This window comes from Rattus norvegicus, chromosome 18 (assembly GCF_036323735.1).
Source record: "Rattus norvegicus strain BN/NHsdMcwi chromosome 18, GRCr8, whole genome shotgun sequence".
Classification (NCBI taxonomy): domain Eukaryota; kingdom Metazoa; phylum Chordata; class Mammalia; order Rodentia; family Muridae; genus Rattus; species Rattus norvegicus.
In genome coordinates this window covers 44,886,766-44,958,854 of record NC_086036.1, presented here as the reverse complement: position 1 = coordinate 44,958,854, position 72,089 = coordinate 44,886,766, and the positions used below count along the sequence as shown (strand labels likewise).

At 41.3% G+C, this 72,089-nt stretch overlaps 1 long non-coding RNA gene across 2 annotated transcripts; it reads right to left on the bottom strand.

Moving 5' to 3' along the window:
• Window positions 1-17,604: 17,604 nt before the first annotated feature.
• LOC120098276 (uncharacterized) lies at window positions 17,605-41,487 on the bottom strand. Of its 2 annotated transcripts, XR_005496430.2 has the most exons (4): window positions 41,370-41,485; window positions 40,305-40,378; window positions 39,101-39,204; window positions 17,605-18,098 (listed from the first exon to the last, which is right to left on the bottom strand). It is a non-coding gene; the product is annotated as an uncharacterized LOC120098276 (long non-coding RNA). The 2 variants fall into 2 exon arrangements; XR_005496429.2 differs by lacking the exon at window positions 40,305-40,378 and having other exon boundaries at window positions 41,370-41,487.
• Between the last annotated feature and the right edge of the window lie 30,602 nt (window positions 41,488-72,089).

Sequence of the window (72,089 nt, the reverse complement as noted above, 5' to 3'; positions counted from 1 at the left end):
TGGGTATATGCCCAAGAGAGGTATAGCTGGATCCTCAGGCAGTTTAATGTCCAATTTTCTGAGGAACCTCCAGACTGATTTCCAGAATGGTTGTAGCAGTCTGCAATCCCACCAACAATGGAGGAGTGTTCCTCTTTCTCCACATCCTCGCCAGCATCTGTTGTCCCCTGAGTTTTTGATCTTAGCCATTCTGACTGGTGTGAGGTGAAATCTCAGGGTTGTTTTGATTTGCATTTCCCTTATGACTAAAGATGTTGAACATTTCTTTAGGTGTTTCTCAGCCATTTGGCATTCCTCAGCTGTGAATTCTTTGTTTAGCTCTGAACCCCATTTTTTAATAGGGTTATTTGTTTCCCTGCGGTCTAACTTCTTGAGTTCTTTGTATATTTTGGATATAAGGCCTCTATCTGTTGTAGGATTGGTAAAGATCTTTTCCCAATCTGTTGGTTGCCATTTTGTCCTAACCACAGTGTCCTTTGCCTTACAGAAGCTTTGCAGTTTTATGAGATCCCATTTGTCGATTCTTGATCTTAGAGCATAAGCCATTGGTGTTTTGTTCAGGAAATTTTTTCCAGTGCCCATGTGTTCCAGATGCTTCCCTAGTTTCTCTTCTATTAGTTTGAGTGTGTCTGGTTTGATGTGGAGGTCCTTGATCCACTTGGACTTAAGCTTTGTACAGGGTGATAAGCATGGATCGATCTGCATTCTTCTACATGTTGACCTCCAGTTGAACCAGCACCATTTGCTGAAAATGCTATCTTTTTTTCCATTGGATGGTTTTGGCTCCTTTGTCGAAAATCAAGTGACCATAGGTGTGTGGGTTCATTTCTGGGTCTTCAATTCTATTCCATTGGTCTATCTGTCTGTCTCTGTACCAATACCATGCAGTTTTTATCACTATTGCTCTGTAATACTGCTTGAGTTCAGGGATAGTGATTCCCCCTGAAGTCCTTTTATTGTTGAGGATAGCTTTAGCTATCCTGGGTTTTTTGTTATTCCAGATGAATTTGCAAATTGTTCTGTCTAACTCTTTGAAGAATTGGATTGGTATTTTGATGGGGATTGCATTGAATCTGTAGATTGCTTTTGGTAAAATGGCCATTTTTACTATATTAATCCTGCCAATCCATGAGCATGGGAGATCTTTCCATCTTCTGAGGTCTTCTTCAATTTCCTTCTTCAGTGTCTTGAAGTTCTTATTGTACAGATCATTTACTTGCTTTGTTAAAGTCACACCGAGGTACTTTATATTATTTGGGTCTATTATGAAGGGTGTCGTTTCCCTAATTTCTTTCTAGGCTTGTTTCTCTTTTGTATAGAGGAAGGCAACTGATTTATTTGAGTTAATTTTATACCCAGCCACTTTGCTGAAGTTGTCTATCAGCTTTAGTAGTTCTCTGGTGGAACGTTTGGGATCACTTAAATATACTATCATATCATCTGCAAATAGTGATATTTTGACTTCTTCTTTTCCGATCTGTATCCCCTTGATCTCCTTTTGTTGTCTGATTGCTCTGGCTAGAACTTCAAGAACTATATTGAATAAGTAGGGAGAGAGTGGGCAGCCTTGTCTAGTCCCTGATTTTAGTGTGATTGCTTCAAGTTTCTCTCCATTTAGTTTAATGTTAGCAACTGGTTTGCTGTATATGGCTTTTACTATGTTTAGGTATGGGCCTTGAATTCCTATTCTTTCCAGGACTTTTATCATGAAGGGGTGTTGAATTTTGTCAAATGCTTTCTCAGCGTCTAATGAAATGATCATGTGGTTTTGTTCTTTCAGTTTGTTTATATAATGGAGCACGTTGATGGTTTTCCGTATATTAAACCATCCCTGCATGCCTGGGATGAAGCCTACTTGATCATGGTGGATGATTGTTTTGATGTGCTCTTGGATTCGGTTTGCCAGAATTTTGTTGAGTATTTTTGCATCGATATTCATAAGGGAAATTGGTCTGAAGTTCTCTTTCTTTGTTGTGTCTTTGTGTGGTTTAGGTATAAGAGTAATTGTGGCTTTGTAGAAGGTATTCGGTAGTGATCCATCTGTTTCAATTTTGTGGAATAGTTTGGATAATATTGGTATGAGGTCTTCTATGAAGGTTTGATAGAATTCTGCACTAAACCCGTCTGGACCTGGGCTCTTTTTGGTTGGGAGACCTTTAATGACTGCTTCTATTTCCTTAGGAGTTATGGGGTTGTTTAACTGGTTTATCTGTTCCTTATTTAACTTCGGTACCTGGTATCTGTCTAGGAAATTGTCCATTTCCTGAAGATTTTCAAGTTTTGTTGAATATAGGTTTTTATAGTAAGATCTGATGATTTTTTGAATTTCCTCTGAATCTGTAGTTATGTCTCCCTTTTCATTTCTGATTTTGTTAATTTGGACACACTCTCTGTGTCCTCTCGTTAGTCTGGCTAAGGGTTTATCTATCTTGTTGATTTTCTCAAAGAACCAACTTTTGGTTCTGTTGATTCTTTCTATGGTCCTTTTTGTTTCTACTTGGTTGATTTCAGCTCTGAGTTTGATTATTTCCTGCCTTCTACTCCTCCTGGGTGTATTTGCTTCTTTTTGTTCTAGAGCTTTTAGGTGTGCTGTCAAGCTGCTGACATATGCTCTTTCCTGTTTCTTTCTGCAGGCACTCAGCGCTATGAGTTTTCCTCTTAGCACAGCTTTCATTGTGTCCCATAAGTTTGGGTATGTTGTACCTTCATTTTCATTAAATTCTAAAAAGTTTTTAATTCCTTTCTTTATTTCTTCCTTGACCAGGTTATCATTGAGTAGAGCATTGTTCAATTTCCAAGTATATGTGGGCATTCTTCCTTGATTGTTATTGAAGACCAGTTTTAGGCCGTGGTGGTCCGATAGCACGCATGGGATTATTTCTATCTTTCTGTACCTGTTGAGGCCCGTTTTTTGACCAATTATATGGTCAATTTTGGAGAAAGTACCATGAGGAGCTGAGAAGAAGGTATATCCTTTTGTTTTAGGATAGAATGTTCTATAAATATCCGTTAAGTCCATTTGGCTCATGACTTCTCTTAGTCTGTCTACATCTCTGTTTAATTTCTGTTTCCATGATCTGTCCATTGATGAGAGTGGGGTGTTGAAATCTCCCACTATTATTGTGTGGGGTGCAATGTGTGTTTTGAGCTTTAGTAAGGTTTCTTTTACATATGTAGATGCCCTTGTATTTGGGGCATATTTATTTAGGATTGAGAGTTCATCTTGGTGGATTTTTCCTTTGATGAATATGAAGTGTCCTTCCTTATCTTTTTTGATGACTTTTAGTTGAAAATTGATTTTATTTGATATTAGAATGGCTACTCCAGCTTGCTTCTTCTGACCATTTGCTTGGAAAATTGTTTTCCAGCCTTTCACTCTGAGGTAATGTCTGTCTTTGTCTCTGAGGTGTGTTTCCTGTAGGCAGCAGAATGCAGGGTCCTCGTTGCGTATCCAGTTTGTTAATCTATGTCTTTTTATTGGGGAGTTAAGGCCATTGATGTTGAGAGATATTAAGTAATAGTGATTATTGCTTCCCGTTATATTCATATTTGGATGTGAGGTTATGTTTGTGTGCTTTCATTCTCTTTGTTTTGTTGCCAAGACGATTAGTTTCTTGCTTCTTCTAGGGTATAGCTTGCCTCCTTATGTTGGGCTTTACCATTTATTATCCTTTGTAGCGCTGGATTTGTAGAACGATATTGTGTAAATTTGGTTTTGTCATGGAATATCTTGGTTTCTCCATCTATGTTAATTGAGAGTTTTGCAGGATACAGTAACCTGGGCTGGCATTTGTGTTCTCTTAGGGTCTGTATGACATCAGTCCAGGATCTTCTGGCCTTCATAGTTTCTGGCGAGAAGTCTGGTGTGATTCTGATAGGTCTGCCTTCATATGTTACTTGACCTTTTTCCCTTACTGCTTTTAATATTCTTTCTTTATTTTGTGCGTTTGGTGTTTTGACTATTATGTGACGGGAGGTGTTTCTTTTCTGGTCCAATCTATTTGGAGTTCTGTAGGCTTCTTGTATGCCTATGGGTATCTCTTTTTTTAGGTTAGGGAAGTTTTCTTCTATGATTTTGTTGAAGATATTTACTGGTCCTTTGAGCTGGGAGTCTTCACTCTCTTCTATACCTATTATCCTTAGGTTTGATCTTCTCATTGAGTCCTGGATTTCCTGTATGTTTTGGACCAGTAGCTTTTTCTGCTTTACATTATCTTTGACAGTTGAGTCAATGATTTCTATGGAATCTTCTGCTCCTGAGATTCTCTCTTCCATCTCTTGTATTCTGTTGGTGATGCTTGTATCTACGGCTCCTTGTCTCTTCCTTTGGTTTTCTATATCCAGGGTTGTTTCCATGTGTTCTTTCTTGCTTGCTTCTATTTCCATTTTTAATTCCTTCAACTGTTTGATTGTGTTTTCCTGGAATTCTTTCAGGGGTTTTTGCGATTCCTCTCTGTAGGCTTCTACTTGTTCTCTAAGGGAGTTCTTCACGTCTTTCTTGAAGTCCTCCAGCATCATGATCAAATATGATTTTGAAACTAGATCTTGCTTTTCTGGTGTGTTTGGATATTCCATGTTTATTTTGGTGGGAGAATTGGGCTCCGATGATGCCATGTAGTCTTGGTTTCTGTTGCTTGGGTTCCTGAGCTTGCCTCTCGCCATCAGATTTTCTCTAGTGTTACTTTGTCTGCTATTTCTGACAGTGGCTAGACTGTCCTATAAGCCTGTGTGTCAGGAGTGCTGTAGACCTGTTTTCCTCTCTTTCAGTCAGTTATGGGGACAGAGTGTTCTGCTTTCGGGCGTGTAGTTTTTCCTCTCTGCAGGTCTTCAGCTGTTCCTGTGGGCCTGTGTCTTGAGTTCACCAGGTGGGGTGCTGCCCAAGGGCTCTCTGTGGCGGCAGCAACCAGGAAGACCTGTGCCGCCCCTTCCAGGAGCTTCAGTGCACCAGGGTTCCAGATGGCCTTTGGTGTTTTCCTCTGGCGTCTGAGATGTATGTACAGAGAGCAGTCTCTTCTGGTTTCCCAGGCTTGTCTGCCTCTCTGAAGGTTCAGCTCTCCCTCCCACGGGATTTGGGTGCAGAGAACTGTTTATCCGGTCTAATTTACATTTCAAATATAGACCCCTTTCCAGGTTTCCTATCCCTAAACCCTCATTTCATCCTCCCACCCCCTTCTTCTATGAGGGTGTTCCCCAACTCACCCCTTTTTGCCTCCGTGCCCTGAAATTCCCCTACATTGGGGTGTCCAGCTTTGGCAGTACCAAGGGCTTCTCCTTCCATTGGTGCCCAACAAGGCCATCCTCTGCTACATATGAGGCTGGAGCCATGGGTCTGTCCATTTGTAGTCTTTGGATGGTGGTTTATTCCCTGGGAGCTCTGATTGGTTGGTGTTGTTCTTATGGGGATACAGTCCCCTTCAGCTTCTTCAATCCTTTCTCTAACTCCTCCAATGGCGACCCTGTTCTCAGTTTGATGGTTGGCGTCGAACATCTGCTTCTGTGTTTGTCATGCTCTGGCAGAGCCTCTCAGGAGACAGCTATGTCAGGCTCCTGTCAGCATGCATTTCTTGTTATTAGCAATATTGTCTGGGTTTGGTGACTGAATGTGTATGGGCTGGATCCTCATGTAGGGCAGTCTCTGGATGACCTTTCCTTCTGTCTCTGCTCCAAACTTTGTCTCTAAATTTCCTCCTATTAATATTTTTGTTCCCCCTTCAATTTTCATTTCCTTGATGGCTAAGAATGCTGAACATTCCTTTAAGTATTTCTCATCTTTTGAGAACTCTCTGCTTAGTTTTATAATGCATTTTTAAAAAAGTGCATTGTTTTCTTGATGTTCATTTTTTAAAAGCTTTTTTGTATATTCTAGATATTACCCATTTAATAAGGTGTATAGTTGGTAAAGTTTTTTTTTTTTTTACATTCTATAGGCTACCTCTTTACTTAAATGATGGTGTTCTTTGCCATATAGAGGCTTGGCAGTTTCATGAGTTCCTATTTATTACTTGTTGGTCTTAGTGCCTGTGTTATTAGTATCCTGTTTAGAACATTCTTTCCTGCGCCAATGACTTTAAGCCAATTCCCCCCTTTCTCTTCTATCAGGTTTAGTTGATATAGTCTTATGTTGAGATCCTTGATTGGTCTGGAGTTAAGTTTCGTGCAAGGTGATGGATGTGGATGTATTTTCCTTCTGCATGCAACTGTCCAGTTTGAACAGCATTATGTGTTGAAGGTGCTGTTTTCACCAGCGTGACTGGTGACCAGAGTGTGTGGACTTAGGCCTCTGTCTCTAATTCTGTTCCGTTTTTCAGTATGTGTGTTTTTATATCAATACCTGTCTGTGATTATTACCATAGCCCCACAATACAACTTGAAACTGTGCTTTGACTGTTTTCATCCCTTATGAAATTATCCAATACCTTTCTTCCTATGTCTGGCTTATTGTCTTCTTTAATCTCTCTTTCTCTCTGATATTGAAGCAAACAGCTATTTTTAACAAGCCAAGTACTATTCCACTGTATTTATTTATCATAATTTCTTTATCTATTTATCTGTTGACAGAAACGTTAAGGTTATTTCTATTCATGGCTGTTGAGATGATGATGCTAGATAACCATGTAGAAGGGCAGACATTTTATTTATCTGCATCGATATGAACATGGTTTATAATGCAGTCCTTTTTTTTCTTTTAGTATACTCCCATAAGAGGTATTGATGGGTCCTAAGGAAATTCTATTTTTAATAATTTCTTTAGGAATGTGCATATTATTTCCCATAATGGCTGTACTAATCTAGGTTCTCATCAACAATGGACAAGGATTTCCATTCGTCCACGCTCTTGCCAATACTTGTTGTTTCTTCTCTTTTTTGATGCTATCTATCCTGACAGGCTGCAGTAGTGTATTGTGGTTTTGACTTGCATTTTTCTGATTGATGTTGTCGATCTTTTCATATAGCTGCTGACCATTTTGATCCATCTTTGGAGGCCTTTCTGTTTACCTACTTTTTAACTGGGTTATGTTTTCTGGTTGAGTTGTATGAGCTCTTTGTAAATGGTGAATATTAATCCCTTATGAGATATGTGCTTGGAAAATATTTTTTCTCAAACAAAACCTTTTTTTTTGTTTTGTTGATTGTTTCCCTGGATACACACATGGTTTTTAGTTTTTTCCCCATATATTAATTTTGCTTTTTGCTATGGTTTGGATCTTAAATTTCTTCAAAAGCATCGTATAGGATCTGGAAAGGTAGCTCAGTCAGGTCAGTGAAGTGCTTGTCATATGAGTATGAAGACCTGAGTTTGGATTTTCAGGATCAGGACCCATATAAAAAGCTTGGTGCTGTATGCACTCTCAGCACATGGGCAGAGAGAACAGAGACAGGAGGATGCCTAGGATTCACTGTCCAATCAATGTAGCTTAATAGCAAGACTCAGGTCTGACTGAGAAACCATGTCTTTTTTTTATTGGGTATTTTATGTATTTACATTTCAAATGTTATCTGTTATCTCTTTCTGGTTTTCCCCTCTTCCATTCTCCCTCCCTAGCTTCTATGAGGATGCTCCCTCCCACCTACCTCTTCTCATTTCACCATCCTCACATTCCCCTACATTAGGGAAAAGAGCCTTCATAGGCCTAAGGGCCTCTCCTCTTGTTGATGTTGGACAATGCCATCCTCTGCTCCATATATAGCTGGAGCCATGGGTCCCTCCATGTGTACTCTTTGGTTGGTGGTTTAGTCCCTGGGAGCTCTGTGGGGGGGCTCTGTTTTGTTGATATTGTTATTCTTCCTATGGGGTTGCAAACTCCTTCAGCTCCTTTAGTCCTTTCTCTAACTCCTCCATTGGGGTCCCTGTGCTCAGTCTGATGGTTTGCTGCAAACATCCTCATTTGTATCAGTCAGGCTCTGGCAGAGCCTCTCAAGAGACATCCAAATCAGGCTCCTGTCAGCAAGCATTTCTCGGCATCATCACTGATGTGGTTTGGAGAAACCCTGTCTTTAAAAACACTTTCAGGCAGCAATCTGAGGAGTGACTTCTGTTCTCTCTCTGTATCTGCATACATCTCTGTACACACACCTTCCCTTCCCACCAGGTTTATAGGCCAATGGTTTGTTCACTAACTGTGCTGGTTCATGTTTGTCAATTTGACACCTAAAATCACTAAAATCACCCTGGGAAGAGGGAACCTCTGTCAAGGGTCTCCATCAGATTGGCCTATAGGGGCATTTTCTTGATTAATGATTGACGTGGGAAGGCCCACACCACTGGGTGTGTATGCCACCTTGCAGCAGCTGATCCTGTATTCTATAAAGAAGCAAGCCATGCAAGCCATGAAGAGCAAGCAAGCAAGTAAGTGACCTTCCTCCAAAAGCTTCATAGAATGTCTGCACCGCAGTTCTTCCGCTAGAGAGCTTTACGTTCATAAGTTAGTGGGCAATTTCTTCTCCCACTTCAGAACAGTAAAACTGGGTAACTTCTTATGAACAACTCCATGTTCCCAGAGAGGATTTTCACCTCTCATGTAGGGTGGAATAAACTTGGTAGATGTTATTGTATTGGCTGAGCTGAGGATGGGGCTAATGACTCCACCTTTCTGACTGTGGAATTCAGATTACTCTCTTTTTACTCCCTTGACTCGCTCAACCATGTGGGGCACCCTAGAAAGCAAACTCTTGTTCTGCTGCCAGGGTCGCCATTCAGATGTATGAGGGACATCTTTTAGGTACATGGAATTAAGTTGACACCCTTCAACTAATCCGCTTACATCCAGCCATGAACAAACTTAGTGCTTCCAGTTCCAAATTCTTTTTACAAATCTCATTGGTAAACTGACACACTCCTTTGGTGGCTGCTTCAGTCCTCCTGTTGTCACCTCCCCACAGCAGGCAAGATTTCTTAAATCTTGTTCCATCACTCTTGTATGTAACTTGCAATATGAAATATGTGAATTTTTGCATTCATAGATATGCAAATGTATATTTCTTTGAAGGAATTCTTAAAATATTTTGAGACAGGGGATCATGGCAGATAGGAACTGCTCATTTCAGGGACATGTTATTAAATTTCTGAAAAATCATTATGTATGAAGGCAGGATTGGCATGAGTCTTCCTTAAGTTATACTAATTTTTGCAGGAACAAAACTCAAAACAAAACCAAACTCACTAGATTAATCACCTGAATTCTGGAAATACACCCCTAAATAGATATTTTATGCATCATATTTAGTATCAAATTTTGAGGACAAATTTTATAATTAGGAATATTCCAAAATAAAACATACTGATTTGAGTTTTTAAACCTTTAAGAGTTTTTTCCCCTCTTCCTTGCATTAAGTTTTAATGTTTAATTTTGAGGAATTCTGGACATCAAGCTTCTTTTGGGAGTGATATATCGGACCAAACAGTTTTAAGTCCCTCTTAAATCTAATATTGTAACGTTTGAAATAGAACTTAAAGGTACAAAGTGCCATAGAAAAGTCATTTTGAATTTGCAAGTTGGGCCTTAGAGTAGTAGCAGCCGTGTAGTGCAACTTCATCTTTTCTAACTGTAGCTAAGTTTTTGTCACATAACCCTATTATAGATATTATAGATTATAGATATAATGTCCCCACATAGGGACATTACAAACCCCTTGAAACTTAAAAATCAAGGTTCTGTGTCACTAGCAAACCCAGACTCTTATAGTTGTATATGTGGTCTTGTGATTGATATCTACTCTCAATGCTATTAGAATCTACTTTCCTATCAATAACCCCAAGTTATTACTTACTGTTTCTTTTGGGTTGCTCTTAACTTCAATTGGCCAACCCTCAGGGTCATGTTATCATGGCTCACCTAACCCATGGCAGCTTCTCTACCTTCTTCTTTCTTCATGGTCGTCCTCTACCTGGGCATCCTAAATCCCACCTATGTCTCTTCTGCCCAGCTATTGGCTGTTGGCATCTTGACCAATCAGAAGTAACTTGGGAGGCAGGGTCACAGAGCATCCCTGAAGTCTATATGCAGGCTCCAGATCGTGGGGGCCCCCACACTTAGCGTTACAATAGATAGCAAGAACAAACCTCAATGTAGAATTCTGCTGCTACCTGGAAATGGAGATCAATTGGTTACATTGGTCCTGGGAGATAAGGACAAGATGTTACTGCCTTGGTTTACTCTTAGTATTTGAATATCTAGTGTCATGGTGGTTTGAATGAAAATGGCCCCCATGAGCCCAAAAGGAATGGCTCTGTTAAGAGGCCTTATTAGACTGGGTGTGGCCTTGTTGGAGGAAGTATATGACTGGGATTGGGCTTTGAGATCTCAGATGCTCAATCGAGGCCCAGTGTCTCACTCTTACTGCTGCCTGCCGATCTGGGTGTGATTAGCTACCCCTCCAGCACCATATCTGCCTGCATGCTGCCATGCTGTCTGCCATGATGACAATGGGCTAAACTTCCAAACTGTAAGCCAGCCCCAATTAAATGTTTTCATTTATAAGAGCCGAAGTGGTTATAGTGTTTCTTCACAGCAATAAAAACACTGAGATAAGTGTCTTCCTTAAAATAGGAACTTTGGATCCAAACCTTCAGTTTGCGTGAGCACTTAGTAAAGCCTTTTAGAGACTGCTGCTGTTGGCTCTGTGTTTTTGTTGGATGCTATTCAGAACTCTGTGCTCATCACCCAAATCTGAATATTAAGTCATGTCAATTCTATAATAATAAGGATAGTATTTTGAAATTTTGCTGAATTGTTTAATGGATTAGTATACTGTTTTTTTTAAATTTATTTAATACTTAATAATAATTCTTTGGTTTCCGGGCAAACATCCCCCTCCCCCCTCCCCTTCCTTATGGGTGTTCCCCTCCCAACCCTCCCCCCATTGCCGCCCTTCCCCCAACAGTCTAGTTCACTGGGGGTTCAGTCTTAGCAGGACCCAGGGCTTCCCCTTCCACTGGTGCTCGTACTAGGATATTGCTACCTATGAGGTCAGAGTCCAGGGTCAGTCCATGTATAGTCTTTAGGTAGTGGCTTAGTCCCTGGAAGCTCTGGTTGCTTGGCATTGTTGTACATATGGGGTCTCGAGCCCCTTCAAGATCTTCCAGTTCTTTCTCTGATTCCTTCAACGGGGGTCCTATTCTCAGTTCAGTGGTTTGCTCTGGCATTCGCCTCTGTATTTGCTGTATTCTGGCTGTGTCTCTCAGGAGCGATCTACATCCGGCTCCTGTCGGTCTGTACTTCTTTGCTTCATCCATCTTGTCTAATTGGGTGGCTGTATATGTATGGGCCACATGTGGGGCAGGCTCTGAATGGGAGTTCCTTCAGTCTCTGTTTTAATCTTTGCCTCTCTCTTCCCTGCCAAGGGTATTCTTGTTCCCCTTTTAGAGAAGGAGTGAAGCATTCACATTTTGATCATCTGTCATGAGTTTCATTTGTTCTAGGCATCTAGGGTAATTCAAGCATTTGGGCTAATAGTCACTTATCAATGAGTGCATACCATGTATGTCTTTCTGTGATTGGGTTAGCTCACTCAGGATGATATTTTCCAGTTCCAACCATTTGCCTACGAATTTCATAAAGTCGTTGTTTTTGATAGCTGAGTAATATTCCATTGTGTAGATGTACCACGTTTTCTGTATCCATTCCTCTGTTGAAGGGCATCTGGATTCGTTCCAGCTTCTGGCTATTATAAATAAGGCTGCGATGAACATAGTGAGCACGTGTCTTTTTTATATGTTGGGGCATCTTTTGGGTATATGCCCAAGAGAGGTATAGCTGGATCCTCAGGCAGTTCAATGTCCAATTTTCTGAGGAACCTCCAGACTGATTTCCAGAATGGTTGTACCAGTCTGCAATCCCACCAACAATGGAGGAGTGTTCCTCTTTCTCCACATCCTCGCCAGCATCTGCTGTCACCTGAGTTTTTTTTTTTTTTTTAATTAACTTGAGTACTTCTTATATACATTTCGAGTGTTATTCCCTTTCCCGGTTTCCGGGCAAACATCCCCTTCCCCCCTCCCCTTCCTTATGGGTGTTCCCCTCCCAACCCTCCCCCCATTGCCACCCTCCCCCCAACAATCTAGTTCACTGGGGGTTCAGTCTTAGCAGGACCCAGGGCTTCTCCTTCCACTGGTGTTCTTACTAGGATATTCATTGCTACCTATGAGGTCAGAGTCCAGGGTCAGTCCATGTATAGTCTTTAGGTAGTGGCTTAGTCCCTGGAAGCTCTGGTTGCTTGGCATTGTTGTACATATGGGGTCTCGAGCCCCTTCAAGCTCTTTCAGTTCTTTCTCTGATTCCTTCAACGGGGGTCCTATTCTCAGTTCAGTGGTTTGCTGCTGGCATTCGCCTCTGTATTTGCTGTATTCTGGCTGTGTCTCTCAGGAGCGATCTACATCCGGCTCCTGTCGGTCTGTACTTCTTTGCTTCATCCATCTTTTTTTTTTAATTTAGAGAATACTTTATTAGTTTTTGTAATCAAACCCACGTAGATAAGACCTTACATATTTAATACAGTGTGTTACCCCTGTACAAATGGAAAAAACTTAAGTTCAACATTTCTAGACCAATATGGCTGTTAATTTCTGTACAGTGCCAACTCAACACAGTAAACGGGGATACTTTTTTCCAAAGTTGACAGCACAGCTAAAGTTTCAAAAAATTCAAATTATATATCTGTATATATATATTTATATTTATATAAAAAGACCAATAATAGCAGTGTGTTATGCATCAACAGCAGCAACAGCTTTTCCAGGTTCTGCAGTCATCTGAACAAAACTGTAGAGACATCCAGCACACTCCATTAAAAAAAAAACAGTAAAAAAACAAAACCCGAGAAAACTGCACAGTTCTGTTACTCTTGTGGTACCTGGCACCATTTTTTTTAAAAATTAGCTTCTCAATCATCATCTGGAAAGAAAACATTCTGAGCAACATCATTAAAAACAGCTCTGATAAAGCACGGTCACTACTACGTATCATAAAGCAGGTACAAGCTATTTTACATCCACAGAGGTATGATACAGTACTGTCCTACATCTATAATACTAGAGGATACAATTTAAAAGGCATTATTTGAGACTTGATTCTACTTTTCCAGCAGAGGGCCCAAAGGATGGTGTGACACAGCTTTGTAAAGAAACATACTCTAGACAGGATTTCCTTTCACTAGTGGCACAGTTCTAAGGATTCATTCTCTCCATGAATGTCAGCTAAAACCGTTATTAAAAAAATGAAATATCCGTAGAACAAAACCGTATAACCACCGGATTCACATGAAGATGACCTAGTGGAGACAAGCTGGACCTTACCTTACCAACAAGCTATCAAATCTGTTATGTTTAAACAGTGAGACCTCCAAGGAAGGAGATGCCAAGTAGTGCTTCAAAGCTTCGGACCACAATCAAACACAGCATCCGTTTCAACAGAAGCAGAAGCTCATCTGAATATGCTCAAGGATGCTGACATCAACATTTAATCATCTCCTCACTCATCCAGGAAGAAGGGGAGATCAGTTACTACTGTACTTTATTGTGTTCAACCAAATCACCATGTTACAAAAATAGCAAGCTGCCATAATAAAAAATAAGGCTCCTCTATCCAGCACCAGATAGCATCATTTTACTTTCAAGCCTAGAAATTGCACACTTGTATATAAACCAACCGAAGATGAGGATTGAGAGTTCATCTTGGTGGATTTTTCCTTTGATGAATATGAAGTGTCCTTCCTTATCTTTTTTGATGACTTTTAATTGAAAATTGATTTTATTTGATATTAGAATGGCTACTCCAGCTTGCTTCTTCTGACCATTTGCTTGGAAAGTTGTTTTCCAGCCTTTCACTCTGAGGTAGTGTCTGTCTTTGTCTCTGAGGTGTGTTTCCTGTAGGCAGCAGAATGCAGGGTCCTCATTGCGTATCCAGTTTGTTAATCTATGTCTTTTTATTGGGGAGTTGAGGCCATTGATGTTGAGAGATATTAAGGAATAGTGATTATTGCTTCCTGTTATATTCATATTTGGATGTGAGGGTATGTTTGTGTGCTTGTCTTCTCTTTGTTTTGTTGCCAAGACGATTAGTTTCTTGCTTCTTCTAGGGTATAGCTTGCCTCCTTATGTTGGGCTTTACCCTTTATTATCCTTTGTAGTGCTGGATTTGTAGAAAGATATTGTGTAAATTTGGTTTTGTCATGGAATATCTTGGTTTCTCCATCTATGTTAATTGAGAGTTTTGCAGGATACAGTAACCTGGGCTGGCATTTGTGTTCTCTTAGGGTCTGTATGACATCTGTCCAGGATCTTCTGGCCTTCATAGTTTCTGGGGAAAAGTCTGGTGTGATTCTGATAGGTCTACCTTTATATGTTACTTGACCTTTTTCCCTGACTGCTTTTAATATTCTTTCTTTATTTTGTGCGTTTGGTGTTTTGACTATTATGTGACGGGAGGTGTTTCTTTTCTGGTCCAATCTATTTGGAGTTCTGTAGGCTTCTTGTATGCCTATGGGTATCTCTTTTTTTAGGTTAGGGAAGTTTTCTTCTATGATTTTGCTGAAGATATTTACTGGTCCTTTGAGCTGGGAGTCTTCACTCTCTTCTATACCTATTATCCTTAGGTTTGATCTTCTCATTGAGTCCTGGATTTCCTGTATGTTTTGGACCAGTAGCTTTTTCTGCTTTACATTATCTTTGACAGTTGAGTCAATGATTTCTATGGAATCTTCTGCTCCCGAGATTCTCTCTTCCATCTCTTGTCTTCTGTTGGTGAAGCTTGTATCTACAGCTCCTTGTCTCTTCTTTTGATTTTCTATATCCAGGGTTGTTTCCATGTGTTCTTTCTTGATTTCTTCTATTTCCATTTTTAATTCCTTCAACTGTTTGATTGTGTTTTCCTGGAATTCTTTCAGGGATTTTTGCGATTCCTCTCTGTAGGCTTATACTTGTTCTCTAAGGGAGTTCTTTATGTCTTTCTTGAAGTCCTCCAGCATCATGATCAAATATGATTGTGAAACTAGATCTTGCTTTTCTGGTGTGTTTTGATATTCCGTGTTTGCTTTGGTGGGAGCATTGCGCTCCGATGATGCCATGTAGTCTTGGTTTCTGTTGCTTGGGTTCCTGCGCTTGCCTCTCGCCATCAGATTATCTCTAGTGTTACTTTGTTCTGCTATTTCTGACAGTGGCTAGACTGTCCTATAAGCCTGTGTGTCAGGAGTGCTGTAGACCTGTTTTCCTGTTTTCTTTCAGCCAGTTATGGGGACAGAGTGTTCTGCTTTCGGGCGTGTAGTTTTTCCTCTCTACAGGTCTTCAGCTGTTCCTGTGGGCCTGTGTCTTGAGTTCACCAGGCAGGTTTCTTGCAGGGGAAAATTGGTCCTACCTGCGGTTCCAAGGCTCAAGTTTGCTCGTGGGGTACTGCCTAAGTCCTCTCCATGGCGGCAGCAACCGGGAAGATCTGTGCCGCTCTTTCCGGGAACTTCAGTGCACCAGGGTTCCAGATGGCGTTTGGTGTTTTCCTCTGGCGTCTGGATGTGCGCAGAGTGCAGTCTCCTCTGGTTTCCCAGGCTTGTCTGCCTCTCTGAAGGTTTAGCTCTCCCTCCCACGGGATTTGGGTGCAGAGAACTGTTTATCCGGTCTGTTTCCTTCAGGTTCCGGCGGTGTCTCAGGTGCAGGGGTCCCGCCGCTCCTGGGCCCTTCCCTATGGGAACCCAGAGGCCTTATACAGTTGCCTCTTGAGCCAGGGATGTGGGCAGGGGTGGGCAGTGTTGGTGGTCTCCTCTGCTCTGCAGCCTCAGGAGTGCCCACCTGACCAGGCGTTGAGGTCTCTCTCCCATGGGGTTTGGGAGCAGAGAGCTGCTGTGGGCCGGGATCCACGGGTGTGGGACTTCCGGTAAACACAGGAAGTGCCCTGTCCTAGAGGAATTTTGCCTCTGTGTGTCCTGAGTTCACCAGGCAGGTTTCTTGTAGGGGAAAAGTTGGTCCTACCTGTGGTTCCAAGGCTCAAGTTTGCTCGTGGGGTACTGCCTAAGTCCTCTCCTCGGCGGCAGCAACCAGGAAGATCTGCGCCGCTCTTTCCAGGAGCCTCCGTGCACCAGGGATCCAGATGGCATTTGGTGTTTTCCTCTGGCGTCTGGATGTGCGTAGAGTGCAGTCTCTTCTGGTTTCCCAGGCGTGTCTCCCTCTCTGAAGGTTTAGCTCTCCCTCCCACAGGATTTGGGTGCAGAGAACTGTTTATCCGGTCTGTTTCCTTCAGGTTCCGGAGGTGTCTCAGGCGCAGGGGTCCCGCCGCTCCTGGGCCCTCCCCCACGGGAACCCAGAGGCCCTATATAGTTGCCTCTTGGGCCAGGGATGTGGGCAGGGGTGGGCAGTGTTGGTGATCTCCTCCGCTCTGCAGCCTCAGGAGTGGCCACCTGACCAGGTGGTGTGGTCTCTCTCCCATGGGGTTTGGGAGCAGAGAGCTGCTGCGGGTCGGGATCCGCGGGTGTGGGACTTCCCTAGTATACTGTTAGACACACACACTGGACTTCACCAGAATGAATGAAGCGTTGAACCCACTATGTAAGTTGTAATGTCATCTAACATTGGTGAATATCTCCCCACACTTCTAGACTGATCACCTTTGAGCAAATGATAATGTGTTATTTATAGACTGGTGATATTATTAGATGATACACAAATGTATTAGACATTCTAAGGAGGCAGAGTAGTTAGTGTGTGTAAGAGCACACAGACTCCTTGCTTCCTTTTCCATGAAACATCTATAAAATGAGAAAATAAGAGCTGATTTTTATCCTATCCAAGACTAAGCAGCATCTCCTTTCCTGTGTGTCCTCTGAATAAACAAAGTAGGAAAGTCTGGGATCTGGCTCACTATTGGATATTCAGCATACCAAATATCTTATCATACATGCAGTCACTTTCACTAAGGCTTTGGCTCAGGATTTTAGACACTGTGCACCCAATAGATGTTCCATGAAAGCCTAGAATGTGTTTGTCTTTATCAATGTTCTATATGTGGATACAGAGGTAGCAGGAAGAGAGAGACTAAAGACTGGCTCGGGCCCATTCCCAGTAACACACTTCCTCCAACAAGGCCACATCTACTCCAACAAGGCCACACCCACTCCAACAAGACCACACCTCCTATCCCTCTCAATAGTGCCATTCTCTGAGGACAAAGCATTCAGTTATATGACTTATGTGGGCCATTTCTATTTAAACCACCACACCTAAGATCATCTATAGCTTCCTGCATAGCAAACCAGTCAAGTGTATAATTGAAACAAACCTGCTTCTGACAGTTTCATTTGAGCTTCAGGAGCTTACTTGGCGCTTGGTGGTCTAATGGAACCTTACTCATGTGTCTGCTGTCTCAGTCTAATTAGAACGGTTGGGATCGTAGCTTGTTTCTTTCCTTGTGCCCTTTCACTGGGTCTTCACACAATGGTGGACACATTCCTATGGAAAGCTTTTGTTCAAAAAGTTTCTACTGCGTCAAGCTTGCCGACATTTTCTTGGGCTTAGACTCAGATTCAGTGTGGGAGGGGACTGTGTAAAGTTTAGATGACAGCATGCATTTCAGGGCCACTGATGTAGTTCATGAACTTTCTCATTCACCTGTTACAGATTGTTCAGTCAAAATATTTTTATTTTTTTCTCCAGAAAGTTTCCCACTTCCCTCTACAGTTTTTCATGGTTTTTATTGCACATGGATGAATCCGTTGCCCCTGCTGTATTCATCAAGAACTTGGACAATGTATTCATTTTTACTCTATCTTGTTCCAAGACATTGTAAGGCACATCTTGGAAATAGGGAGCACAGGGTCACCTTGGAACCTTTAGCTGAACAACACACAGGATTTAATACATGTTGCCTCTTGGCTCAGGTCTGTGCTTATTCATGGTACTAATATATCAAAAACAAATATATCATGTGGCCAATTTCAATTCAGGAAAGATAAAAAACAAGAAACCCCAGTGCTGTGTTGGGATGGGTTCAGGGAGGACATTCTTCCAGGCAGTAGAAATGAGATGCTGGCAACTGTTCTGTAAAGCAATTTGGTGGTATGTATTGAAATCTCAGAAAGTTCACACGGAGTCAAATCCAGCAGTTCCTGCTCCAGCAGATCATCTGAAAGGAATAATAGACAGCATCATATACAATGACGCTTACTGCTACAGTGTTTACACAGACGGGAGTGAAAGTGTGGACAGGAGGGGATATGGATTCATGGAATGTTTCTACAATGGAATATTATAGAATCAATAAGTGCTCTTTGGGCTGAAAGTATAATGATTTGAAAATTGCTCATAATGTAAAATATACATTATTCAAAGATATACAGATGAATTCAATTCTATAAAACTTTTGGCATGGGAAGGTGGTTTTTTTTTTCGTGTATGTGTGTGTGTGTGTGTGTGTGTGTGTGTGTGTGTGTTTCCAGTGACCAGCAATTCTGAGAGACAAATTCTGCTGCATCCTGGAACTCAGTGGAAAGGACAAAGACTCAGCAGTTGTTTCTATCACTTTGCTGACAGACTAGTGAGGAGGAGGAGCCATGTGGGTCAGTGCTGACTGCAATGGGGGAATGATGGGTAGATTTACCTCGGAAAAAGACTAAGAAGAAAATGAAGAATAAACGATTGTTGCTTTGAATGGACTGAGTGGGAGGAGGAGTGTTTTTACAGGGGGATAATTATAGGTGTGAGAGTAGAGAGATTAAGTCAAACAAAGTTCAAGGGCTTTTACATTTTTCTATTAAATATATTCCCACATTATCTTTTTCATTTTGGCAAAAGACTGTTTCAATTATGTAAGTTACTTTCAATTACTTTAAACGTTGAGCTAAAATATCTTTGAATCTGACATGGTGTTGACACAAAACATTGTTGTCAGAGTCATAAATATACCTGCCTATGGGTTTGGAAAAATTAAATTTAGCACAATGTATCTGAGCAAAGTAAGGTGTGTGAATCAGCAGTGCTCATGCCTGGAAATTTCAAAGATATGGGTTCAGCAGCCTGAGCTGTGACTTCAGAGAATCAGACAACAAGGTGCTGACTGCCTGAGAACTCAGCTATTTCTTTTAAGAATATGCTCTTAAAATTTAATGAAAATGAAGGTACAACATACCCAAACTTATGGGACACAATGAAAGCTGTGCTAAGAGGAAAACTCATAGTGCTGAGTGCCTGCAGAAAGAAACAGAAAAGAGCATATGTCAGCAGCTTGACAGCACACCTAAAAGCTCTAGAACAAAAAGAAGCAAATACACCCAGGAGGAGTAGAAGGCAGGAAATAATCAAACTCAGAGCTGAAATCAACCAAGTAGAAACAAAAAGGACCATAGAAAGAATCAACAGAACCAAAAGTTGGTTCTTTGAGAAAATCAACAAGATAGATAAACCCTTAGCCAGACTAACGAGAGGACACAGAGAGTGTGTCCAAATTAACAAAATCAGAAATGAAAAGGGAGACATAACTACAGATTCAGAGGAAATTCAAAAAAATCATCAGATCTTACTATAAAAGCCTATATTCAACAAAACTTGAAAATCTACAGGAAATGGACAATTTCCTAGACAGATACCAGGTACTGAAGTTAAATCAGGAACAGATAAACCAGTTAAACAACCCCATAACTCCTAAGGAAATAGAAGCAGTCATTAAAGGTCTCCCAACCAAAAAGAGCCCAGGTCCAGACGGGTTTAGTGCAGAATTCTATCAAACCTTCATAGAAGATCTCATACTAATATTATCCAAACTATTCCACAAAATTGAAACAGATGGATCACTACCGAATTCCTTCTATGAAGCCACAATTACTCTTATACCTAAACCACACAAAGACCCAACAAAGAAAGAGAACTTCAGACCAATTTCCCTTATGAATATCGACGCAAAAATACTCAATAAAATTCTGGCAAACCGAATCCAAGAGCACATCAAAACAATCATCCACCATGATCAAGTAGGCTTCATCCCAGGCTTGCAGGGATGGTTTAATATACGGACAACCATCAATGTGATCCATTATATAAACAAACTGAAAGAACAAAACCACATGATCATTTCATTAGATGCTGAGAAAGCATTTGACAAAATTCAACACCCCTTCATGATAAAAGTCCTGGAAAGAATAGGAATTCAAGGCCCATACCTAAACATAGTAAAAGCCATATACAGCAAACCAGTTGCTAACATTAAACTAAATGGAGAGAAACTTGGAGCAATCCCACTAAAATCCGGGACTAGACAAGGCTGCCCACTCTCTCCCTACTTATTCAATATAGTTCTTGAAGTTCTAGCCAGAGCAATCAGACAACAAAAGGAGATCAAGGGGATACAGATCGGAAAAGAAGAGGTCAAAATATCACTATTTGCAGATGACATGATAGTATATTTAAGTGATCCCAAAAGTTCCACCAGAGAACTACTAAAGCTGATAAACAACTTCAGCAAACTGGCTGGGTATAAAATTAACTCAAATAAATCAGTTGCCTTCCTCTATACAAAAGAGAAACAAGCCGAGAAAGAAATTAGGGAAACGACACCCTTTATAATAGACTCAAATAATATAAAGTACCTCGGTGTGACTTTAACCAAGCAAGTAAAAGATCTTAGCAATAAGAACTTCAAGACACTGAAGAAAAAAATTGAAGAAGACCTCAGAAGATGGAAAGATCTCCCATGCTCACGGATTGGAAGGATTAATATAGTAAAAATGGCCATTTTACCAAAAGCGATCTACAGATTCAATGCAATCCCCATCAAAATACCAATCCAATTCTTCAAAGAGTTAGACAGAACAATTTGCAAATTCATCTGGAATAACAAAAAACCCAGGATAGCTAAAGCTATCCTCAACAATAAAAGGACTTCAGGGGGAATCACTATCCCTGAACTCAAGCAGTATTACAGAGCAATAGTGATAAAAACTGCATGGTATTGGTACAGAGACAGACAGATAGGCCAATGGAACAGAATTGAAGACCCAGAAATGAACCCACACACCTATGGTCACTTCATTTTTGACAAAGGAGCCAAAACCATCCAATGGAAAAAAGATCGCATTTTCAGCAAATGGTGCTGGTTCAACTGGAGGTCAACATGTAGAAGAATGCAGATCGATCCGTGCTTATCACCCTGTACAAAGCTTAAGTCCAAGTGGATCAAGGACCTCCACATCAAACCAGACACACTCAAACTAATAGAAGAGAAACTAGGGAAGCATCTGGAACACATGGGCACTGGAAAAAATTTCCTGAACAAAACACCAATGGCTTATGCTCTAAGATCAAGAATCGACAAATGGGATCTCATAAAACTGCAAAGCTTCTGTAAGGCAAAGGACACTGTGGTTAGGACAAAACGGCAACCAACAGATTGGGAAAAGATCTTTACCAATCCTACAACAGATAGAGGCCTTATATCCAAAATATACAAAGAACTCAAGAAGTTAGACCGCAGGGAGACAAATAACCCTATTAAAAAATGGGGTTCAGAGCTAAACAAAGAATTTACAGCTGAGGAATGCCGAATGGCTGAGAAACACCTAAAGAAATGTTCAACATCTTTAGTCATAAGGGAAATGCAAATCAAAACAACCCTGAGATTTCACCTCACACCAGTGAGAATGGCTAAGATCAAAAACTCAGGTGACAGCAGATGCTGGCGAGGATGTGGAGAAAGAGGAACACTCCTCCATTGTTGGTGGGATTGCAGACTGGTAAAACCATTCTGGAAATCAGTCTGGAGGTTCCTCAGAAAATTGGACATTAAACTGCCTGAGGATCCAGCTATACCTCTCTTGGGCATATACCCAAAAGATGCCTCAACATATAAAAGAGACACGTGCTCCACTATGTTCATCGCAGCCTTATTTATAATAGCCAGAAACTGGAAAGAACCCAGATGCCCTTCAACAGAGGAATGGATACAGAAAATGTGGTACATCTACACAATGGAATATTACTCAGCTATCAAAAACAACGACTTTATGAAATTCGTAGGCAAATGGTTGGAACTGGAAAATATCATCCTGAGTGAGCTAACCCAATCACAGAAAGACATACATGGTATGCACTCATTGATAAGTGGCTATTAGCCCAAATGCTTGAATTACCCTAGATCTCTAGAACAAACGAAACTCAAGATGGATGATCAAAATGTGAATGCTTCACTCCTTCTTTAAATGAGGAAAAAGAATACCCTTGGCAGGGAAGGGAGAGGCAAAGATTAAAACAGAGACTGAAGGAACACCCATTCAGAGCCTGCCCCACATGTGGCCCATACATATACAGCCACCCAATTAGACAAGATGGATGAAGCAAAGAAGTGCAGACCGACAGGAGCCGGATGTAGATCTCTCCTGAGAGACACAGCCAGAATACAGCAAATACAGAGGCGAATGCCAGCAGCAAACCACTGAACTGAGAATAGGTCCCCTATTGAAGGAATCAGAGAAAGAACTGGAAGAGCTTGAAGGGGCTAGAGACCCCAAAAGTACAACAATGCCAAGCAATCAGAGCTTCCAGGGACTAAGCCACTACCTAAAGACTATACATGGACTGACCCTGGACTCTGACCCCATAGGTAGCAATGAATATCCTAGTAAGAGCACCAGTGGAAGGGGAAGCCCTGGGTCCTGCTAAGACTGAACCCCCAGTGAACTAGTCTATGGGGGGAGGGCGGCAATGGGGGAGGGTTGGGAGGGGAACACCCATAAGGAAGGGGAGGGGTGAGGGGGATGTTTGCCCGGAAACCGGGAAAGGGAATAACACTCGAAATGTATATAAGAAATACTCAAGTTAATAATAATAAAAAAAAAAGAATCGACAAATGGGATCTCATAAAACTGCAAAGCTTCTGTAAGGCAAAGGACACTGTGGTTAGGACAAATCGGCAACCAACAGATTGGGAAAAGATCTTTACCAATCCTACAACAGATAGAGGCCTTATATCCAAAATATACAAAGAACTCAAGAAGTTAGACTGCAGGGAGACAAATAACCCTATTAAAAATGGGGTTCAGAGCTAAACAAAGAATTCACAGTTGAGGAATGCCAAATGGCTGAGAAACACCTAAAGAAATGTTCAACATCTTTAGTCATAAGGGAAATGCAAATCAAAACAACCCTGAGATTTCACCTCACACCAGTGAGAATGGCTAAGATCAAAAACTCAGGTGACAGCAGATGCTGGCGAGGATGTGGAGAAAGAGGAACACTCCTCCATTGTTGGTGGGGTTGCAGACTGGTACAACCATTCTGGAAATCAGTTTGGAGGTTCCTCATAAAATTGGACATTGAACTGCCTGAGGATCCAGCTATACCTCTCTTGGGCATATACCCAAATGATGCCTCAACATATAAAAGAGACACGTGCTCCACTATGTTCTTTGCAGCCTTATTTATAATAGCCAGAAGCTGGAAAGAACCCAGATGCCCTTCAACAGAGGAATGGATACAGAAAATGTGGTACATCTACACAATGGAATATTACTCAGCTATCAAAAACAACGACTTTATGAAATTCGTAGGCAAATGGTTGGAACTGGAAAATATCATCCTGAGTGAGCTAACCCAATCACAGAAAGACATACATGGTATGCACTCATTGATAAGTGGCTATTAGCCCAAATGCTTGAATTACCCTAGATGCCTAGAACAAATGAAACTCAAGACGGATGATCAAAATGTGAATGCTTCACTCCTTCTTTAAAAGGGGAACAAGAATACCCTTGGCAGGGAATAGAGAGACAAAGATTAAAACAGAGACTGAAGGAACACCCATTCAGAGCCTGCCCCACATGTGGCCCATACATATACAGCCACCCAATTAGACAAGATGGATGAAGCAAAGAAGTGCAGACCGACAGGAGCCGGATGTAGATCGCTCCTGAGAGACACAGCCAGAATACAGCAAATACAGAGGCGAATGCCAGCAGCAAACCACTGAACTGAGAATAGGACCCCCGTTGAAGGAATCAGAGAAAGAACTGGAAGAGCTTGAAGGGGCTAGAGACCCCATATGTACAACAATGCCAAGCAACCAGAGCTTCCAGGGACTAAACCACTACCTAAATACTATACATGGACTGACCCTGGACTTTGACCTCATAGGTAGCAATGAATATCCTAGTAAGAGCACCAGTGGAAGGGGAAGCCCTGGGTCCTGCTAAGACTGAACCCCCAGTGAACTATACTGTTGGGGGGAGGGCATCAATGGGGGGAGGGTTGGGAGGGGAACACCCATAAGAAAGGGGAGGGGGGAGGGGGATGTTTGCCCGGAAACTGGGAAAGTGAATAACACTCGAAATGTATATAAGAAGTACTCAAGTTAATTAAAAAAAAAAAAAAGGAAAAAAAAAAGCATATGCTCTTAAGGAAGATGGGAGTTTGTTTTGTAGAAACTCAAAGTATGACTATATCTTTCTTCTCATCTATTTTGGGCGGGTGTGCGTGCGCGCGCGTGCGCGTGCATACACACACACCCACACACACACACACACATACCTATTAGTCTTTTACAACCTTTAGTATTAAATATTGGGGAAATAATTAAAAAATATGAGATAATTGTAGATATTTTTATTTTGTTGTTAATTTGCCCAAAGTTAAAAAAATACTTACACATAAAAATGTAAGATACCTTAAAACTTGAATATGTACATGGTAAAGTAGGTTTGTCAGCAGGAAAATATCCTGTTGTTTTGGCAAGGGTCAGGATAAGTATAGTGTTACTCAAGCGTCCCCACAGGGTTTCTGTAGTGCAGATCAATGCCTTAGAAGCCATCATAGCTTAAAGTCACCAGACACATATTACATTGAAATAATTCTGGTTTTTAACCTTCACAGATCTTCCTGTGTGTGCAAATAGGACTGACAGCACAGGCAGTTAGATCTGCAGAATGAGTTGCCTGTGTCATCCCAACAATCTGTCCATGATCTATAAGACAAGAACTAATTTGCTAGAATTCTTTGTCCTGTATTAGTGTTGGTCAGGCAACTTAAGCAATGCCCCACAGCAAGATCCTTGCTGTGTGCTGACAAAACCCTGTTGCTGTTTTCCAGGGAGCTTGCACCACAAATGTGGGTCCTGAAGAAGCTTCCTGGTGGTTGGTTGTGTGACCCATTTTGGTAGCATACACACTTGAACGTATGGGCATGCTCCATTTTCCTAAGAAATCTATGCTATTGACTTTATAGAATATTTTCCACTTTTGTATTTTCCTCAGCAAAGGGCAAATTTTTTGAAGGCTGGTTATCCCTTCTTCAGTTTTTCTATATGTAGTACCCAGTTCAGTGCCAGCATAGAGTATGCACTTAATATTTATTACAAATATATATTGTAATAATTATCAGCCACATTTAAACATATGAACACTGACAAGTATAGACAGATTTTGGAACATCCACTCTTTATGATTACTTATACTCTCTGTGTGTTGTTCTAATAGTAAAATAACTATATTTATAAAGTCCAGTCCGGTCTTCTCTTCCCTGTGAAGTTTTTATTTTTTAAATTTTTATGTGAGCAGCATTACAGCATGATATGGCTGTATCTTATTTAACAGTGTACCAGGCTGGGGCTGTCACCAGGGCTCAGTTTGTAGACTGCTTGCTTGTCTAACATGCATGAAGCTCTGGGTTCCATGACCAGAACTACATAAACTGGGCATGGTGATACATACTTGTAATCCTAGCACTCAGAAGTTAGAGGCAGGAACATTAGAAGTTTAAGATCATCCTCAACTACATATGGAGATCAAGGCCGGCCTGAGTTATGCACTCATGCACACACGCACGCATGCACACATGCACATGTCATATGTTAAGGCATCAAAGCCTTGGTGTTCTGCTCTTTTAAAGCATCAGCTATAAAACATGTCAGGACTGGTTGTCTATAAGCCAGTGTTGCTGAGAGAAGAAATCTATTTCCGTGACATTTCCCATGGGGCTAAAGTTTACCCTACCATAAAAAAGGTCTGCAGACTGAATGCATGTGGGCTCAGAGGCATTGGCGTTTTCTCTCCGCATAAAACAGATAGAAGCAGACAGGGAAGAAAGGTAAATACCCATGACCTCCTTTAAATCGGCCTCCGTGAAGTCATTGGGAATGAAATGAGGCTTACAGCAAAGAGTCCTCTGGGAGACCCCATGTTTCCCCTCCCTGGATGGCATGGACCTGGGTTTCCCACTCCATAACTCTTCTGGACCCTCACAAGGAAAATAGCTAATTGGCTTAGACACGAACAATGGCCTCCACATGAATTGCGGACATTTGCTTTCTTACAACCGCTGAATGACATTTCCTCACCTACTGTCCCTCCCTCTGGGGAATGGGGAAACTGGTGACATCAGCGCCGCAAGCAGGAGACATTCTTGGCTACAACAGGTACTTGATACTCATTCAAAAAAGAAACCCTGAGGTTTGTCCTTCTCAGGGTGTGTGAGAAAGGCTGTGCAGGGAGAAGAACCAACCCTGACTGGGCAAGGGAAGTGAGAGGGACCTTTGCTACTGTGTTGCAGATGACAGCTAAAATGTGGCCATTTTCAGCTTGACCTGTCATACTACATTCACATTGGTAGATAGATTGGATTGTTTTACTCATGGGCAGTTTTCCTTGGGTCCATCATCACTTTAATATTTGATCCATGTATATATGTAACACATAGTTCATTTGGTATGATATACAGCAAGTATAATAATGTCAGTAGTCCCTTGGACTCATCTCTAAAAATCCCTAACAAATTAATTTGTTAATTATTTGTTTTCACTCACTGTCATTTTCAGTGGATTTTTAAAAAGATATATTTTCATTTTTACGTGTGGGTCTGTATGTGTGCGTTTCTGTCTGAGCATATGCCCAGTGTATGAAGATGTCCAAAGAGTTAATGGTAGTGAGCTGAGGATGGGGTTGTTAGTAAGTTAACCCTGGTCCCCGGCAAGAGCAGCAAATGTTCTTTACCACTGAGCTACTTCTCTAGCCCCACGGTAAAGTTTTTATTCTGAAGAAAATATTATACACGCAGTGGGTTTCAGCTAAAAAAAGAAGTCAAGAAGTCAAGGAATTTTTAAGAAAAAAATCAAGGAGAATTTTAGTGAGAAAAAAAGGGCAAATTCAGAGAGGGAAAAAAAATCTGTGTGTTGGGGTCAAAGAGGACCCGAAGAAACAGTGTGGGGTGCCCCAGGCTGCAGCTATAGAAGTCTTGGCTGTAGGAAGAACATGTAATTCCTGAAGTGTAGCACAGACAGGAAAAGTGCATCTTTAGGTGCATATGAAAGTATTTCTGATGAATAATTACATAAACTGCTCATTTGCACATCACATCTCATCGCACCACACTTATCAAGATCATTACAGTTTGAGATCTCAGTGGTTATTCACAGAAGACCCACTGGAGTTGGCCTGAGCAGAGAATGTAATGACTGTTGAAAGGAAAAGGTGCAAGCAGGGAGGCTTGATTAAGGGGCTCAAGCAGAACCACCAGGCTCCTGGTCTCCGCAGCTCCTGCTTCCTCTGCTTTGAATCCCCCACAGCACCACTGTCATACAGCCACACTCTTCTTCACCTCCTCTTCAGTTTATCCTGTAAATGCTGCGCGATTTCTCTTGAACTTCTTAGTGTTACATGGCTCTAGCACATTAACTGTGATGTAGGGGAATTCTAGGCACTGGCTGAATTAAGCCTAGACCATTGACTATTCCCTGGGGGGGGGGGGTAGAGTAGGGGCCATCTGAACCAAGTACTGAACTGAAAGAGAGAGAACTATACCAAATGAAAAATCAAAGGAATAAAAAGTCACAAAGGTATTGGGCAGACTTGATTGTATATGAACTTCAAGGCTAGCCTGAGGAATTTTGTGAAAATCCATCTCAAAATAAAAGGATAATGAAAGGGGTTGGGAATGTATGCCGATAGTATAGCACTTGATGAGCATGTGTAAGGCTGTGGGCTAATTTCTAGCCCTAAAAACATGAAGTTGTAATGGAAAGAGAAAAGGATTAACAACATCTAGCATCGTCCACCACATAAACTAAATGTTAGCTTACTTAATGTAACTGTGTGTGTGTGTGTGTGTGTGTGTGTGTGTGTGTGTGTGTGTGTGTGTGTGTGTGTGTGTGTGAGAGAGAGAGAGAGAGAGAGAGAGAGAGAGAGAGAGAGAGAGAGAGAGAGAGAGTCTTCCTAAGTAGCCCAGGGTGTCTCAAATTTAAGACCCTTCTTTCTGAAGCTTCAGGGTGCTAAGAATAGAAGCACATTTTTATCTCCATGCCTTGCTAATTACGCTGTCTTTTAGAAGCATATGATTAAGAAGGAATCATTATTTTATTATTGACTCAGTACAGAAGGGTCAATAAAATTTGACATTCTTAATACTTAACAAATTTTCAAATTTCTGTGCTGACCTCTGTGAATGGACCCATATTTAATCTCCTCTGAATATAGCACTTCGTGTATGCAGAATGTTTGTTAAGATGGAATATATTAAGTTGAAAGTTCACGCCCCATCCTGTCTCTCCCTCATATCTAACCTAGAAATCGCAGTAGACGACACTGCGTAGGCACCCAGTTTGCTGTGCCTTTGACGCCAGCACAGTGGGTGTGGTGGGATGACCTTTTTATATCAGCGGCAGATTTTACTGCTCTAACTGAATCCATAAAGGATGCTCTAAAACATAATATCCCATAAACTGATATGGTTACAAGCAATATACATCTGTTACAGTACTGGAGGCTGGGAAGCCCAAGGTCAAGGCAAGGGTAACATGGATCACTGTCTGGTGAGGGCTCGTTTCCCAGCTCCTCTTCTGTCTGCATCCTCACTTGTAGGGGAGACAAAAGAGCCCATTGGGGCTGATTTTATGAGAACGCTAGCCCCATACATGAAGGTTCTTCCCTCATGGCCTAATCATCTCTCAGAAGGGCAATCACCTTATGCTTTGGGTGTTAACAGTTCAATATCCAGGTTTGGGAAATATCATGTATCAGGGAATAATTTCCTCTTTAGAATAACTAAGGTAGGGTTAGGTTCTGGGAGGTGAGGTGGAATGAAAGGACCTTGCCCAATAACCCTGATTGCATCAATTGTTTGGGGAGGGTCCCTGTGCTTTCTCACCCTACCCTGGGCTTTATATGTAAGGGGACTATGATAGACATTTGTCCGGTGAGCGATTTCCTGATCTTTTGTCACTGTTTTTGAATCAATATTTATTACTACATTTATTGTCTCTGTGTCTCTCTTGTCTCCCTCACTATCTCTCTCTCTCTTGGTTTCTCTCCACCACCCCCCGTGTGTGTGTGTGTGTGTGTGTGTGTGTGTGTGTGTGTGTGTGCACATGCCTGTGTGCCTGCTCATACCATGGTGGCCATTGTGAGGCACTCAGAGGACAAGGCGTAGGTCCTGGTTTGAACATAGGTTGTCAGATTTTATCTGATAAACCATCTTTCTGTCCCCGCCCCCTCTTTGAGACAGGTTCTCATGTATCCCATGATGGGTTGAATTCACTATGCATGGGCATGAATACTGAGTTATTCTGCCTCTACCTCTCTAGTGCTAGGATTAAGGGTCTTAATACCAGCAAAACATTTTCTTTCCGTAATGTTCTTTTCTCTTTGCTGAGAGATACTCGTATCCTAGTCATATATGAATTTTCATGCGTGCTAAGTCTTTTTTTCTTTTTTTTCATTTTTACCAGTAAAGTTCAGTACACTTACCAGTGTGAAACTGGAGTTCAGTGTTTAATATTTAACAACTGATGTGCCCAGGTATAAATGGAAATTATAAATAAATACAGCTACTGGAAGAAAGAAGGAGAGTAACAAAGGGCAACCAAGTTTGAGAGGCATAACTCGACACAAGTTTTTCTAAATCATTCATTTATTCTTATTCTTTTCCTAGCAACTGAACCTTAATGGTGAGCTTTTAACTTTAATTTGAATTCTTGTAGACTTTGAAGCAGTCAGCCTGTTAAAGGAAGCGATGTAGTTTCTTATATTGTTGCATGGATTATGACCTGTTGCCTCTACTAGAAATAAATACAATTTCTGGAGTTTAGGTCTAATCAGTCAGTCAGTCCAGTCATTCATTCATTCATTCATTCATTCAGTGAGTCAGTCAATCAGTATGTTTAAATAGTTCAATATATTAGTTTTCTCCAGGATGTAAGGAGTTTGATAAGGAACACTCAAGGATCACTTATATTCATGGCAAAGAAGTAGTCATTCTAAGGTGAAATTTTAGGCAAGTCTGTTGTGTTAGTAGTGAGGGAGTGTGCTTCTCTTCTAGGAAAACCTGAGCTTTTCTATTTTCTTTCATCATTTAGTAGGGTATGGAAAACCCCCATCATAGCCAGGGTAGCTGGATGCTTTTTTTTGAGTTCTGTCTCTATTGGGCACTCATGTTGCCACCAATTCCTGCAATGGTTTCTTTGGAGCACAGACCTGCCTCAGATTTGCTTCTCCGATTGTCTCTGTGTACTTGACCATCCTAAAGCCACATTTTCTCTGCTTGTTTTGGACAGAACCTTTTGCCTTCCACTTGGCCTTGCACCAGAGCTGCTGCGCCTGGACTGTGGCTTAATGTGAGATTAACTCTCCTGAGGTCGGTGATTCTCTCAGGATTTGTAATTTTGACTCTTCCTGTACTCTGGCTTTCCATGTCTCAGAATCCTCCACTGCCTGCACTGATCTGTAGATGCTGTAGGTAATGGAATTAGGATACAGAACAGAGCAAGGGAACAGATTACAAAAAGCATGTTTTTCAAGAAGGAAAATTCATGTTTTGAACCTTGGTTACCTCAAGACGACATATTCATCCTACTTCATCATAGATGTACACTCTTTCTCTCTTCACTTAGTGTCTTAATTTATTTGTTTAGATAAAAATCTATCCCTCCTACAATAGGATTACAGGTTCTTTATCTTACATTGAAATCTATTTTGTTAATGTCTCCCTGAAAATCTTGTATCCAAAGAAACAAAAAAGAGTTCACATCATCTGGCCTGCTTTTCTTCGTCCTGTTAGCAAAGATATCTTGAGAAATTTAAAAAATGCCTCACTTGAAGTCTGAAGGAAATGAGGCTGTTTGGCATAAAACAAGCAAGGAGAGCCATCTTACTTAAGGTCGCTTGCTGCGACGAAACACCGTGACCAAAACAACTTGAAGAGGAAGAGTTTGTTTGGCTTACACATCACTCTTCATCAGGGGAAGTCAGGACAGGAACTCAAGCAGGGCAGGAGCCTGGAGACAAGAGCTAATGCAGAGGCCATGGAGGGATGCTGCTTACTGGCTTATTCTACATAGCCTGCTTGGCCTGCTTTTTTATAGAGTCCAGGACCACCAATCCAGGGATAGCAGCACCTACAATGGGCAGGGCTCTCCTCCATCAATCACTGATTAAGAAAAGCCTTATTGTTTTGCCTACAGCAAATCTATAGACATTTTGTTAATTGAGGTTCCCTTCTCTCAGATGACTATAGCTTGTATTAAGTTTACATAAATCTAGTTAGCACAAATACACCTGGGATTGCATTTCCACACCACAACTTAAATGTGCAAAGAATTAACTGTCTTCTCTCTTTTACATTTCTTTTTGTTTCTTTGTTTCTCCCTCTCCCTGTCCCTGTCCCTCTCCCTGTCCCTCTCCCTCCTTCTCCCTGTCCCTGTTCCCCCTTTTCCCTTCTCCCCTCCCCTTCTTCTTTTCCTCCCCCTCCCCTTCCCCTTTCCCTTCCCCTTCTTCTTCAAGGAGATAAGATTTCATTTTGTAGTCCAGGTTGGCTTAGAACTTACAACATAGCTGAAACTGACTTCAAACTCATGGTAATCCTTCTGCTTCAGCCTCCTTTGCAGGCATGTCAGGCCAATGTTTTATTTTATTTTATTGTTTTGGTCTCCTAAGTGGTACCATGTTGCCCAAAAAAACAAAATCTAAAACATGCCAGGCTTTGGCATTTTAGTATCCAGGACTCTTCTGTTTTGAAATGAGCTATGCTGGGTTAACTTGAATATTTGGAATGAACATTCATTTAGAGTCAAGATTCAAACTTGTTGATAGGGAAGGACAATTTATTTCCTTGCAAAGATTCACTTTTCCATATTCTGCTCTGGGAGGTGCCCGTGGGCAGCCTAGAGATCATCCTCCAAGAGACCAGTCCAAGGGGCTGATCCTTGCTGAGGTCCCCGTGCTGCTGAGGTCCCCGTGCTGCTGAGGTCCCCGTGCTGCTGAGGTCCCCGTGCTGCTGAGGTCCCCGTGCTGCTGAGGTCCCCGTGCTGCTGAAGTCCCCATGCTGCTGAGGTCCCGTGCTGCTTTGGTATCTTTTCTTGTCTTTTCCTCCATATCTGTGTCAATCATTGAGACACTGGTGTCTGCTGCTGGAAGTCTGTGACTGGTAAACTGTGTCGTGGATCACATTAAAAATAATCTACCCACTATAAATCATGACTCTTTCACTCACTCTAGCAGGGTCCAGGTAAATGTAAAATCTGGGAGCTGGGTGTAGGGATGCACAACTTTAATCCCAGGATTCAGGAGGCAGAGGCAGGTGGATCTCTGAGCTCCAGGCCAGCTAGGATACATAGTGAGGCACTGACTCAAAAAATAAAAGGTGAAAAGTGAAACAGGGTGATCACTGTATGGGAATGAATGGCCCATTTCAGACTGTAGACTGCAGCAGGTTCATAGGCTGGAGTGCTAACCCTAAGTGCATGATGAGGTGGACTTTTGGGGGCATAGTTAGGTCATCAGAGGAAAGTGCTTTCGAGATGTAGGCTTGATGTTCTTAGGAGTTTCAGAAACCCTAGTGCCCTCTTGCTCTCTTCCTGTGATGTGACAATACAAGGAGTCAACAGCCTCAACTGAGAAGTGCTGTGTCAGAACCACAGATGCTAGCACTTGATCTCACATCTCAGCCACCAGAGCCTCAAGAAATAAATGTTTATAAGCCATCCACTCTGTCACTTTGCTGCAGTAACCAGGAAAAAGTCATGTAGGAGAGCTGGAGCAGCTACCTTGACTGTTACTCAGAAACAACTGTGGCTAGAAGCAGTTTCCAACCCCCTGGCCTACCACAGCCAGGCTTTGGGGGAGGTGAGCCTCATCCCTGGCAGTATAGCTACACTGTAGTCACACTGTCTCTGCCATCAACAAATTGTGTTTTAGGATCTCAGTTCCTGAAGTGCAGATGTCTCAACACAAGTGTTAACTTTGCTGTCTGCTTTGTCTGAGAAAATCAGCTGTGTAAGAAGTAACAGATGTGTGGGGCAGATGTGGACAGCACCTGTCCGGCAGACAGAGCTGGGTTGTTTCTCTTACTCCCCTTTAGTGTTTCAAAAGTCACTAAACTTTTCTGAACTTCAGCCTCATCACCAGGAAAGCGGGGTTTGGGGGGGATGTCCATTTGACTAAAGAAGTAATGTTCATTAAGTCCCCATAATGATGAGGATGACGATGACGATGACGACGACGACGACGATGACGATGATGATAATGTCTTCTAAGCAGAATATATTCTCACTAACATTACAAACAGAAAGCAAGTTGCTCAGTGGACCACTGATTGGCTTCATGAAGCATGCTTTTCCTACAGTATGACCATTTTTCTTTAAAATACATGTCTTTAGTCCCCATAGGGATGCATTTCTTATTCTTCATGACAGATCCCAGAGGATCTGTTCTTGTTCTTGATGACCTAATTATGCCCCCAAAAGTCCACCTCATCATGCACTTAGGGTTAGCACTCCAGCCTATGAACCTGCTGCAGTCTACAGTCTGAAATGGGCCATTCATTCCCATACAGTGAACATAGTTCTGGTCTTTCCCTCAGCGATCTGAGGACATCCTGGTCCTTGTTTAATAGCCATCATGACTCAGTCCAAAGAGGACCAGTAGAGACTCCTTTTGTGCTTCTTTGACGTCAACTCTGAGGGTGTACTTTCCAGGAAGTCAAATGGTTTTCCAATCAGCAGCAAAAGGATTTAGCACAGGGAGATGGGGCCCACATTTCTGCCAAGGGAGAGACAGCTAAACATCCCTTTCTCCACAGGCATTCATGTGTGTCCCGCTGGACTTCACCTCCATGTCAGGCTTTAAGCCCTCCTAACCTGGTTCTCTAATCCTCTCAGCCATGCCCTAGGTGGCTGTCTATCTTTTGTGTGACTGGGATACCGGCAGCAAAAGCAGCATGCTCTTGGTCTGGGCAGGAGGGTTCTACTCTGTGTGGAAGGCTTTTCTTAGTAGGTCACACGAGCTCTTGCTGGGTTTACTTACAATGTAATCTCTACAGAAAACGTAACTGCAACCAACTTTGCTGCTGTGTTTTGGCTCCTGGAAGTATTCCATGAGGAATATAGCAGTCTAAGCTAAGAGGACCTGGGTCCCAAGTTGAGTGGGCATGGTTCCCTTTAGTGTTGAGACAAAGTGGCTGTAAACTGTGGTTTAACCCTGGTTTTGTTTGTGAACTGTCCTGTGCCTGATGTCTCTTGCATGAGTTGAAATGGAAGGGAGTAAAGTTTAGCCACCACTGGTATAGATCTCTGTGTCAGTCACATCTTTCATTCTGATAGGAATCTCAAGCGTTTGGTTGTAAGAAATATTTGTTTGGTTTTTTTTTTTTTTTTCTGGTACAAACAGTTATCCCCAAGAAGTATGGGTGTTTTAAAAGTGAGTTCAAAGGCCACTTCATCTACGATCTCTCTAATGTGCGACAATCTCTACATAACCCATCCGTTCTCTTTCTCTAAGAGGACAATGATTCTATTTTACAATGCACACTTTTCACTGACAAAAATAAGGTCTGATGCAAAGGGCATGTAATACAGTCGCTGAGCACAAGGTGGCACTAGTAGTATTTCTAAGTTTAGGCAATCCACTGCTGCACTTGTTTTGTTAACATTGTATTACAAAGAGGAGTGTGTGTGTGTGTGTGTGTGTGTGTGTGTGTGTGTGTGTGCACATGTATGCTTTTACCCCTACCACTGAAGCCTCTTCCTTCTGTTGTTACAATGAATTCAAAGGCAGGAAGGTTTTGTTTGTTTGAGGTTTGCCTTGTGGACTTAAGGTGCTTGCTGTCTGTCCTTTGAAGCTTTAACACAAACAGGCCCAAATTCTCTGGGAAATGATCCCCTGTTTAGCAGCTGTTCTCCAAGCTTCCTTCACCAACTTGGGACTATTTCAAAGGTGTGGAGCAAGGATGGTATTTGTCTCCTATCCAAGCTCTTTGCTTCTTCGGGCTTTTAATAGTCTTTGTATAGATTTAATATAAAAGGTACCAAGTCACTGCTGCCTTTAAGTAACAAATGGACGGCTTCATGAATAAGTAACCCCGTCCATATAGCTTTAATAGTAAAAGTGCTTACTTAAAAAGATCTTGAAAGCTACAAGAAACTCTGAAGAAATTCTGAAGCCTGTCTGTGGCATCTTCTTTGGCAAAGGTCGGTTTTCCAAAGGAAGTAGTTGAAAGAAATCTTGCTAAGAACTTTCTGAGGCAGTTTATCCATAATGACCTAAATAGCAAGCATCTTAGGCTTTGCGGGACAGAGGGCATTGGCTGTTGCTATGCCCTATGGAATCTGCTGTTTGAGCTTGAGGGCAGCCATAGGTAACACACACATGAATAGATATAGTTTTGTTCCAACAATATTCTACGTACAGAAATAGACTGCAGGCTGGATTGAGCTCATGGTCCACAAATCCCTGACGTAGGGGAAGGGAAACTTTGCTTTTCTCACTCTGATGGAGTCATAACATTTTGGATCCCCTTCTTTTCTAGGCTGTGACCGAGGGTTGTTCAGATGAATGGTTTTCACCCTGCTGGAGTCTCCACTCTTCGAGAAGCAGAAGATAAGGTGTGATTTCTCTTTGTGTCAAGGCAGCAGGACCAGTTACTCGCAACAGTCAATGTGATCCACACTACTCTCTGGTCCTTCGCGGGAAAGCTGTGCTGAGTCTAGCTTAAAGTCACACTTAGCAGACATAGTGACGAATCTCTCCTTTTCTCTTGAAATCAATCGCGCGATACTTGGCTCTGTGTCCACAACCTGCAACTTCTGCTATGTCCAACCTACCACAGAGACCCCCAGTCCCCACTAGTCCATTGCTTATCGAGAGTCTTCACTGCTCAGACACTTAGATGTGCCCACAGGTCAAATGGCTGTTCACATTTTAAATGTTTATACACAGAGTCTGTATATGTCTAATAGTGGATGGGTATAGATAGGAGCCGACCAGCAGTGTGGTGCTGCTGGGCATTGACCTCAGATGTTATTCCGTCTACTATTTATGACACTTGCCCACTTTCTTAAAAAGCAAACTCTGATTCACTCAGTAAATCTCAAGTTTGTCACTGAGGATTTTAAATCCATCTGTAGATAGTGTAGATGCTGCTTGCCTATGTGACTCCTTAGGGCTTATAGTAGACACTTAGAATGCCTTTCTTCACAGAGTGACACTGGCTCCATGATTCCTGTTTTTACGGAAGATAGCTACGTTTAGAGAGATGAAATGCAGTGGGCTACTGTAGGATGATGTCATATGTGTGAAGGCAGGTACAAGATAGAACAAGGCCTGTCATTGGACGAGAAGGAAGGATGGGCAGGAGAAAAGTTTTAGAGAGAGGAGGAGACTGGAACAGGAGGAGAGAAGCAGTGGAGAGAATATGGAGGCTGACATTAAGATTCCTCTCTGCACCTTTACAGGTTGTTATGAATGTTCTTAACGGATGGATGCGTAAAGGGCTTCTTTGTGTGTCTAGGTGGGCAATTATATATTATCAATTGGTTGTAAGTTAATTGTGTGAATGCATTGTGCACTGAGCATTTAACGTATAAATCTGGTTGTTTGGTTCCAGCTTGCTGAGTAATGATTTCACTGAGTGTTGGGAGTGTGAACAGAGTTTGTGACAGTAAGCCATGCTAGTCTATAGAATGCTTGGGGCTAGCATGGTGTGGGACCATGCTAGCCAGCCCGCAGAATGATATGTGAGTCTCAGGCGTGGTAACAACCGCCAAGGGGACCGTGTGTGAAAGCAGTAACAGAGAAACTGCCAGAGCACCCGGATCTTGGAAGTGGGAACTCGCAGGAACCGGGACAAGTGTCATCATTTTTATAATTTTACAGCAACAGACTACCAAGAATGAAACGTGTGCCACTAACCAAGGGCTCATCTGAGATTTCGGACCACTTTCCGTATTCCATGGATAGCATTTTAACCTCAAAGTCAGCTTTCCTGATGATGTCAGCAGCCCTGCTCTCAACTTTGCTACATCTAAATGAGCAGTGGTTTTGATTGCAGCCCGTCAAACAAATGTGAGCGTAAAGGAGGCTGTGAAACCCTGAAGCCCCGCCTCTCTGAAGCTCCGCCTCTTCCTTCTCTCACATACTCCTCATTTCCTCTGTTTGCTTTTGTGTTTTGCTTGGAGAGTCTCCAAATTGTCATTTGTATGGGCAAACATTGAGAATGAACATGTTTAGCAGGAAATGGAATTTCAAAACATGATCTTGCAGCACTAACTTCTGGGAAACGTACTTAAATAAACCAACTACATGGCTTTCTGCATCATTTTGGAGCCCCACTCTAGTCAGGCTTTATGTGCGTATGTAGAGGTTTCTGTCACTGGGTCTGAAATTCTGAATTCTGCACCCCTGAGAGCAGTTGCTGGTTATCAGGAGCCTTCAGCTCTGCTTATCAGTTCTAATGATCTGGACTACAGCAAGGAACGGACAAAGAAGCAAGTTAATCACAGGAGCTTAGCTTCCTGGGTTGCTTACTGTGAAGACTTTTAGAAGACAAATCTGTTAAAAGATTTACCCCACAGAGTACGTTAAACCTGACGCTATTCACTCATCGGTTTTTCAGTAACTTGCCTCGCTTTGATGTCTGTGCTGTCATTCCATAATTTTCCTTCTGACAAACCCGTTTCCCTTTGAATTAATTTGTAGTTTATGAAAGCAGGTATGTAGCCATCATCTCTTATTTCTTCAAATAATATTTTTTATTTGCCCTTTGAACATTTTATACACATATGCATCATGTCTTAATATTACACAGACTCCAGTTTCCTCCAGACATACTAACTTCTCTCCCTCTTGACTTCATGTCCTCTTTAAAAAAAAAAATTGCAATTAATAGTCCCTGAGTCAATACAGCTTTTCCCCTTTAGGTAGAGGCAGGATAGTCCTATGTAGCCCAGGCTGTTTTTTGTACTCAGATGTTCTATTTCTGCCTTCCAAGTACTAGGACGATGGGTTGATGCTACCACATCTGGGACTATCATTTTCATATTATGTCTAGGAGTAATTTTAAGAATAAAAATATTTGAGGAGGAAAGGGAAAAGAAGATGGGATTTTTTTACAAAGATTTTTATAAAAATGATTTTATCTTAGGTCGGTACTTTTTCATAGATGAGAGCATAGTTGATTTAAATATTATATTGAACAAGATCACCCAATATCAGAGCAACGAACACCAATTGCTCCTTGTCATATGGAGAGCCTAGCTTCCCAACATTTGCTTTTTAAACCTGAAGTATTTGTAGAAGTCAGGGCATTAGAAATGGGTCTTTACAATGCATCCATTAGGGAAGGAGAGATAGAAAAGTATAGGTAAAATGTAGTTGGGATGGGGAAATACTGGGGGCAGAAAAGGCTCAAGCAGGGAGGGATGGAAGGGGTGGTAACGGAGGTAGGGTGTGTAGGGCAAGGCTAACCAAAATGGAAAGTATATAAAAACATATATGGAAAGCTATGGTCTTGCAACCCAATTTCAAACACATAATTAGAGTGGATAGTAGAACACAGTCGGTATGACGGAATAGGGAGGAATACTTCAGGTTAAAGGTTTAGCTATACATGGGGAAAGCAGATGTGGGATATCAGGGATAGGAGATATGTTAATGAAAATAAGGATGCATAATAAGCTGTGTGGAAGTGCACTCATTTTAAAGCTGATTTAAAAGGAGTTTTAAGCTAAAGGTGATTGTGTTGCTTGATCAGCATGAACAGACAATGGTGGTCTAGAGGCATGGTCTAGAGAAATGGCTAGTTCCTACCTCCTAGGTTCTGAGCAAAACCAACCAGAGGTCCAACCCTTCCCCTTGGGCTTAAGAAGGAAACACAACCATTTCTACTAACCACATAGTCAGCATGAGAGGAAGGGGAGGCGATATTCCCAAAGACATTTCTGTGGAGATCGTCCTTTCTTTTCCTAAGACCAAGTATAGGTCCACAAAGAATTCCTGTGGAAAGAAGAAAAGTACTGATTCCCTTTAATTAGCTCACCACCATCCCTCATCCTTTGGGGGAGGGTGTGCCCGTTTTTCTAAGGAACTAGGCTTTTTATGAGTATGCCGACATTGAAGCAGCTCTCCATTCTTGACAGCCACTGTGAGTGAAAAGAACAATTAATGGCAGACTCGGACTACGTTGGTCCGGACAGAAGGGTGGTTCTGTTCTCCTCCTGCTCATCCATCTCTTTAACAGGAGCAGTTCCACATGAGGCAGGGTGAACAGAGATGCACAGTTAGAGCATGTGCCCACTTCAACAGTCTAGGTTAATTACATCTAGTCTTTGGCCTCTTTTGGGGATAAGGCAGAGACAAACTAAATGTTGAAGTTTATTTTTTTTAAAGTAAATAGAACTGAGTCTTAGAAATGCAGAGAGTCCTGGATACAGTAGTAGTACATGCCTTTAACCTCAGCATCCAGGAGGCAGAGGCAGAGGCAGAGGCAGATGGATCTCCATGAGTTCAAGGCCATTCTGATCTACAAAACGAGTTTCAGGACAGTCTAACCTATGTGGAGAAGAAACACAGACACAGCCTCAAACAAAAAAAAAATAGAAAGAGTACTGTTTGTGTAAGTCAAGTCATCTGAACCTTTAATAATAGGGTCAAGATGACTCTCCCCCCCAAAAAAACTATTACTTAGATAATTTAGCCAGGAATAGCTACTCACAACTACCCAACATCAGAATTAATTACCAATGAGTTGAGTGGCTTCAATCGACCAGTATTATGTATAGTGATAAAAAAGGTTCTAAGTAGACATAATAACTATATGACGGCAGCATTGTCTATTTGTTAAGCTGAAGGAGACAGGGTGGCGGGGTAGATCTTGAAACTGTCATTCTTCAATGGGGCCACATTTACATGGCTCTGGAAGTCTCCTTTACTGCACAAGGCCTCCAAACGTTGAGGGTGATAGAGAAACTGGCATGAGTGCCTTCAAAAGCCAGAGCTCAGAAGGAATGACCAAGGCTGACTTTCTCATGCTGGCTCATGTCTGTTTAGCCTCCAGATGGCACCCACAGCTCACTTTAATGTCAATTTATACTCACAGAAAGCTCCAGAAAAGGGTTGAGTCTTCTAGGAAAACTTTGATAGAAGTCATGGTTCTGATGATCTTGGTTTTCTGATACCCCAAGGAAAGACATTTCAAGCTTGTGGGCTATGTCTGTAGTGGGAATGCCTAACAAAGTTCCCACAATCCCTTTCTTACCTTGCCTTGGTAATATCATCTACCTCCTTCTCATAAAGAATTTTCTCTCCTCACTTATTCTGTCTTCTTTTATTGAGGCAGGGGTGTGTGTGTGTGAGTGGGGATCAGGCAGTGCCACTATTTAGATCAGGCTGACTTTGAACTCAGAGAAATCTGCCTGGGTCTGCCTCCTGAGTGTTGGGATTAAACATGTCTGTCACTGCACCCATGAGAAGTGTTTCTGCTATCCTCCTGGACATCGCTGTTCTCTGTCTTCTACAAAGGCTCTGGTGTGAAACTAGCTGCCTCTTCTTACCTCTGCTGGACTGGCTGCTTACCTTCCAAGTTTCTTAGTCTAGTGTAAAATATCAGTGTGGGATTCCACTATTAGAAATTTGTAGTAGAAAATATTTAAATCCTGGTCTGGGTTTTTTTAAGCCCGCTCTTTGGTTATTGGGTTCTCAGATTAAAACACAGACACACACACACACAGACACACACACAGACACACACACACACACACAGACACACACACAGACACACAGACACACACAGACACACACACACACACCACACACACAAACACACACACACACAGACACACACACAGACACACACACACACCACACACACACAAACACACACACACAGACACACACACAGACACACACACACAGACACACACACACACCACACACCACACACACACACAAACACACACACAGACACACACACACACACACACCACACACACACACCACACACACACACACACACACACACACACACACACACACACACACACACACACACACACAGTCTTTGTATTTATACTAAGCCCTAAACAGCACAATAGCTGGGCAGTACCTAGCCTCCATGCTGTCAGAATTTGCGTTCCTATCAATAACCCTGAGTTATTACTTACTATTTACTGTGTTCCATCTGGGCTGCTCTTAACTCCAATTGGGCAGCCCTCAGGACTATGCTGTCTTGACCCTTAAGCCATGGCTGCTTCTCCTCCCTCTTCTCCTGTACCTTCTTCTCTGGGTCCTCCTCCTCCTTAAGCCTGAGAAACCTAAACCCTACCCATGTCTCTTCTGCCCAGCTATTGGAGGTTGACGTCTTCATTCACCAATCAGAGTTGACTTGGGGGCAGGGCCACAGGGGCTATGTGCAGACTCCAGGTCTTTGGGTACACGTAGCATTACAATAGACAGTAAAAGACAAAACTTCAACAAAAATATGTGTATGAGAGGGGCCGGCGGGATGGCTCGGAGGTTAAGAGTACTTAACTGGTTTTGAACAGGGCTGGGCTAAGCTCCTAGCCCCTATACGGCGGCTCACTACCACCAGAAACTCTGGGATCTGATAGCATCTTCTGAATCGGATTGACTCTGGCATGTATGTGGTGCACATACATACACTTGGGCAGACACATATGTACATGAAACTAGAAAACAAAATGTTTTGATGTTCTCATGAGAGGACTAAACCAAACGCAGGAGGCCATTCTGAGCGTGGAGCCGTCCGTGGCTGGAGTGCTTGTGAGAACTGGAGCCTGCTACCACCTTCTTTGTATCACCCGGTTTATTTGCCTGTTTTTTTCAGTATTACAGTGAAACACTCGAGGGAAGATAGTTTTATAAATAAAGACGTTTGTTTACACTTGCTGTTTTATAAGGCGAAAGTTCATAACAGGATGGTGCACACTCTGGTGAGGGTTTACCCAGGGCCATATCACTTAAGGGCAGATGGCAAAGGGGGGCTTGCACCTGGGAGGAGGAAATCGCATCACCAGACAAAAAGCCAGAGAGCTTTTGTGTGGGAAGATGTCAGGAGGCACCATTTTTTTTTCTAAAAACCTTCTCCCTAGAGTTAACCAGGACCTCATGAAACTGACTGTAATTCCTTTTGAGAGCACTTCCTACTCTGAGGGACCCAAGGATCCTCCTTTGCCCTTAGGCCTCATCGTCTCACACCCCCACTGTGTGGACCTTTGTCAGGGACACTTGTCCCTATCTGAGCCATTATAGCTGGAAGGAGAGGGGATTTTCAAAATCATTAACTTTCCTTAGAGACACTGTAGTCACACTCATCTCCAATGAAAAACACTTCCCTTCTGGCATGGTTCTGATTTTGCCCCACAAGAACATACACAGCTCAGATGAGGCAAGGATTGACTTGAGCCATTGCCATTTATGTAAACCTGACCGAATTACGAATGAGAAAAACACTCCAGATTCTAATTCTTCTTCCTTGGTTTAGATGATTTTATTTTATTTTATTTACTATTTATTTATTTATTTATTTATTTTACTTTAGGTAGGTTGTCACTATGTAGCCTTGGCTTGTCTGGAATTCTTTGCTTAGGCCACGTTGGTCTTGAACTCACAGAGATCTGTGTGCTCCAGCCTTCCAAGTCAGGAATTAAAGCCATGGATCACCATGTCTGGCTCTGATTGATTTATTTGTATTTATTCTGCTGCTCATTTCTAGCTCTCTCTTTCTCTAATATATATATATATATATTGGACGGCTGAGAACGTGACTGACTCATTTTTCAATTTCCTTCCAGTCTTTCTACAGTAGATACTCAAAATGCTTATAGAACTGCGCTTACATCCAGTAGATGGAAACAAAGGAGAAAGCTATCTTATTGCTTCCCCTGAAAATGATGCGTGCGTTCCAGTTAGTACCACCTGCTTGTCAGTGTTGACTTTTCTTTCCAGCTTATGTGCAGTGTTGTATTCTTCATGATGTCCTGCTGCCTTCTCCTTTAAACTTCTGCTTTTCTTAGGGTAAAAGCAGGTTCAGTGAATTAGCCTCTGTGTTTTGGTTACCTAACACTGTTTTTCTGTGATCATTTAGGGACATAAGCCTCTGTCATCCTGTTTGTACCACAGCTCAGCATCTCAAAAATCAATTCAACAGGAAACAGAAGAATAGGAGAAGGCCCAGCAGGAAGTGATGCATGTTGCCTTTTGTTCACTTCCTGTTCTAAAACCCAAATCTAGAGCTGGTGACATCACTGCTATCCATACTTCTTGAAGAAATATAATAAAATCTTTGAATGGAATGAAGGGTGGTGAGTGTAGTTTTATTTTTGTTTAGAACCATTTTCAATGACAACTGTGTCTTACAGAAGAATTTAAGGTACACAATTCTTCCCTTCAGGTTATGAGAGAAAACTAACCTGATTGGTCTCCTTATATCAGCCAGCCCATTAATTAAGTCAGCCCCATGCCTACTATCTCCCATCCAAGTTCCATTAATAGTTCTTGGGAAATAAGCCCATAATAACATACATGCATGCGACCCCTGCTCTCTAAAAGCAGGGTAGCAATCCTCATGTAAAACTTTCCTCATACTTAACTTATAATTAGTTCCCTAATTAGGCAAGCATATTTGATGATCAGAAGTGAAACTCTACTTTTTCATAGTGGGGATGCTAACACAGTCTTGCCAGGGCACACCCAGTTATTATAATTATTACCATGCAGGTGGAGTGGCCAGTAGCTAGTGTTTCTGAGTATTTACTGTTTAGCAGGCATTGAACTAACTGCTAGGTAAACATCAATTTGTTTAACCTTCCTGATGATCCCACTAGCATGTACTAATCGCCATTGAAATTTAGAAATTTCTGCATAAGAGAAATAATTCTCTGATGACTTAAGTAAGACTTCACTAGAAAAATATGACAAAATCCAAATCAAAGGAGAAAACTTTGTTTTTTTTTTGAGAGTTTCACTACGTTGTCCTAGTTAGCCTGAAAGTCATAGGCATACGCTTGTCTCTCTCTGACTTTTGAGTTCTGGGATATAAGGGCATAGGCCATTCTTAATATGAAAGGGTGCTCCGTGCAAATTGGCCTAGTCAAATAGACCGAAGTTATTATCTGAGCCCCAGAGAACTTTAGGTAAACATCATCTAAGTCAGGCCTCAGAACAGTCTCAAGGATTCAGGTGGAAGGAACCAAGAGGCCTTGGGAGAGACCTGCTACATCTTCCTCAGTTGAGGAACTCCACCAAGTCTATTTCAGACACGTACCACGAAGAAGAGTTCATTACCAGTGAAACATCCAAACCCTGTTAATGGTAGGTGTGGCAAGTAGAAGAGACATGGCTCAACTTCCAAGGGAAGCGCAATTTAGTGAAGAAATAAAGGCTTTAGAAATGGATCCTGTTGAAACTCTAGTTTCTCCATTACCTGCTGTGCAAACAAGTTGAGCTTCAGCCTTCTCTGTTAAACAGACAGACAGACAGACAGACAGACAGACAACAGTGACTAGCTATCAAGACTATCATGAAGATTTGTTCCAAGGGAAGAAGTAATGGGAAGAAAACAATAGCCTCGAAATGTACCTGACCTACTAAACAGATAAATGTCTAGACCCAGACACAGTGTACAGCACACATGACATAAGTTCCAAACTTTGCAACTCCAAGTTCTTTATAATTGCTTGTTATGTAGGAAGAAAGTTAAGTCCATCTAACAGAAGCTCTGCATTAATTTGTGCTCTAAACACACAATCACTGATATTTCTAACATGCCCTAGTTTTACAGATTTTGAGAAAAGTCTACTGAAACCACTAAATGATTACATAACTGCTCCCATCCTTATAATGCCCTCTAACTCTTGATGTGTTTTGTAGATCACCCTGCTTGTGTCAGCCAGTAAACACAACTGTGTTCCTACTGGGTTTAGATATTGGATTTTAAGGGCTATGGTGTTATTTGTGTGTGTGTGTGTGTGTGTGTGTGTGTGTGTGTGTGTGTGTGTGTGTACAGGGTGTGCACCCCTGAGGGCTTCTAAAGTAAGATGATTTCACAATTTCAGAAGAATCAACTCCTGATGTTTTACATACTTTTCAAAGGAAACCGAGCGTATAGTAGCACAGCTCACACATGCACAGCATGGGAACCTCAGTTCCATCCTACTCAGTGAGAATATTGAAAAGAAACAAGAAAACAAGAAAACAAGCACATTCTCATGGCCTGGCAAACCAACAGATATCAAAAACATAAAACCAAAGCCCCCAAACCTAAGAACAGATTTAATTGTGTTGAGTAGGTTTTTTCAACATTACATGAGCTCAGGTCATCTGGGAAAGCAGAACCTCAGCTGATAAAAGGCTTCCATCAAATTGTCTTGTAGGGTCGCGTTTTGATTAGTGATTGATATGGGAGGACCAAGCTCACTATGGGAAGTGTCACCCCCGATCAGATAATAGTGAGTTGTGTGAGAAAGCAGATTGAGCAAGCCAAGGGGAGCAGGCCTGTAAGCACCTATGCTATAGTCATAGTAACAAGGCAGCATGGTGCAGACAGACAGATGTGTAGACTGAACCAGTATAACGCAAGACTCAAAGACTGGCCCATACAACCACAACCACCCGATTTTCAACAAAACATATGAGGTTTTACAGTTTATGTTCAGGAAGTAGCATCAGGAATTGACAAATGAGATGTTGAAAGCTTCTGTGCAGCAAAGTAAACTACTGCTAAAGTGAAGAGACAACTGCACTTCGTGGAATGGAAGAAAACATACTTATTTGTCAAGGGGTTAGTATCTAGAAGTTATGAAAAAACAATCACCAAAAAATCCCCAAATGTATTAATAAAAATGGGCAAATGAATAAAACATTTTTTCAAGTGAAAAAGTACTCAAAAATTTTCATCATTAAGGAAATATGAATAGAAACTATGCTGAAATCTAATCTCACCTCAGTCAGAATGTTTATCATGAAGAAAACAGGCAAGAGAAAATCCCAGCAAGGATGTGCAGGGAAAGGAATCTTACTGAATACAGTGTTGATGGGAAAGTGAACTGCTACTGATGCTATGGATATTAATATAGTTTCCCTCAAAATCTAAAAATGAAACTGATTCTCTTAGTCCTAAATTATACACAGGGGAATCAAAGTCAACTTGTTACAGGCATTCCTACATATCCATGTTTATTGGGACAACATTTACAACGGCCAAATTGTGGATAATGCCTAGGTCTCCATCAGTGGATGAATTGATATAGAAAGATACAGTACAGATACACAACAGAGTACCATTGAGGCATAAAGAAGAACAAATCATGCTTGCACAAAAATAAGGTGGGATTTAGAGTTAATCTGAGAGCAGTTGGTTATCATCATGACAGTTATGCCACTTAGGATATTTTGTCCTTTTTTATTTTTAAATTGGATAGTTTATTTATTTACATTTCAAATGTTATCCACTTTCCCAGTTTCCCCTTTGCAAACCCCCTATCCCATCCTCCCTTAACCTGCTTCTATGAGGGTTCTCCCCCACCCACCCACCCACCCACTCTTGCCTCACCACCCTAGAATTCCTCTACACTTGGACATAAAGCCTTCACAGGACCAAGGGTCTCCCTTCCCATTGATGCCAGATAAGGCTCCTTCAGCTTCTTCAGTCTTTCCTCTAACTCTTCCACTGGGGTTCCTATGATCAGCCTGATGGTTGACTTTGAGCATCTGTATTGGGCAGGATCTGGCAGAGCCTCTCAGGAGACATCTATATCAGGCTCCTGTCAGTAAGCACTTCTTGGTGTAGCACTGCCACTTGGGATTTTTATTTAAGACAATATAAGAGGTTAGTAATTGCATTGTACAATTTTAGCAAATATTAATGACATATAAGTAGAGAACCAGAATTAAATATTTAATCATAGTAGCTTTTCTTGTTTTTTCCTTTTCTAATTTCAGAATATTAAAACTGTTAAGATATCCTTACATTTCTAAGCTGTCAATGCCTACTGTCAGGGTCCAGGAAATACTGCCTTCAAAATATTGCACTTTAGAAAGCCTTAGAAGCAGAGCTTTCTTAGTACTCCCTTCTGTGAGGTACGTCATGAAAACTACTGCCCTGTCTCTGAGCAAATCCTAAGTCCTTCATGTTAGATGCCTGCCCTACCATTGTATTCACAGAGAAGAGGACAATATAATCCAAAAGGCCTGTTTAATTCCCTCCGTTCTTTTGCCATTGTACAGACACTCTTGGTCCAAATACACTTTTCATATCCATCTTCTTCATACCTCTGCACCTAAAATAAACAGGTTTCTCTGTTTCCTTCAATCTTCAGTTGTAAAGCCTCTTATGTCATATAAAAATTAAGTAAATTTATTATGATTTTCTCTTATAATTGTGTGTGTGTGTGTGTGTGTGTGTGTGTGTGTGTGTGTGTGTGTGTGTTTATTTTTAAGGGCCCCTGCTAAGAGTTCAGTGATGGGTGTGTAAGAATTGTTCTTCTCTAGCAAGCACATGAAGATTAGATCTTGTAGCTTATGAAATGAAGTCTAACAGATATAGTTAAGTTTGTGAGATTCTCCACAACTTAATTAAATCCAACCTATTATCATTTTTTTGTTTATCAACTTTGGAAACAAAATTCCTGACAAATCTAAAAGAAGCTTAGCCTGCCAAGGTTAACCAAATGTTAGTAAAATGCATTAACATGTGTCTTAGGAGGATTGCTAAATGTCATTCAAGTTAAAAAGTACACATGTTGAAAACAAACACTAGAAAATTAGCTGCCTAGAAATTGTGTTGGTAGTGATTAAGAACATTGTCAGCAAGAACAACACTTTATCAGATATATTAAAAAAATTCCCCAAGCTGTCTCACTGCATTCTCTCAGGATGGTGGACTCTCTTTCCCTGGACCAGTCACATCCTTAAAAGCTGATCTTATACTTCAAAAAGGAATTCCATTCTCTTCCTCACTTTGCTGTTGTTGTCTTTAGTAATTGACCACAGCCTGAGAACATACAAGGTGTTTCAGCTTATTAATTATATTTCTCTAACATGTTCTGTTATAAATTAAATTAAATTCAGAGTCCTAGAATAGCATCAAGAGAATTGCTACCAGAAACCAAACTGTCAATAATACAACAACTATATGAATAAATACTGCTGTGATATCTAGATTCTGATAGAGAGGACAGTTGTGGTATGTGGGTCTGGGAGTTTTTAGTATGATTTGAGTTATGGAGTTACACAGGATAACGTGAGTAAGGCCACTCAAATGAGATCAGCCCTGGATAAGTATAAACAAGATTTACCTGTTGCCTCCATTTAAGGAATCTAGGATTCAAAAAATCTAAGTACGTGTAAAATTCCCTGTTTGTATGACAGGCTGCATAGCAGAGGCCTGTGGGTTGCCTGACATCATTTTTGCTTTTCATTCTTAGCTTTTAATTAAACATATTTCCAACATGCCCAGAATAAGTGAAGACATCTTATTCAGTCTTGATAGGCTGGGAAGGGCATTGCTGGGGAGCAGCGTGGTGTAGGCTAGAAGTAGGTCTGAATACTCTTGAGAACTTGAACTTGAGAACTCAAGAGAAGAGACTGGAGGTGTAAGACAGAGAAGCTTTATGTGAGATTTGTCCTTTTTCATGACTGGCAGTGAGAAGATGAAACAATCAGGGAATGGAAAATGGAGGTCCCCCATATTTTTTCTTGAGGGTTTCCAAGGATGCTCTGTCTAGTAGGCCAGGCTGACTCTCCTTCACATTGACTTGATTTGAGTACAAAGGAATTTTTGTACTTCCTTTTGTCCATTACAATAACCACAGATATCTTTTTTTTTTCTGTCCATTAGGTTTATTTTCTCTTGAAGTCCAGTTCCTTAAAGACTCTGGTCATAGTAATTACTTTTTTTTTTTTTATTAACTTGAGTATTTCTTATATACATTTCGAGTGTTATTCCCTTTCCTGGTTTCCGGGCAAACATCCCCCTCCCTCCTCCCCTTCCTTATGGGTGTTCCCCTCCCAACCATCCCCCCATTGCCTCCCTCCCCCCATAGTCTAGTTCACTGGGGGTTCAGTCTTAGCAGAACCCAGGGCTTCCCCTTCCACTGGTGCTCTTACTAGGATATTCATTGCTACCTATGGGGTCAGAGTCCAGGGTCAGTCCATGTATAGTCTTTAGGTAGTGGCTTAGTCCCTGGAAGCTCTGGTTGCTTGACATTGTTGTACATATGGGGTCTCGAGCCCCTTCAAGCTCTTCCAGTTCTTTCTCTGATTCCTTCAACGGGGGACCTATTCTCAGTTCAGTGGTTTGCTGCTGGCATTCGCCTCTGTATTTGCTGTATTCTGGCTGTGTCTCTCAGGAGCGATCTACATCCGGCTCCTGTCGGTCTGCACTTCTTTGCTTCATCCATCTTGTCTAATTGGGTGGCTGTATATGTATGGGCCACATGTGGGGCAGGCTCTGAATGGGTGTTCCTTCAGTCTCTGTTTTAATCTTTGCCTCTCTCTTCCCTGCCAAGGGTATTCTTTTTCCTCATTTAAAGAAGGAGTGAAGCATTCACATTTTGATCATCCGTCTTGAGTTTCGTTTGTTCTAGGGATCTAGGGTAATTCAAGCACTTGGGCTAATAGCCACTTATCAATGAGTGCATACCATGTATGTCTTTCTGTGATTGGGTTAGCTCTCTCAGGATGATATTTTCCAGTTCCAACCATTTGCCTACGAATTTCATAAACTCGTTGTTTTTGATAGCTGAGTAATATTCCATTGTGTAGATGTACCACATTTTCTGTATCCATTCCTCTGTTGAAGGGCATCTGGGTTCTTTCCAGTTTCTGGCTATTATAAATAAGGCTGCAATGAACATAGTGGAGCACGTGTCTCTTTTATATGTTGAGGCATCTTTTGGGTATATGCCCAAGAGAGGTATAGCTGGATCCTCAGGCAGTTCAATGTCCAATTTTCTGAGGAACCTCCAGACTGATTTCCAGAATGGTTGTACCAGTCTGCAATCCCACCAACAATGGAGGAGTGTTCCTCTTTCTCCACATCCTCGCCAGCATCTGCTGTCACCTGAGTTTTTGATCTTAGCCATTCTCACTGGTGTGAGGTGAAATCTCAGGGTTGTTTTGATTTGCATTTCCCTTATGACTAAAGATGTCGAACATTTCTTTAGGTGTTTCTCAGCCATTCGGCATTCCTCAACTGTGAATTCTTTGTTTAGCTCTGAACCCCATTTTTTAATAGGGTTATTTGTCTCCCTGCGGTCTAACTTCTTGAGTTCTTTGTATATTTTGGATATAAGGCCTCTATCTGTTATAGGATTGGTAAAGATCTTTTCCCAATCTGTTGGTTGCCGATTTGTCCTAACCACAGTGTCCTTTGCCTTACAGAAGCTTTGCAGTTTTATGAGATCCTATTTGTCGATTCTTGATCTTAGAGCGTAAGCCATTGGTGTTTTGTTCAGGAAATTTTTTCCAGTGCCCATGTGTTCCAGATGCTTCCCTAGTTTTTCTTCTATTAGTTTGAGTGTGTCTGGTTTGATGTGGAGGTCCTTGATCCACTTGGACTTAAGCTTTGTACAGGAACCACAGATATCTTAAAGCCAAAAGACTAGAGTCATTAGTCTCAGTTATTGTCACTGGAACCATGTGCCAACAGTATGCTAAGCTTCAGGAGCCTTGAGGAAGTGTCAGCAGATCGTGTTGCCATCTTTTATGCTGTGAAGATGACGGTGAACAACCGTAGCGTCATCAGTGAATGCTTTCCCTGCACTAGCTTCAATCCAGTTCTTTGTAAAAGCACATCTCCATGTCCACTCATTGAGGTCTTTTATTTTTTTACAATTTTTATTGGATATTTTTATTTACATTTCAAATGTTATTCCCTTTCCAGTCCATAAGCCCTCTATACCATCCCCTCCCCTTCTTCTATAAGGGTGTTCCCCCTCTCCGAACACCCCTCCTTCCTGCCTCCCCACCCTGACATTACCCTGCACTGGGGGGCGGGGGTCCAGCCTTGGGAGGACCAAGGGCGTATCCTCCCATTGGTGCCCAACAAGGTCATCCTCTGCTACATATGCAGCTGGAGTCATGGGTCTGTCCATGTTTACTCTTTGGTTGTTGGTTTAGTCCTTTGGAGCTCTGATTGGTTGGTATTGTTGTTCTTATGGGTTTGAAAACCTCTTCAGCTCCTTCAATCCTTTCTCTAATTCCTCCAACGAGGAGCCCCGTTCTCAGTTCAATGGTTTGCTGCTACTCACTGAGTTCTTATGCTAATCTAAAGACATCCTATGATGAGGGTCTTAACACTGAAGCAGCAGAGAAAGGTGGAATTGGGATTTAAATGTATAGTCTCAACTATCATGCCATCCTGATTCCCATGAAGATCCCAGCTTCATGAGCTTGGTGCTCATGATCACGTATGGTGTTGATGACCAAATGTGGAGGTCTTGGAAAAATTGGAAACAATAGAAGGTTTCCTAACGCACAACCATCAAAGCTAATTCAACATCAAACGTGCTAGACCTTAAGTGTTTTCGGCAGTGATTGACCATATTGTCCTTAGCCCGCACCGCAGATCTGTTTGTGACCACTCTGCACCGTGTAAAGATTTGCACACGTTGCAGTGGCCAAGCCCTTGTACTGTGCAATCCCAGTGAATTATGCCTGAGACATCTCGGCTCACACTCAAGGTTGTTCCGTGTTATGAACTGAAGTGTTTTTATTGTGCAATGTTGTCTGCTCTTCTAATGGTTTGATTACAGAAAAGAAGACTCAATATTTTACTCAATATTTTTCTCGTGTCATTTCTCAGTATCTAAGAACTCAAATCTATTTTTAGATTGCATTGAGCTGGGAAGTTTGGTTTTAAAATTTGATTTTTGAGCTATTGGCTTGAGTTTCTTAAGGTTGTTAGAATTTTTATTTTAGGATCAGGACAGAAGTTTTTAACATTCTTGAAATGTCTCTAATCATACTTCTGTCATTTTGTGCTTTTATGCACATAAATGCTTTGCATTTATGCTAAGCATTAACAACTATAAAATCAAAGTATCAGTCAATTCTGGAACACTGAAGTTGCTGTGTGCTTGGCAGTATCAATATTCAGCCAAGATTAGTTCTTTATGCAAAAAGAAGCACGCCCATCTAATTAGCTTGCAAATTGTTTTCATCTTTAATAAATGGCAAAATTATATATAGAAAATAATTGTTTGAAAATAAACTTCCCTCTGATTTGTTTCAGTAAGGGTTTCGCTGCATACTTCTTTTCATAGATCTATATACTTGGGGTCAACTAAAAATTTCTTGGACAGAAAGGGGTTGTGAATGAAAAAAGTTTAACAAGCCCTCATTCAAATGTGCTTATTTTTAACTCATTTATTTACTTACTCTGGGATTTGGGATTAAAGCCAGGGTGAATAATGTTTGCTGTGTCAGTGTCCTATAGCCCCAGCCTGGAGAGATTTTTAAGTCAAAGTCAGCGGTGTTATGTATTTCCATAAACATGGAAAATATTGACTCTTTTAGTATAAGCTTTAAGTTTTATATAGTACTTTTTTATACAGTAGTTATTTTTAGTGTGTTTATGTGTGTGTCTATACACATGCTCACCATTGTGTATGTATGGAGGTTAAATGACAACGTGAAGGGAGCCCTCTTTATTTTTATGTAGCGACAATGTACTGTTTGGAAGAAATCACTGTCCTCTCCAGGTCAGCATCTTACCAGATTTCCATGAACCCTGCCTCATAGTCCTCTCCCTTTCCAAATAAAAAATAGGAGCCTGTTATCTGTCTCTCATATTAGAAACTCAGCTGGGGTTCTCATTCCCTGTTTCCGTTTCTAAAACCCTTTTCATGTACTGGAGTATGTATGTATATTTATTAAAAATTAATGTAACTCTCAAATGAAATAGTTGAACCTCTTTTTTCTTATTATTTCTAACTTCTTCCCACAAAAGGAACTTAATGAAGCTAAAATATATTAACCTTGTATTATAGTTTGCTTTCTAGTTACTGTGACAAACACCCTAACTGACAGCCACTTGAGGGAGGAAAGGCTCATTTTGACTTACATATCAAGTTCACAGTTCATCATTAAAGGCAGGAATTCACTTAAGAAGCTGGAAGCAGGAACTGAAGCAGAGACACTGGGGGGATGATGCTTACTGCCTTGTGTCCAGGCTCACACTCAGCAACCTTGTACAGCCTAGACCCACCTGTTTAGGGACAGGCTGTCCACACTGGCCTGGACCCTCCTACATTCATTAGGAACCAAGAAAATGCCCCAGAAACGTGTTCACAGGCCAATCTGATGGAGGTAATCCCTCAATTGAGGCTCTTTTTCCCAGATATGTTGAAGTGGCAACCAAGATTATTCATTATGCCCAGTGGAATATATGATAATTAGGAATAAGACAGAGAAAAAAGAAATTATAAATACATTGAGATGGTAAATTCAGGGTAATGCTTCTAGTCAAATATGTACTGTGATAACCTGTATGCTTTGTTTTAAGTGGACTGCAGTATTAGCTGCATATTTCAGAATATGGATTTAAATAATATAGACCTTGTAGAGCTCTTAACAAGCCACGTAGCAAATTAAGAGAGACACAACTATCCTTGGACCTGAGAACATACAATGGCGCTGTGTCAGGCACCTACTTCGTGTCTATGGTAAGAACGTAGGTAGCTATTAGCCAAAGGAAACTTCTTGGGCCATGACATTGGAATTATATCTCATACTTCAGGGTCCAAAACCTGCCCAGTGTTGCTCTGTTTCTTAGTCCCTGTTCTCTCACTCTCCACATTTAAAATGCTCTCTGCTCTCTTCACAGTTTTCTGTCTTTACTCCCTCTTCCTGAATTTCAGAAAACAAACTTTTGTCTTTTCCTTTTGCAGACAAACTGGAAGCCATCAATGGAGAACTAAGATCATTCCTTTAATACTGTCACCATCGCGAATGAACTTCTCCATGTGGTGCCTTCGTCTTTCTCCTCCTTCTTGCTGGAGCAGAAATCAGTTCTCCCCTGTGATCTGTAACTCAAATGCTGTCTTAGGAAAGCTTGGACACGTACCCCTTCTCTCTTGCTTTCTCTTTTATTAGGACTTCTTAATTCGTGAAAGAGGTCCCTTTTACAGGGTTAGTGAAGTGGACGGGGCGGGGGGGGGAGGGAGGAGAAAAGGTATGTGGTTATAATAAAAATACATTATACCCATGCATGAAAATGTCATGATGAAGTTATGTATAATTAATGTATGCTGATAAAACATTAAAAGAAAAAAGGAGGCAAGAATTCTCTTTGTGCTTGAACCCGCACATTTTTGAACTTTACAGCCAGACTCCCCAAAGTTTTGCTGCTTCTTCTTTCTCAGTTCAGAGGAACCCTTCAAATCATGTCATTTTAATCCAGCTTGGTGTCTTGGTGGCACTAAATCCCATGAGCACATTTCATATGTGAGAGTCCAGTGTGTAAAACACTCATTCATACAGTTCTCTTTAAGCCAGCAAACAAGGCATCATCGGTCTCTGTGTTCAGGACTGAGAAACTTCCTCACATCATTTACTGCTGCTCACTTCTGCTCTTCATGTTCTGCTGCTGCCCCCATGAATCACCTGTGCTCCATTCTACCACAGGGGCTTGACACACACTATTTCCACGGTCTGAAAAGCTCCCCCTCTCCCTCTCTATTTGATAATTTCAGTTATTCAAAGGCAGACAAATGTTTTCCTGAGGAACCTATACTAAACTTGCTCATTTTCCTTGGAAGGTCAGGAAGCATTGTCTAATATCTTCGTCATTTACTGCTCAGAAGTGACAGGTACCCTCTTCCTGGTTTAGTGATAGCATCTGAATTTTGATTCTGTGTGATGATTTTTACAAAAGACTTTTAGTGAGTTCCTGACAGCATATGTGTGACTGGTATGTTTAAATGCGTTTGGAAGGTGCTTCAAATCAGAGCGCTTATGTTGTGAGAACTCAGGGCTTTTCAGGCTGGCTAAGCACAGCCTTGCTGGTCATTAAGATCCTAGTAGTTTCAGGAAGCAGATATGAGTGGGGTGAGAGGTCTTGAACTAAGGTGGTGCATTTCTTCGCAGCTACAACAGAAACTCCTTCCTTGAGTGATTTGTGGTTGCTGCTGGTCATTGCCTTTATTGTTGTGAGGAGTCCCAGTGTTCGGTTAGCCAGTGACTTAATTCACCCCAGCTCACCTGTCCCTGTCTCTTTGCTTTGTCAATCTCTCAAGTTGTAAAGACACCTTGATCTGGTATACTTACTGGGTAATTCTTACAGGCATAGAAATACTTTATAATGAATACTAAACTTAAAGAAAGAGAGAATAGCTAGAATAATAATATCCACTTTTGATATAATGCATCAAGACAAATCAGCAGTAAGTAGAGAGGACAGTGGTGGGACTTAGGCGTACTTCTGGCCTTGTGTTCTCTGTAACATCTAACTCTATATTGTTTTCTTTTCACCTCAGTTCTTAAGTTTGTTTACACTAATTGCCATTTCACCTCAGTGTAGTGAAATTATATGCTGGCTACAAAGAAGATTCTTGGGGATATAGGCCAAAAAAGGAAAGTCTTCAAGCATATTGTTTGGTAAGAAAAGAGGTGGAGACTGTGATGGTTTGATGAGAGTAGCCAGCAGAAATTCATGTGTTTGACTGCTTGGTCCCTAGTTAGTGGAAGTGTTTTGGAAAGAATTCAGATTTATGGCCCTGTTGAAGAGGGTGTGCAGTTGGGGAAGGCCTTTGGTTTTTCAAAAGCCCATACCATGCCCGTTCAGATCTCTCTGCCTCCGACTTTCCGATGAGATGTAAAGCCTCAGCTCCAGCTCCAGTCTTATGCCTGCCTACCTGCTGCTATGCTCCCTGCCCTGATGATCATGAGCTAATCATCTGGAACTGGAATCGAGCCCCAAATAAATGCTTTCTCTTATCAGCTGCCTTGGCCATGGCTTCTTTTCACAGTAGTAGAAAAGTAAGTAAAACAGGGATAAAATAATACCAGTTACTCAAGTACTTCAATGCCTCATGCCCAACCTCCACACAGTTGAAATTAAGCCTGGTTCTAGAATTCACTTTCTTCATGTTCCACTTGATCAATGTTATACACTTGAAGCCAAGTCAGATGACAAAAGGATCGTGAGAGCCATTGCAAAGGAATTAGTTTTTGTCCTTAGTCTTGATTAAAAGAGATTACAGGGACAGTTAAAGCTTGAGGTAGGTATTAAACTTGGGACACTGAATTATTCATTAACATTTAATGCATCTTTGGGGCCTATAGAGGAATCTCTCTCTCTCTCTCTCTCTCTCTCTCTCTCTCTCTCTCTCTCTCTCCCTCTCCCTCTCTCCCTCTCTCTGTCTCAATCGAAGCTTTTTTAAAAAGAAGATTTACTATTATTTTTACATGTGTGAGTATTTTGCACACATGTATGCATATGTACCACATTCCTACCTGGTGCCCCAAGAGGTCAGAAGAGGGAGTCAGGGTCATATCCTCTGGGATTGAAGTAATGAACTGTTGTGAGCTGCTTGTGAGTATTTGACATCAAGCCTGGGTCTTCTGGAAGAGCACTAAGTGATTTTAGCAGCTAACTGCCTAGCTATTACTCTAGTGTCTACAGAGGAAACTTCGAGTTCTACTTTTTTGTGTTTTTCACTTTTGATTCTTTGTCATGAAACAAAGAATGTTCAGTGTTTATTAAAATATTCACTGTGAGCTGCCTTTCCCAATATCTAAGCTGACCACATACACTAAGTGCTATGTTTTCTTCCTATTCTCTTGTGGGCAGTCTGTCTATGTGACTGTGTACTAGCCATGGAACATAGTGGAAGATATCAGCATTTGTAGGTAATTTAAAAACCATCTCTGTGCACTTTTAAACCTCTCCCCCTTTTGCTTATCAGTATATGGACAAAGCGTGACAGGGTGACCTGAGATGTGAAGTGGCCTCCTGAGGTTTGTGATACACTAGAGCTGACGTCTAAGCTTTTAGATAATAGTTTTGGGGTCTATGTCATAAGTGGCTAAACCCAGTTCTAGATGATATCCTACAGTCCAGTACAGAAACCATCCTAAAACTGAAGTTCCTTTTTTCTCCCTAGGAAAAATATAATTCAGTCTGAGGTTTGTTTGAAAACTATAATAGATAATCGTGTGTTACTGAAAGAAAAAGTTAACACAACTGTGAATAACAGAATAACATTGTTTTTGTTGTCATTGTTGTTGTTATTTTATTTCTCTGCCTTCTTCTCTCTCTTCTTTTTATATAAATCCTGAGGATCCAAGAAGGAAATGAAAGGAATTATTGTTTTATATGGGGGTACTCCACTTGATTTGGTTAGGTTTGGAATATGAAGAAATGTTGTTCCTCAACCCTCAAGGAGTAACTCATAATATTAGTAAAGACTTGAATGTTTGTTTCCATTTTTACTTAACGAGTAAAGCCCATGAAGGCTTTATCAAGTTAAGATGTGAAATTGAAACCTAAATGTCAAAATATTTAGAATGAACTTTTATGACCAGAGGTTAATTGTAGGAATAATGTTTTAGTACCTTGTGTAAAGATTGCCCTTGAATTATTCAAATGTTGATTTCTGTGCCACCATACCTGGCTGTAATACTTGTTCTATGAATCTCCTGTCTCAATGTTGTGTTAACATTGCCACCCCCAATTATTCCATGATTGGTCAATAAAGCTAGCTGATCAGTCAATGACTGACCAGGGAAAAGAACAGAGCTGAACTTCTTCCCAGTCAGGTGAGAAGGAGGAGGAGGAGGAGGAGGAGGAGGAGGAGGAAGAGGAGGAGGAGGAGGAGGAGAGGAGAGGAGAGGAGAGGAGAGAGAGAGAGAGAGAGAGAGAGAGAGAGAGAGAGAGAGAGAGAGAGAGAGGATTAGACACAGGGAGTAGAGACCATGAGAAAATACCTGAATTCCCAGAGAGCTGGATCAGTACTAAAATACAAATATCACTGGGGTTTTGGCAGGGGGTAGCCAGATTAGTTTAGAGAATTAAACTCACTGCTCACTTGTTGTGCCCTTAAAGCTTGATAAATAAAAATAATAATCCAGTCTCAGTGATTTCAGAGCTAGTTGAGTAAGAGGAAAACTGTAATGCACTTATTCAAAAGCTATCAAAATGGACTATTAAAAAAACCCACCAACAGTTAATTAATAAATGCAACGAATACTTACTAAACTTAGATTTGGTATCAGGTATTGTGATAAGTCAGTGGAAATAGTCTGAGACCAAATATAAAAACTGTGTCTTTGGAGCTCACCTTCTATTACTGAAAAGATGAGAAGCATAACACACTATGCAAGCCAGGGGAGTGAATAGATACCCTCTGAATATACAAGGTCTGACAAGAAGTAAGCACTTCTTGGAGAAGTGAGAGATTGCACTGTTAAAGAGCAGCCTTGTATGAACTTATAGAGAATTCCCCAAACTGGTCCAAACGGTACCCTCAGAAGTTACTGAAAACCCTTCCAAAAGCAGCAGGTTTGGGGAGCAGACATTTGTTTGGTCTCAAACATTTTGCAGCTTGTAAACAGAGCAGCAGCACTGACCGAGGTAAAGCCATGGAATGCAGCAGACGAATGACCTGCTTTCCTGATGCTAAGGGCTGTGGTAAACTTCGGTTGTTAGTGACAGTGTCCAAGGGGGAGCCATGCACTTACACTGGAATTTGGGATCTTTCCTGTTACGGCACATTTCCTGAAATGTTTGAGAACAATTTTATCTACTGGGATACAAGTGGTGCTATTGTTTGTTAGCTTCAAATGTTCCCAGTAGAATGAGATGGATGAGGTGGATCAATTACATTCATAGCGCTGGTCTCAGAGAGTCGGTTATGGTAGAGGCCTAAAGAAATAGAGAATTAGATGTTATAAGACAGAGTAGAGATAGTTTTGCAACTTTATTTGCAAAAACTTTTCTCCTGGCTGCCTAAAGTCATGAGACCTTGGCCATCTGGAACTTGTTATAAATAAGCCTCATTTTTTTTCCTCTGTGAAGAAAGATTTGACTGAGTCTTAAAGATGAGAATAATAGATCATGAAGTGCTACACATCAAGACAGACACACTCTCAAAGGCTTGCTAAGAGGCAACTACATTTCTATTTGCTATTTTATGTATGTAAGAAGCAGAAAATTTGATATTCAAGAGAATTTACTGAAGGAAGTTTCTAGGAAGAAAGAGTGGTTTGATAATTTTTTCTCTTTCTCAAGATGACAAATGTAGTTTTACCCCAGGGTAGGTAGGGGAGACACCAAGCAAGTTATTTAGAGATCTCTGGAATGTTTCCCCAAGAAGGATTGGTGGGGAATATGAAGCTGGAGCTGTGCAGGAGTTTTTAGAAGACTGAAGCCCATCCTTTGTGTCTTTGAATTGGAGTGGAGGGAGAGTAAATCAACCAGAAGAAAGTGCAGGACTCTGGCTTCAGAATGGAATGTGTGTGATGTAGAAGTGGATATTGTGAGTAATGAAGAATCAGGAGAGTGCAGTAGAGGAAAGGGATGGGTAAAAACAGAGTGTGTAGGTAGAGGTCATAATGACCACTACTACTTTGTATGATAATTTACACAAATTAAAGTCTTGAGAGAAGGTATGGGACACAGAGGTGAGAAGCTACAGAAGATCAGTGTTCCCACTGTGTTATGATGACTGTGGAGCAAAAAGATACCAGGAGCAAGTCAGGCTTGAGCTCCTTGCTTAAGACCATCTGCCTTGTGGGGAAAAAGATCCTATGAGTGTGATGGTTTGTATAATCTTAGCCTAGGGAGTGGCACTATTAGGAGGTGTGGCCTTGCTGCAATGGGTGTGGCACTGGGCTGGGGCTTTAAAAATCTTGTCTAGCTCCTTGGAAGTCAATCTTCTCCTAGTGGCCTTCAGATATAGAAACTCTCAGCTCCTCCCACATCATGCCCTCCTGGATGCTGCTATGTTCCAGCCTTGATGATAATGGACTGAACCTCTGAACCTGTAAGCCAGCCCTAAATAAATGTTGTCTTTATAAAAGCTGCCTTGGTCATGGTGTCTGTTCACAGCAGTAAGACCCTAACTAAGACACATGAGTGAGAAGCCAAGGGAGGAATCAAGAGGCTAGTCAACTATGTGGGGGTGATGCAGTGATCCCTTTTCATGAGTCTCCCCTTCCTGTTCACTGACTATAGAGGACTTACAAACAGGAAGGTGGCATTGAAAAACAAAGGAAGAAAGAAAAGTGTGGAGGGGAGGGGAGGGAAGGGAAAGGAAGGCAAGGAGGAAGTGGAGAGGAGAGAGGGGTTGGGGGTGGGGGAACACTCTGCAATGATAGCTGATAGTGTTCTGTGTGTCTGAAGATCTCCCAGCCCAAGTCTTTATTTAAGATTAGGCAAGGCTGGATATTTTTAAATTGCACATGAAAATAAAGGATTAGATCAGACTTGATTGGATTTTGCAATGCCTAAAATTTAGTTGTAATTAACAAAATTAGATTTGTTCTTATAAGTGAAATAACTAGAAAGTTAAAGAACTTACTGAATGGTTCATCCTTGTATGCAGGGAATGGCAGAGGGGGGCTTTGTTTTGAAGGCAGCGATGAGAAACAAAGTTATTTGCTGTGTAATTATAAAAACATCTATTCCCTGTATTGATTTTATATTACTGTATACATTTTTAACAAAGATGATTCTAGAATTTATGCTTCTACTCAAAGTTATATGTTAGGCACATTTCTAAATCAATGTCATTATGATGTAGGTACAGTAAATATTTTCATGAAAGAAGATTTCTTTTTTTTCGGGGCTTGAGGATTAGAAATGATTCAGTTGGCATTCTTGTTGGGTAGCGACCCAAAGACTGTGTGGCGTATCTGAAGTCAGAATTGAGTCTGTATTAAATGAATAACTGCCTGAAGAGAAATGGTTCTCACAGAGAAGCCTTGAATGCATTTTACAGGAAGCTTCTAAATGCAAAGAATATGGAAAAATGACATCCTGCTTGGCAATGTTAGGGGGAAGTAAAGCAAGTAAGCAGTTTAACAGAAGCCCAAAGCATGCAGTTAGCTGGGGCGCTGCAACCTGGAGTTTCTAGGTCAAGATTGGATACTTTTCCATGGGAGTTTTCGTGACAGGGATAGAAAAGGGAGTGGGGATCCATTTCCACTTAGATCAGAGATGACTCCAGTAGAGACAAGATGGAAGGACTTTTGCCCTACTACAGTGAAACGCTTGCTGCACAGCATGTGGTCTTGGGTTTAGTCCCTAGAAGAAGGCAGCATATGATAGTGTTCATCTGTAGTTCCAGGGCTAGGGAGATGGAGACAAGTCAGCTAGGCTTAGGCCTAAGCAAATAGTTGAGCTCCAGCATAATGAGAGACTCTATCTGACAGAAAGAGGGTGCAAGACGCCAGAGACTGACCTTAGGTCCCCACGTGCATGTGTGTTATGCGCGAATACACACACACACACACACACACACACACACACACACACACACACTTTATGTTTTGTTGTAAGGAATGCTACATTGAAATTCTTGCACATACACCTGAGCACTCATTGAGTTATCTATAGGTTAAGTTTGGAGAGTGACATTGGTGTTTCTAGAATATATATGTAAAATGTGTAAAATTTTAACAGAGACCACAAACTAATTTTGAGACCTTATAGTACTACTGTTTTTCATACTTCCATCCATATTGGATATTATTCAGTATTTAGCTCTATATACCTTTCTTAGATTAAATAATAGGATATTATTTTGGGTTTGATTACTCAACAGTATTTAATGCCTGCAAAGGACTGTGGATTCTGAATCTTAACAATCCTGTTTCATATTTTGTGTGACTGAAGGCTATACAATCAAAGCCTCTGAAACATAACATATTTGCATGTTTTGTCCATTTCTACATGTTTAAGTATATCAGTTTTTATATGGAACTTATCAAAACTAAGAGATTATAGATGAGACTAAATTCATCTATATCTATAACCTACTCAATGCCCTGTTCCTTTCCTTCCACATGCCTTTATACACAGGTACTTTTCACAACTGCCCCTAGCAATTTTACAGCTATTTCTTCTGGCATTTACTTTGGTATTTCTAAATGTTATGCTTCTGTAGCTGCACTTACTCAATGAAGACCTTACCAGGTGATTCTTTTATTCACTGAAACTATCCTTCTAACTATGGTGTCACTGTGTCCTTGGTCAGATGTTAGATGGAGGGCTATAAATGTCACTTGTTTATTTGGATTTTTCTGCATTCCACTAACATGATAAACTGTGTTTCCCTTTCTATTTTATATAAAATATGTTTAAACTTTTCTCAAGACTTTTTAAAAAATCCATGTGCTATTTAGAAGTGTGGTTTAAGTGCCAAATAGTTTGGGATTTTCTAGTTGTCTTTCTGTTACTGATTTCTAGTTTAATTCCATTGTGCTTTGGTAGTATATTTCTTTTCCTCTTGTTCTGTTTTTGTCATTTCTATTTTAAATTTGTGAAGGTGGTGGTCTGCTTTTTGTTGGGTGAAATATCCTCTGAATGTTAATTGAATCTATGCATTGATGAAAAAAAAATAGGTAAAGGGTTTAGGACAAGATTTAAGGAGCTCTGCCCAGGTTGGAATATGAAAGATGGAGTAGGAGACCTATGAAAGGGGGAGAGATGGGAAGTTATTGTTTAATGGAGCGATTGCTGAGAAGGTTCAGGCATAGCGAATGATACAAGCATGACTGGAGGGAGCGCCTGCTTTGATTTGGAAAAGTGGTTTAGGGGAAGTGGTTTGACTTGAAGCAGTCAAGTCAGGCCAAGAAGGCCAAGGAGATGGAGGCATGCAGGCTGAGTCTGAGCGCTGCTATAAAAGTATGCTTTAGAGAAAGAACTGGAAGAGCTTGAAGGGGCTCGAGACCCCAAAAGTACAACAATGCCAAGCAACCAGAGCTTCCAGGGACTAAGCCACTACCTAAAGACTATACATGGACTGACCCTGGACTCTGACCCCATAGGTAGCAATGAATATCCTAGTAAGAGCACCAGTGGAAGGGGAAGCCCTGGGTCCTGCTAAGACTGAACCCCCAGTGAACTAGTCTATGGGGGGAGGGCGGCAATGGGGGGAGGGTTGGGAGGGGAATACCCATAAGGAAGGGGAGGGGGGAGGGGGATGTTTGCCCGGAAACCGGGAAAGGGAATAACACTCGAAATGTATATAAGAAATACTCAAGTTAATAAAAAAAAAAGTATGCTTTAACACACACCTGCAGAGTTTAAAGACCTAGCTGTCAAAGCCCATGTTATGCACTGGCTGAGGGCAGTGCTGTTCTAAGGTATGTTGACTTTAACTCATGGAGAGTATAAGTAATGTGATTCAGGCTAGCTGCAGAGGGGACTAAGTAAACTATGGAATCTTGGATGCAATATAACTAACTAATCAAAGATCTAGTCACAGGCTCGCCCATCTTGTGGTGTGCCGTCCTCCGTTGAGAAGTAGGAGCGTGAGTACAGTCAAATCCAAACATTCGCTATCTTCTTAGTTTGTAAGTACATTTGTAATCACATTTAGTTACACACACACACACACACACACACACACACACACACACACACAGAGAGAGACAGAGACAGAGACAGAGACAGAGACAGAGACAGAGACAGAGAGACCCAGAGAGATAAGTAAATAAATGAATCTTTAGAAGGAAAGCCTGATCTTCAATGTAGAAATGTTGTTCTTGTGTGTCTCTGTTTTAGTAAACACACACATATATAAACATGCACAAATATACGCACACATGCACTCCCACATACACACATGAATATTTAAACATACCTCTTTAGGAAAAGTTGAACATTAGTTATGTGGGAAAATACCATCACTATATTTAACTAGAGTACTTTAGAAAATTTTTCTAGTAAAATAATTTGGCATATTTTCTGTTAACCTTTCATCTGTCACCACCTTTTCTAATTTTAATATGTTTCACACCCAGGCTCATATTACCAAATGTGACTTAAAGCACAGCCATTTCTCTTCCTCTGGTGATTTCATGACTCAGAGGCTTCAGGATGTTGGCTTAAAGCTTTGCTCCCTCTCAGCCGCTAACTTTTCTCCTGTGGAGAGAATGGCTTGAGTCCTTCTGAGCTCTTCAGAGAGCTTTCCTTCCTCACCCCTCTTCTTTCAAATGCTCACCTCCCATCTGCATGCAGGATGCTAAGGGGAGAGCAAGCCCCATGGAAGAACACTGTGTTGAAAGGATAAATGCCCTTTAGATGAGGCTTCTAGTTCTCAAGGGCCTTCTTGCCATTTTGATCTTGATATACTTGGAATATTTTATAAACTGTGGCTTACTGGGAAGAAGGCATATTAAGAAGTCAGGTGATCTTAATGAGTCCAACCCTTGGGAAAAATCACAAGTCCACTGAATCTCTCTTCCGTGTATGAAGTGAAACAGTGGGATATTATAGTACCACATTTCTTTCTTGTTCTATGATGCTAATTCATTCTTGTCTTCCTTCTTATGTCATTGATTTGGGTATGTAACACAATACGGACACATACATGCACATAATTCATACATACACACATATACACATGTACTCACAATACACATACATAATAAACATGCACACACACTTACAAGCACACCTCCACACCACAACACATACACATGTGCAGAAGTACTTATTGTAATAATTTTCTCAGATTATAGCTTACTTCAGTCCTAAAAATTCATTGTGTTATACACCTTTCTTGATAGAAATTGGAATAGGGGAATATTAAACATTACTGATACAGAAGAGTTTGTATGAAGTTAAACAAAAGCTTTCACTGAAGTTTATTTTTTTTGCATTGCTATAGGTTCTCCCAGAGGACATCTTTATGGGATGTTTGTTTATGAACCACCATTAAGTATTAAGATCCCACAGTCTTGAGGACTCAGTCAGGGAGTCCTTTAATTAACAAGTTTGTAAACTCTTTGAAATGAAAACATGTGGTGTTGTGTGACACATAGCTCAATGATTGCTTGAATGAATGCAAATCTGACTTTGCTAAAAGGTATTGTAGTTACAGAGAATAAACAAAAAGTTGTTCTGTGCACTTCTAGGGAGAGGAGAATTGAGAAGATGAGGGTAGAAAAGTCTCTGGGCAGTAAGGAAGACAATGCCACGAACACTGCACCTCCCATTTTTTCATGTTTGAAGATTGGCAGAAAGTGAAATTCTTAAAAGAGACTGGGAAACATGAACTTCAAACATGAGCTTCAGAATGAAACAGAGGAGCCTACTGTCAGGAGCTGGAGGGAGAAACTGTCACAAGACGGGAATTGGTCAGAAACATCACTGAGAGAAGAACCAGGGTAAGAAGGAGACACCTCCCTTAAGTCTTTGGCCAGTTGTAGGCAGACACCAATTTTGATTCCCTGGTTGATTTAAAAGCCTGAGTGCATGGCTTGTAAACAGCATAGGGATTCTGTTAGTTCTATTTGGGTATTAAAATTGGTTGCAGTTAGAACGGATCTCCCGTCTCAATGAGTAAGACCCAATGTTCAGGACAAAATTCTAACCATTGTTTATTCAGATTAAAAACTGCAGATCTGGCCATTGACCCAGCTAGGAAATTTGTACTATCAGGAAGACAGCGATTTGTTTAGAAACTGGCAGTGGCAGTTTGGATGAGAAACACCCTCCGTAGCCTTGATCATGTGAACACTGGTCCCTACCCTAGCTGGTGGCGCTGTTAGGGAAGGTCTGGGAGGTGGGGATAAGTGTGTCACTGGGGACCGGGTTGAGAGTTTAAAGCCTTTCCACTTGAAGTTCACTCTCTCAGCTTCATGCTTGTGGCTGAAGGTGTGTTTTCAGGCTTTCTTTTTGAGCTGTAATGCCTGGCACTTGGGGCCATGCTTCCCTGCTGCGCCTACTGCTTCCTTCCCCACCATTGTGAACTCTAAACCCAAATAAATTCTTTGTGCCATATGTTGCCTTTGTCATGGTGTTTTACCGAAGCCTCAGAAAAGTAACTAACACACTAGCCTTATCCTCTCACTTGTAAAAGGTGAATTCACCACTGGAGGTGTCGAAATTCTTGGCTGCAGCTTGCTGATGGGGAGGTCTGTACTTTCTTTGTGTAGGGTCATCCCTAGTTGACATTGTTTCCAGAAGTAAGCGTCTGTGTTGTCACGTAACTGGAACTATGAGAATGGTAGATGTTCACTCATCTAGATAACTCATTTAAAAATCTGAAACATAAAAGTATCTTTCGTTGCTTATGTTTATGCACATATATGACACACAGTATGATGATGGTCCTTTGAGCTGCGACTTGTATGAGGTATCAAATTTAAATTCTTTGCATGTCCAGCAGTGTTTTACAGGTTCTGTGCTATGGAATGTTATCTTGCTCACTTCTAAATATTTCCAATTTGAAAGAAACTGCAGAATTTGTATCATATGTTCCACCCCATAGGCATGGATTTTGTGATTTCGGTAGACAATGTAGGTGTAGGTGCTTCCCTGGGTGTCAACAAGTCTGCCCATAGCACCTCTCCTAGGGAAGCTAACACGGTCAGTATTAATGCTGTGTCAGAGGGTACAGACAGGCAGCTATTAAAACACACCTTCTATTACTTCAAATAATTGCTTTAGTTATTCAAGAACTAATGCTCTCTTTTGGTTTGCTACCATTTTTTTTTAAAGAAATATCCTGTCTCAGTGTTTGAACTAGCTTTAATTTGTTGGCCCTTAAAATTGATTGTTTTGTTTTTCTATCCAGCAACTTGTGTCATCTCAATAACTGTAAAATTGTTTGTTTTTCCATGGTTTGTTCTTTCTTTACGGGTTCCTGGTTGTGAAACTGAATATTGATTCGAAAAACACCACACTGTATACTCTGAGTCTGTATTTTACGTTTTCCATGCCTCCGATCTTTAAACACACAAACCCTCCATCTCCTGATCTGAAAAGAGAATGAAGGACCATGATCCTTATTCCGCATCACTCAGATGCTAAAGAGGATCAGCGTCTTGGGAGGGGCCTGCAAGAAGAGACCACCCTGGCAGTGCACTTTATGAATAATTGATTCAGCTTTAAATCTAGATGCTGTATTTGGAGGGTGAAGTTGAGTGGACCACATTCATATTCTAAGAGCTGGATATATAAATGTGCTTTCTTCCCCTGGACTCCCCCAGCACCGGGCACATCGCCTTTTCATGTATTCTGGTTGCCTGTCTCTGTATCCTCCAAGTCAGTAGTTCTCAGGAGCAGGCGCTATCTTCTTTGATTGTTAACTAAGAGATGTTGACTATTATGTCTCTTGTGCTTTGTTCTGAAGCCTACATGCGCCGTGTATTATGATTTACTATAATTAGTCTTGTGGTCCTGCGTTGCAATTGTTGAAAGGTAAACTGCTTTGCCAAACAGAACCTTCTCCATTTCTAGGGGGAAATCCAGAAAGGCAGACTTCTCATAATATAGCTTGCTTTCTACCTCATGCCCTGAATCCTCCTCTGGCCCTATGTATATTGGCTAAATTCTCAGGTCACTCATCCAAAATGACAATAATGTTATTAGGTTCTCCATTAGATCACTGGGCCTACAGCACCATTGATACAGTTGTATTGTGCTGAATTAAGGCAATGCCTTCCACTAGGATAGTGCCTTTGAATTCCCCTCAGAACGATGCACTTGTCCACAGAGAACCTATTCATTTTCTAAGCCCCTTTCACTTCGCAATGCTGTCCTTCAGTGTTGAGTTACTTCTGGTTATGAGAATGAAGGTTTTGAGTTGATCTTGCTCTGTAGTACCAACTGTAGACTCAACACAAGTCTAGGTGGCTAGAGGTGACAAACTTGGGCTTTACTAGTTATCTGAAGACAACTGAGCTGCTTCCTCATGCCACTGTCTTCTATCCTGTGGTAGATGTTCAGATGACTGGGACTTTCCCACCAAACCTCTTTCCAAGATGAACCATCCTTTCGAAAGTGTTGTTTGTGTCTTGGATGTTTAGCACTCTATAACCCAAGTGATAAGGTCTGAAGATGAGCACACGAGAAGGTTTGCTCATCCAGGACGGCTGCTGTTATGTGAAAGGTTACTTGTCATTTGATTTTTGTGTGTGTGTAAATATAAACATTTTTGCAATGTTCCAAGGGGAATTTTTATGGAAAGGAAACTGGCAGTGAGATTCCTAGAAATAACACCCACCTCACTCCAATCTTGCAGGTTGAATAACCACAAATTTCATTTGTTCTGTGAGTTTGGAGTTTGCAGAGCATCTCTGTCTAATAAATTCTGTTCTCTTTAAACTTTTGGGACTGGAGTTCATATTATGGTGTTCTGTAAGGTCTGCAGAATGGTTTACGATAGCCGTGCTTGTGGTTTCAAATGAGTGGCTTTATTAAGTACAGAGCAAGTAACAGTAAAAGAACAAATAGCAAACAGGAGACAGACAGGAGCAGCAGGCAGATGGCAAAGCATCACCAAATCTGGGATCTCTAACATCAGCAGAGATGAGGGGAGTAGTCCGATTGGGAAAACAAAGGCAATGGACCCCATCAGATCACAGGCTTGCAGACATCCAGCAAAAAGCAACTGGGGAAGTTGAGTCAGTCAGCTGGAGGTCTCGGTTGAATGAATGCTGAGCTTCTTGGGTCCGTTGTAGACATTTTTATATTGTGAGATGAACGACAGTGATGTCTGTGGGGGCTAATTACTTCTGGCTGTTCTCTTGGACACAGCACTTTAATGCCCTTCCTTTCCCGCTTGCTGTTTTCACCCTTCTTGTGGGGGCAGCCTGACTCAGGACAAGAGGTTTAGGAAGACACGACAAGAACACACTTGAGTCACAGAGGAACTCACTCTCAGTGTCTGCTCTTTACAAGCCTGAACAGTGGGGTTGGGGATTTAGCTCAGTGGTAGAGCGCTTGCCTAGCAAGCGCAAGGCCCTGGGTTTGGTCCCCAGTTCTGAAAAAAAGAAAAAAGAAAAGAAAAAAAAAACAAGCCTGAACAGCACATGACAACTTACTAACATAATACGTATGATTTGAGGCAAAATTTTCTACCATAATCCTGTATCAATTGATCATACCCAAAGCATTTTTTGTATATATAGAAATGTGACACAAATATGCCTCCAAAGTATTCTTAGAATTCCAAAGTATTCCAAAGCATTCCTCCATGTGAAGTCTGGAAAGGAGGTTTAATTAATTCAGAGTACAGAAGGGGGCGGAGAGGGAAGGAAGATGGAAAATTAAAGTTGTAATTGGCAAAACAATTTGGAGATCTTGATAGGAATTATTTGGGCACAGTTTTGTCTCTAGATATAGCTGGTAGCTAGTTTAGTTTTTAAAAAAGAGAAAGCTCACATTTTGAAACTACAATGATTCAACATTCTTTCAGCACTGTTAGCATTATTACTTTGTGTTTGGTAACCCGTGTTTCAACTACACAGGGGAATTTGTTAAAAGTCAAAGACTATTTTTCTGACTGGTCTTCCTGCGAGAGAGCAGTGATGTTTCTAGTAAGAATACAAAAACTATGTGCGGCAAGCTCATTTAATCCTTACACAGTCTGAAACTCTCTTTTCTTTTTGATACACATTTCAATTTCTCTAATGACTAATTTTTTCAGACTGGCAGCCTAGTTTTATATTCTTGGTCCTTAGATATCCCGTTGCATTTTGGTAAACCTAGACAGTAAAAGTCTTAGCGGGAGGATCTTGACAGATGGCCACTGTCCGTCTAACTGAAATTAGTGCCATGTTGTGGCCGAGTACAACTTCCCCTGACAGAATTTGATTTGTCTCCTTTAATTTGCAGACTGCAAAGAAATTGAGCAACGCAAACAAAACCTACACACAAGGATTAGCTGTGTGTCTCTTTCAAAGAACAAAACTGCTGCAGAGTGAAATCTTCTGTGTGTGTCAGCAGCACAAGGTGGTCTGTCTGAGACCACAAGACTCAGGAATCAAACAATAGCATTCTGGATTCAGTTTAGGCAACCTGACTGGTGGTACTGAGAACAATCACAAGTCCCCACGAGGACACTGTTCTTTACTCTTCTTGCTGGTCATAACTATACATCTATTAATCATAAGATGTTAGTCCTAGAGGAAACTTCCCCCCTTCAATTTCTTACTGTTCTTAAGTCATGACAGAGAAAGGGGATCTTTAAATCACTCTGCGCTGACTAGTTTTATTTCAGCTTGACTCAAGCTCAAATCATTTTGGAAGAGGGAATCTCAATTGAGAAAGTACCCCCACTTGATTGGACTGTGGGAAAACCTGCGGTATAGTTTTTGAGTGATGATTGATGTGGGATGTCCCAGCTCACTGTGGATAGGAGGTGGTGGTCCTGGGTGCTATACCAAAGCCATGGGAAGCAAGACAGTAAGCAGCACTCTTTTGTAGCCTCTGCATCAGCTCCTGCCTCCGTATTTCTGCTCTGAATTGTCTTCATGATGTGCTGTGATGTGGATCTAACTGTAAACTGAAATAACCTCTCCCTTTTCCAGGTTGCTTTTGGTCACAGTGTTTTGTCATGGCCATAGAAACCTAGGTATGACACACTTTTCTTTTTAGAGGCATGTTAGTATGACCTCATACCATAAAGTTTAAAAGATGATAATGAAATATTATGAACAAATAAGAATCTTACAGATTAGTTTTTAAACACTATTAGGAAAATTAATTAGTTTCTTCCCACTCCATGTTAAATATCAAAATGAATCTTAGCTATGTCAAAGAGTCACACATTTAAGAAAGTGCGGTTGATTATTAAATGAATGGGACAGATTTCCAAACCTGAAGGCACCAGGAGAAATGAGTGAAAGAAAGCCGCTTGATTTGCTCTGGTTGGCCTCTGAGAGGATGGCCTGAGACAGGTGTGATTTGCAAGTCCTCTCTGTTGCACGTCCTCTCTAGGTTGTAGATGGGCTGCCATTCCTTTCTCAGGGATTCCTCCAGCACCGCTGCTGAGCGGAATAAACGTAATGTGCTCCCCGAATGGTGATAGCAGACATATATTATTATTTAGTGGGTTAAGATTACATTTCAATATATTACATGTAAGGTGCTATAATTACATATTATCCTTTAAAACGCTTAATTTATACCTTCTATAGTTTCTTATTTTTCTCATTAAATAGCTTGTTACAAGTCAATATTTATGAAATTATAGTAATAAAAAGCAAGAGTTTTAAAAGCTAAGCAATGTGAATAATCAAAGCTATTTAGTTCCTAAGACCTAGGTCTCTGGTATGTCACTTCTTATATGTGGAGTTCTGAGTCTCTCCTAGTTATTCCTTCCTGGATCATGTGGAGGAACTTTTTTAATGCATACAATTTACACTTAATTTACTCAGTTTTGCAGCTGGATTTTTTAGGGAAGCAGAGAGGGAGAGAGACGGAAGGAAGGAAGAGAGAGAGAGAGAGAAAGAAATAGCGGGGGAAGGAGAGGGGAAGGAGGAGGAGGAGGAAGAAAAGGAGGAAAGGAGGAGGAGAGGAAAGAGGAGGAAGAAACGGGCACATATGTCAGAGGACAGCTTGTGGGGAATCACCTACTCCTCCCACCCTCTACTCCATTGGTGTGATCTGGGGATTGCTAAGTCTGTATAAAGCCTGACCTGCTGAGCCATCCCACAAGATGTCCTTCATTTTGTCCCCATATTTTCAATAGGCAAATTCTACTGGCCTAGGGTTTTAAAAATGTCTGAAAGAAGCAGAAGTCAGGTAAGATGCTCCAGCATTTAGTCTGAATAGAGGGGCTGAGCATTAAGCTTGATTGTGGCCAGCCCAGTCTACAAAACCATAGCTAGGCCCAAGAAGGCAATTAATGTTACTCTCTAGACTTCAGTAACCGGCCCAGATCAAGAGTCACTCAGTGTTT